Source organism: Urocitellus parryii, chromosome 3 (genome assembly GCF_045843805.1).
Source record: "Urocitellus parryii isolate mUroPar1 chromosome 3, mUroPar1.hap1, whole genome shotgun sequence".
NCBI classification, from domain to species: Eukaryota; Metazoa; Chordata; class Mammalia; order Rodentia; family Sciuridae; genus Urocitellus; species Urocitellus parryii.
Window position 1 is genome coordinate 81049052 of NC_135533.1, and position 60948 is coordinate 81109999.

The following is a 60948-nucleotide window of genomic DNA, read 5'->3' on the forward strand; positions in this document are numbered from 1 at the left end:
TTTAATTTGTTCTCAACTTTTTAAAACCAAAAATTTTAATGAATAACTGGTTTCCAACTTTTCCTAAAAAATCAGAGAATTTATTGGCTCAGTGCTCATAGTCCTGTGTGAATACAATGAACTGAAGTTCTAAGAACCAGCAGCTGTCCATTATAAACATCATGAATTGGGGCAGTTTACCACAATCTTACCCAATATGTATCCTTGGTACATTACCTGCTTGGCCCTTCTAATTTTCAATGCTTTTATGAAAGGGAGTTAAAATTAAAATTCAGTTAATCTAGAAAGCAATGCTTACATGGAGTGAGCCTAGGATACCTGGGTTTTAATGTTTTGTTGTTGTCGTCATTGTTGTCATTATTGTTGTAGTTGTTATTGTTTGCAGTATTGGGGAACAAACCAGTACTTGCATATTAGGCAAGCACTTTACCACTGAGCTACATTCTCAACTCTCTCCTCTTTTATTTAATTTTAAGACAAGGTGCTGCAAAGCTGATGAGGCTGGCCTTAAACTTATGATTCTCCTATTTCAACCTCCCAAGTAGCTGGGATTACTAGACTGCACCATTGGACCCAACTGAGATACATATTTTTCTCTTCTCATTCTCATTCATACAAATGAAGGAAAGAGAATATATTTAAGACACATTGAGAAAATTTAGTAAGGATTCCATTTTTTATAATGTAATATTTTCTTAAAGTGGCAGTGTATATACATCCCTAATTGTATTGTAGGATAACAATAAATTTAGAGAATAAAATTGACACGAGCACTTTTTATATGATCATGAATAAAATCAACTCAAATCTATTCAGCAAATGAGTTGTCAAAAAAGATTATTCATCCATCCAGAAATGAGTTGTCACAGAAAATAACTTGGAAGAAGTAATAACAAATATATATTATTTAGGTACTTAGGTATTGCTTAGGTATTTAGGATTAGAGATAATACAGCACATTGAACTGGGGATCCAAATATGGGGGGTTTTAAGTGTAAACTGCTACTTCTTAGCTATGGGAATTTTGACAGTAGAACGAGACAAATATTATCCATCTTGAGTCACACTGATAGGTACTTAATAAGTGATAAAGCTTTGTAGGCTGTAATACAATATTCAAATCGTAGATATTACATCTCTTCAGTGTTTTGTGTATTTATAGTTTCCATTGGCTCAATGCTATTCAAAGTGTGGTCTGTAAACTGATGATGGTGTATGAATTCTTTACAGGTCCACAATAAGCTAGATACCAAAGCTGATTAAGTAAACCTTTTGAAAGAGGAATTTGATATTGCATGTGACCAATGGCTCCTTTCACTGAGCCAGGTATAGAATAGGTCAGTTTCAGGAACTCATGAGTTATACATAGCACGAGCTACAGCCAGCTCATGAATAGTAGAACCATTTATTTTAAGATTAATTTTTCAATTAAAACCCAAAGTATATAAAAGCCTGAAAAATGTAACCATCATTAATAGCTTATTTTTACAAATGATTTAAATGTTAGTCAAGCCTTTTTAAAAAATCTGATAGCCAAATTAAGATTCACATTTTTGCCCCAAAAGACATTTTTTTTTAATATGGAAATGGTGGTTGACCAAATAATGATAATGGAAGTTATTTTAGAAAACAAATATTAAAAGAGTTTGTACCTGCTTTGCTTAGAATATGACTCCTTGTAGATTGGTTTGGTTAAGTTTTGTAGCTAAGTGATGGTCAAGTGCTAAATACCACATTGCGTTACTTGGAGAAACTAAGAAAGCAATAAAGCCATATGAACTCATAACTTAGGCAGTATTCGCATTAAAAAATAAATAAATTCAGCCAAGCACAGTGCTGCATGCCTGTAATCGCAGCAACTCAGGAAGCAGAGGCAGGAGGATTGCAAGTTATAAGCCAGCATCATCAAAAGAGCAAGACTCTGTCCCCAAATAAAAAATAAAAAGGGCTGAGGAATGTAGCTCAGTAGTAAAGTGCCCAGTACTAAAAGTGAATAAATAAATAGTATGTGTATACACACACACACACACACACACACACACACACACCTTTGAAAGGAAAAATAGTGAATGAAAAAGCCAGCACAAAGAAATGTTTCAAATACTTCATACACAAAGAGTGCTTTGCCAGAGTCTTACAGAATAGCATTTCAGGTTGCTGAAACTAAGAAACCATATACAACTGACATTATTCAAGGATATTAGTGAAGGATTGAATCAAAGATTGAAATTGTTTGATGAATGTGCAGCAAAAAAAAAAAAAAAAGGTAGCTCAGGCACAACTCCCCAGTGTATAACAGATTGATGTGTTCAGAAATTGGCTAATGAGATAAAAGAAAAAATTATTTATTTCAGTACTGGAAATTGAACCCAGCTGTGCTCTACCAATAAACTGCATCCCAAGCCCTCTGTATTTTATCTCATTTTATTTTGAGACAGAGTCTTGATAAGTTATCTGGTCTGACTTTGAGCTTTGGGTTTCTCCTGCCTCAGCCTCCTGAGTAGCTGGGATTATAAGCATGAGCCCCGTGCTTGACAAGCAAAAAGATTTTCATTGCAACTTGATGTAGTTAATATGTAAAGTCTTTTAATGTGTACAAATTTTGACCATGATGTGAGGGGAAAATTTTTTTTCCAGTTTCGTCATTAGCAAACAATATAAATATCTCTGAACTGAATAAAATAATGAAAGATTAAATTGTGCACAAGAGTGATTGCGAGTCTAGTTTCAGGGAGCAGAGTATTCTGATGGCATAGCTGCAATAACAAAAAGGTACTTGGGTGACACTCAGACTAAGGAGCTTGTACAGGACAATGTGCTGTTTCTCCATCAACAAATAATGTCAGCAAAACTATAAAATGTGCTTAATGAACCTGTAAAAGTTTTGAACCATATGAAGTCTAACATTAAATTTGACATTAATATATGATACTATGAAGAGCTGCTACAGGCAAATTCACTAGCAACAGCATGGAATGGCAACTAGAGAAGAAAGGGGAAAACTGCAAAAGGTAGAGAATAGCTATCTGGGGTGTCTAATGAGGAGGCAAATGGATTAGCTCTCTCAATAGGTTCTAGAAGTCATTGTACTCACATTTAAAATGCTGAGTAATCAAGAAAAACAAATTATACTGATAACATTGATGAGGAACATTATGATTTGGATCTTAATGTCCCCCAAAGTTCATGTATTAAAGGCTTGTTCCCCAGCTGATGGTGCTGCAGGGAAGTGGTGGAAATGTTAGGAGGTAGGGCCTAGTTGGAGGAACCAGGTCACTAGGGACATGCCGTCTAAGGATATGTTGGGACCTTGGCTCCTTTCTCTTTCAACCCTTCCTGGCTGCCATGAAGTAAGAAGTTTTCCTCTGCCATTCACTTAGGCAATGATGGACAACCTCATTGTAGTCCCCCAAATTATGGGACCACCAGGGGCATATCTCTTAAGCTTGGTTTTAATGAAGAAAAAGTTTTTGATACTCTGACTTTTCAAAACTATGGTTTGATAAGCCAATAATGGTAAGTGTTGGCTTATGTGAGTTTCTAAATTTAACATTAGTAACCAAAAGTGCTCAATGTTTTTACTATTTGGAGATGAATTCTTGGCACTATATCCTCCTAAACACTGTAGAACTCATATGTTGAAACAGTTGCTTTATTTCCACTAAATACTTGGACCTACCCACTGGGTCATTAGAGAAGCTCAAGCCTATAGCCACCTGAATCCCAGCTGAGAAGAGAAGGAACAGGGACAAAATTATTTCTCCTTAGCTTATAGTAAATCAAGAGAAGAATGCATTTGTGCTGGACCAAGAAAATAAAAGAAAGCAGATTTTCATGGAAAATAAGCCCAGGTGGCCACCAACTATCTTGGACTTCTCTGCATCTGATGACCATCTTCTGAGTAATCAGGATATTTAGCAATGCACATTTGAGGGGGTGTAAAGTATGGCCCTTTATCCTCAAATACCTCCTCTGTGAGATAATGTGGCACTGTTATGCACATGTATCTGCTCCCTCTATTAAGGCACTGGCCAAAAAAGCTATATTCCTTTGACAGTGGAAGAACTTTAAATTCCAAAATCCACTGCTTCTGCCCCCATCATCGAAATACATATGTGTCATCTGCCAACGCTTCACTAAACAGTTAATTCTTTAGTGATACTGGCTGAGGGTCACCTAGAGGAAGAACACTTTGGGAAGCTGGATTCAGGAAGCACCATGGAGGGGAATCTTCAAAAGAGAGAAGCAAAATACCTACACTAAGTTCTGCCAAGCCCTGGTCTCCCTGGTACCCTCCCACCCTCACCTCAGGCACCTACTGCTGCCTACTTGAGCAGCATCAGTCTGACTTCACAAGGACATGACACTTCTCCTCCTCCATTCCTCCTATCTACTTCCCTACACATTCAATACCAGGCCCAGTTCAAATCTCCAGACTTCCCAATCCCTATCTCAGGGCCCACCTCCAGCCACAGTCTGAGTTTCATACGTCGTTGCATCTTTATGCAGTTAGTCTTAGCTTTTAGTGTCATCTCTGCGGGCTAAGCCTCTCTCCCAGCTCCCAAGACATGCAATGCCAATTCCTTAGTCATCTGGCTCATCACTACCCTCCAAGACCCCCGTGACTTCACCAACCTGCCTCCTGCCTCTGCAGTGCCTCTCCTTTGTTCACCTCCACCATCTGCTATCTACCCTTTGCCTCCTGGGGACTCAGTTTTACCACATGTACCATGCCAGTTTATATTATCTTCCATTTTTAAATTTTTATTTATTTATGGCTGCCTTTGTTCCAGAAAAGACTGCAGAGTATTGATCTAATTATGTTTTCTCAGATGGGATTCTTAATCCATGAAACTTCTCTATCTGCCCAATGAAACACAATGTGATTCCAAGATGTTTCTCTGTGACTTCCATTTCCCACCCCATCTAAGACAGGGCAACAGTAGTGACAGATGCCGCTCTCTTACCAAAAGGAAAACAAAGGCAACACACAGGTCTTGAACTACAAGTCAGAGGGCAACTAACATACCAAGACAGCAAAGGTGTCAGGAGTCAGGAACTCAGACCTTCTCACCAGACACATGAAATTCTCCCACTCCCCCTACTGGACACCAAAGTCACATTCAGACTCTTGCAAAGTCCATAGGCCTCGTTGAACTGACCCCAATGTGTGCCTCAAAAGACATAGCCCATACACTGAAGAGAAGTCATACTTGCTAACCAAATTTCAGTATCTTCAATACAATAATACAGAAAGGGAGAGACCCTAGCAGAAAATTTAATGAGCCATTCATCAGAGGGGTGTCTGAGCCTCTATTCTGTCACTTTCTAGTTACTTAATATTAGGAAAGTTATTCTGAGTGTCACTGGGTGTTATGATTTGGATATTGTTTGTCCCCCAAAGGCTATGGTGTTGGGAGATTGGTCGCTGGTATGGTGATACGGGAGGTAGTGGGACCTTTAAGAGGTAGGACCTAGTGGGAGGTTCTTTATCATTGGGTGCTCTACCCTTAGAAGGGATTAAGGTATTTCTCATGGGACCCTGTTTAGTTCTTGTAAGATGGTTGTTTTTAAAGCCTGAGCCTGGCCCCACCCAGTCTCTTTGGCTTCCAGTTTTGCCACATGATCTTTCCTCACACAAGCACTCACCAAAATGTAAAGCAGCAAAGAGGACTCTCAACAGAACTGAACAGATGCCAGCAGCATGCCCTTAAACCTCCAAAACTGTGAGCTAAATAAACCTCTTTATAAAATTAGCCTGTATCAGGTATTTTGTTATAGTAATACAAAATGGAGTAACGTGCTAGATCTGTTTCCCTAACTATAAAATGCAGATGATAATCCCCACCCCATTTTTTTTTTTTATCTATTCATCCCCTGAAGGACATCTACGTTGGCTCCACAGTTTAGCTATTGTGAATTGTGCTGCTATAAACATTGATGTGGCTGTGTCCCTGTAGCATGCTGTTTTTAGGTCCTTTGGGTATAGTCCGAGAAGAGGAATAGCTGGGTCAAATGGTGGTTCCATTCCCAGCTTTATAAGGAATCTCCATACATGAAGATGTGAATTTGGTGTCAACACTACCTTGTATACAAACTGAGATATGATAAATTGTGGTATAAAGGTGTATTAAGGGGCTGGGGATGTGGCTCAAGCAGTAGCACGATTGCCTGGCATGCGTGCGGCCCAGGTTGGATCCTCAGCACCACATACAAAGATGTTGTGTCCGCCGAAAACTGAAAAATAAATATTAAAAATATTCTCTCTCTCTCTCTAAAAAAAAAAAGTTTAAAGGTGTATTAAGAATTGTAATGCAAAAAAAAAAGAGAGAGAGCTCATGTATAATGGCATAATTTGGTGTGAACATACTTTATATAGTTATGAAAAATTATGCTGTGAATGGATAATTATGATTGTAATGCATTCCACTATTGTCATGTATGTAAGAAATTTTTAAAAATTTAAAAAGATAATCCCCACCCCATATAGTTGTTGTGAAGATTGTTCAGAGTACTTGCAGTGGTTCCTGACCAGTGGCAGGAATCCAATTATTATTGTCTCTCCTGTCTCCACCAACTGGCACCTAACCTTTTGGTACTCCAGTGACTTCATCCTACTTGTGAGAATTGGCCAGGTCAAATTAGACAACCAATAAAGCACTTTGTAAGCCATAAGTGTTATGTAATTAAATTAACCAATGACAACACCACCTGCCAGGCACTAGGAGATGACACATTGGCAAATTTGATCTCTGTGGAGATTTATAGATTTGTAAATGAATATGCATGCATGAGACTGAGATATTGATACCACTGGTTACTGGTGATGAGTTCTGCTTCCTCACATGTTGAATTACAACATTAGTGAAGCACGCGAAGGCAAGCATATAAAGCAAGGTTTATTTTAAAAGGGGTAATGTAGAGTTCTCCCAGGAGGGAGAAGGGGGCCATAACTGGTATCCTAATATCCCAAGAAGTAAGCATGTTCTGCCTTTTGTATATATTCTAGGCTTCCTTTATTCTCCTGCTCTCTTCCCCTTATCTCTCTCTTTCCTGCATATGTGACTAGGCCCAGGAGATGCTCAGGTGGGATGGCCAAAAAGTGAAAAGCAGATGGGCTGAAGATGCCAAGGTGGAGTGATCTGGGCAAGAAGGGGGCATAATTAACAACTCCCTGTAGGGAGAGCCAATTTGTGGGACAGGTTACCTTAGCAACAGGCTGGAGCAGGGGCAGATTATCTTGATAAAAGTAGAGGAAGGGCTCTGGAGGAATTAACATTTCAATTCCTCCATTCTCCAGATCTGATGCTTGCCTATCTGCCTGTCTAATTCTGGCTTCAATGTTACAGAAAAAGAGCAAGGAACATAGAGAAAAGAGAAAATTGATTTGTCTGAGGCAGTCAGTTGTAAAAGAACCACAGATGGCTTCATGATCAAATCCTAGAGACAAGATTTTAGTCAGTAGAAAGAGGAAAGGGCATTCCAGACCCAGAAGATCCTCAGGGGATGATTCTGGGGAAACCAAGAACTCCCCTTTCCTGCATGAATGAGGTGCTAAAGGGGAGAATGGAGTTAGAAAGACAAGCTGGGACACTACAGTGATCTGTGAGACTGAACTTTACAGCCAGACAATGGAGAGCATTTAAGGATTGTGAGCAGCATACCAGACAAAATTTATCAGAGACAGTATGAAGAATGGCCTGAGATGGACAATTAGGGCAAATAAATACAGGAAGGAATTGTGATTGCATGAAGTGATTCAGCAGGCACAGGAAGAAAGAAAGGACTAAAAGGAAAGAATAAAGATAAACATAAGGTATTACAAACCCAAAAGACAAAGAATAATCACCTATTATCACTCAGTTCTACATGTACCAACAAAAAGCATCAGAAGAATACCATGAGCTCAAATTAATGTAGCTTATTAGTAATCCACAAAAAGACAGAAGTTTTGAGATGAAGTTATACAAAGTGCTTCTTCTGGGGACTTACAGAATTAATAGGGCACAAGTAGGAGGTGTGGTAGAATTACTTAGCATCTGAGTAGGTAAATTTCAAGGAAGAAAAAAAAAACTCTCAGCTGTTGCATTCAGCCAACATATACTTTGATATCTGCTTTTGACTAAAAGTTTAGTATCTTACAAATCATGTTATGTTAAAAACAGGTATACCTGAGAGCAGCAGCATATCAAGTTCTGCTTGTGACTCACAATCATCCTCACATCATTTGCTGGTATTTCCAGGTAGACAGGAAAATAACCAATGCAAAATAAAACTTCTCACTTTAGGTTATTGACTCCACTAACTTGAGAAAACAAAGACACATACAAAATGTGGAATGCTCAATTTATAACAAGGATGAGGCTCTTATTTCTTCACATTACTTAACAAGTTAGCAATAATTAACAGATATTAAATAAGCCATCTCATTTCCTTTCAGTTAAGTTACAGAACACGAGGATGGTCCTGGGGACCCACAAAGTACTTCCCCATCACATTTCTTTCAACACTTTAAATATTTCACTCCACTCTCTGTGTGTTTATTGAAGTCTACTGTAATTCTGATCCTTCTCTACAGTAAGGTGCTTTTGTTTCTGGTTTCTCTTTGATTTTCTACAGTTTGAATATATTATGCCTAGGTATAGTTTTTGTTTGGGTATTTATCCTATTGGAGTTCTCTGAGTTTTCTGGGTCTGGGGTTTCATGTATTATTATTTTTGAAAAAAATCTCAGCCTTTTGTAATTCAAATAATTTTATCTTTTGATACAGAGTAGTTCAGGCCCCAATGTGGAATAAAATATAAAACAGGTGTTCTTTTAGAATCACACTATTAGTATAAACTAACTGGCATGGCCAGATAGTAAGACAAGGACCATCAGTGAGAAGAGGACCTCATAGTAGTTTCAAGCCCAGGTAAAGAGTTAGGCGGAATGTAAGTTTACTGCCCTCAAAAGGAAGTGTGATGTAGAGAAAGAAATTGCCAACTCTGAATAAGGACATCTATTCCTCATTGCCATTTTGTCTAACTAGCTGTAAGGTCCTCATGAAATATTTTCCTGCTTGAGGTTGAGAGGTAATACTACAGGGCAAGTCAGAGTGGCAGGTAGGACAGGCTTGATGGACAAGCAATCAGTGCAGTCACAAAGGGCATCGAACTCAAAAAAAAACCCTAACTTTGGCCCAGCACTATCCTGTCACTATCTTGAAACTCTTTAACTTTTAAATAAAGGGCCCACATTTTTGTTTTTCAAATCCCACAAATTATACAGCCTGTTTTGATGCCAGAGCTAAATAAAGTTGGCCATGGATTCAAAGCCCTGCCACATCACTTTTTAGTTGTATGACTTGGGACATATTGTCTAACTTCTTTTAAACCTACTTCCTTCTCTATATACTTACAATTAAAAAAAATGATATGAGAATCGAAAGAACTAATATATGAAAAATAGCATTGTACTACACACAAAGTCATAAATGGTAACTATTATTTGTTCTCAACAATGATAAAATGAGGGTGTGTTAGTTATCTGATGCCACGTAACAAATTATCACAAAACTCCATGGCTTAAAACAACACTTATTTTCTCACAGTTCCTCTGGTTCAGTCTCTTGCCAGACTGCAATCAGGATATCTGCAACCAAAGCTCAAATGAGGAAGAATCTGATTTCTAGCCCCTTCAGGTGACTATTGGCAGAATTCAATTCTTAGTGGAATGTTAAACTGAGGACCTCAGTTTCATGCTGGCTGTTGGCTGAAGAGCATTCTCTTCTTGCCATGTGGGCCTCTCTCCAGAGCAAGTCACAACATTGCAGTCTGCTTGTCTCAGAATGAAAGAGAGCCAGAGAGAGGAATATTGAGCAGAGTCACAGTCTTTTGTATGCTGATACCAAAAGAAGCCTATCACAATTTTTACCATATTTGATTTATTATAAGTAATCTATTAGGTCTATCACACATTCAAGAGGGCATTACAAAAGGACATTATTATTAGGGTGACTAAATTTAGTCACCCTAAAATTCATGTTGAAGTCCTAGTCCCAAAACCTTAGAATGTAATTGTATTTGGAGATAAACTCTTTAAAGAGGTAATAAAGTTAAACAAGGTCATATGGGTAGGTCTTTCTTGAATGAGTAGTGTCCTCATAAGAAGAGAAAGAAGTACCAGGGATGCATGTGCACAGAGTAAAAATCATGTGAGGACGCAGTGAGAAGACAGTTATCTACAAGCCTAGGAGAGAAGCCTTGAGAGGAATCAAATCTGTCAGTTCTTTGATCTTGGACTTCTAGTCACCACAACTATGAGAAAATACATTGACATGGTTTAAGACAGCTGGTCTGTTACATTTTGTTATGGTGGCCCTAGCAAACTAATACAGGAACAAATGTCAGAAGACAGAGATCAATGGAAACCATCTCAGAAGCTGCCAGAGGATTGGACTAGTTTATTGTCAGGACCTACCAATAATCTCCTAAGAGGTTCTTCTGCTTTTGCAAAAAGGGACACATTTGGCACTCTCTAATATGCCATAGTAGCCTGAAGACCATTAAACTATCTTAAATGAACCTATATTGAGGAAATTGGAAGCTCTGTGATTTCACAGTCACCTACAGAGATGTCAGTTGGTGGAATAAATAAACTTAAGATTCTAACTTATATAGTCTTAGAGCAGAGCACTGAAAAGATGTTTGGATTCACCAGCATGTGTCCTACTTTTTTGTATTTCAAAACATTGTATTACTTAAGATTAGATCTATTTTATTTGCCATCATATTTAGATCTATGCATACCCTAGGCATTCTCTGATCTAATCAGACAGCGAAAGTGTAACATACTTTCTTCCCCCTAAACTTTAAAAAAGAAAACTAAAAAAGGATTGACATATGCTGAGTTTCCTACAGCTACAGCATTTCAGAGAGGAGTCCTGCTCTTTAAGAAATTAAGCTAATTGTTCTATGGAGATCTTTTCATTAAAAAATAACTTGTGGGAGTTCTCTTTGAAGCATTTGGAAATTTTAATAATCTAGCTACCCACCCATATCAACACTGTTATTAGAGACCCTTTTTACTTAAAAGGAAGTAAAACATGAAAAAAATCTAAAGAAAAATAGGATTAAGCCAAGCATATATGCCAACTCATCTCTTACTGACAACCATGTTAATTTAAAAAATGAAGTTGTCTTGGGCTGGGGATGTGGCTCAAGCGGTAGCGCGCTCGCCTGGTATGCGGGCGGCCCGGGTTTGATCCTCAGCACCACATACAAAGAAAGATGTTATGTCCACTGAAAACTAAAAAATAAATTTTAAAAATTCTCTCTCTCTCCTAACAAAAATAAAATTAAAAAAAAATGAAGTTGTCTTGAATTTCCAGTTCCAGCCATGATGACACAGTAGTGGTATTAGACAGCAATCAAAACAGTTAGGATCATTGAATGGAATACAGTGACCCACACCTGTAAGCCCAGCAACTCACGAGACTGAGACAGGAGGATTTCAAGTTCAAAGCCAGTCTAAGTAGCTTAGCAACATCCAGCCTCAAAATAAAATTTTAAAAGGACTATGGATGTAGCTCATTGGTAAAGTATCGCTAGGTTAGATTTGTGGTACCAAAAATCTAGGCTCCTTGAAAGAAAAGAAGCAAATGAAGTGACCTTCATTTTAACCCAGCTTGAGAAGTTGAATCTGAATAAAAAGTTGCATTCTCATTGGGCAGAGGCTGAAACTTGAGACTACCACCATGGCTTTGTCCCTTATGTCTACTGCTGAAAAGGAGTTAAATGCACAAAGAACTCAAGAATGAACACCTGCCATTTTACTTCTCAGGTCCTTAATATTAGGCTTTACAACACTATATAGGATGAGACACCCCACCTCCTCAAAGATCCAGCAGAGAATAGCAGCCCACAGTCTAGAGAGCTGAACAGAAATTTCAGAGACTTCACAGTTTGAGTAAAAGGCTATTACTAAACTCCCAGACTTTCAGGTAAGTTACTTACACACACGGGGAGGGGGGGGGGGGAGTATGATGCCCTAGGAATATAAATTTACTCTCTAGGAGAAAGGACTACATCCTAAAAGTAAAATCAAGACTAAAATAAATCCACCATAAAAAAGCCTAAATCCAATTTTCACCAGAATCATGGTGAGTTGCCAGTAATTTAACTGCTAGTAAATTTAACTATTTGGTGAAAGATAACATAAGCCAGAGTTTCTATAAAGTATTATCCCTAATATCTATGAAAAATGACTATGAGAGAACTTGGTTAATATGACCTATTTCCAAGTGAAAGAAGCAGATAACCCAAATGTTGAAGTGAGCAGAAGACAACAAAATAACCAGAATCAATGTTTTTTTTAAAAAAAAAGAGGTAAAAAATTTAAAAAAATAATGAGGTTGAGGAAATGAAGTAGAATAATAGACAATTAGAATCTTTCTCTCAAAGAATCAAATAAACATCCAATAATTATAAAATACATATTAGAAAGTAATAACTTATCAGATGGGCTCATAGTACAAAAGAAAACATAATTAATGGATTTGAAAACAGGTCAATGGAATATAACAAAACTGAAGCACACAGAGAAAAAAAAAGTCATCTTAAATCCATTTTTTTTAAACAATAATCTTTATTTTTTTAAAGAGAGAGAGAGAGAATTTTAATATTTATTTTTTAGTTATCGGCAGACACAACATCTTTGTTTGTATGTGGTGCTGAGGATCGAACCCGGGCCGCACACATGCCAGGTAAGCGCGCTACCGCTTGAGCCACATCCCCAGCCCTCATCTTAAATCCATTATTAGGGAGGTACTCCCTATTTATCTTTTTTCTTTCTTCCAAGCAAATTATTTTTCTAACTAGAAAAAAAAAAAAAAACAGTGTAGAAGTGGGATTTAAAACATTTACCTGAGTAAATTCTGTACAATATTTAAAGATTAACCTTGGGTACAAATATTAAACAGAAAGAATTTCTAGACAATTCTAACTCACCTTTTCCAAGCCTTCATTCTCTCCTCATTCAGTCCAGAAGTCAAACCACTGGGATTCCATCTTAGTTATCTTTGTCTAACTATAGCTTCCCATATGTACTTCTCACCTATGAGTAGTGCCTGCTTTTTGCATATAACCCTCACTTTTAAAAATGTACCAGCTGGGCATAGTGGCACACACCTGAAATCCCAGCAGCTTTGGAGATCAAGGCAGGAGGATTCCAAGTTCGAGGCCAGCCTCAGTAACTAAGTGAGACCTGCCTCAAAAAAAAAAAAAAAAAAAAAGACTGGGGATGTACTTCAGAGGTAAGGTGCTAATCACCAGTATGAAAATAAATAAATAAATAAAAATCCAATGATGAATCTTCATAAAAATTCTTCTTAAACCCTAGTTCTTAGCTATTAGAAGAGTGCAAGATTTTAGGAGGTTAAGAAAACAGTTGCTGAGAAAGTAGGGAGCAGAGTATAAATTTCACAAACCTCACAAAAATGGGGTTTTGATAGAAAACACTCTATGCCATGTCTTTTTGCCCCACCAAATACTGGCCCCAACGTGTCAAGTACTATTTTAGATGTTAGGAATATAGTAATGAACAAAGTAACTAGGTTTTGACCCCTATGGTGAGAAAGATAGGTAAATAGAAGGTTTGGGGGAGGGAATAGTTATAGTGAGGAAGAAGGAATGGGTGTCAGAATCCTATAATTCAGGGCTGGGGATGTGGCTCAAGCGGTAGCGCGCTCTCCTGGCATGCGTGTGGCCAGGGTTCGGTCCTCGGCACCACATACAAAGATGTTGTGTCCGCCGAAAACTAAAAAATAAATATTAAAAAAAATTCTCTCTCTCTTAAAAAAAAAAAAAAAGAATCCTATAATTCATTCACTCCTTTGCTTCACTTTAAAAATATAGCAGCAAACACAGTACTGAATCTAGGGAGCTCACAAACTAGAAGCACTCACACACACAATCATACAAATATATATACACAAAAATAAGTAATGGTATAAAGTTTCTTATTTCACATAAGGACCAGGGAAGTCCTAACAAAATGACATTTGTACAGATTAGAAAAAGTAAGTCAAGCATATAGGTATTCAGGGGAAAAGAATTCTAGAATAGTGCAGACTACAAGGTGAGAACACACCTGGCCACTTTATGGGACAGAAAGAGACAAAAACAGGAAGAGTTGTGGACAACAAAGGGACACAGGCATATAAGGCCTCATAACATAGGGTCACTTAGGTCATGGAAAGTGAAGTTCACATTCGATGTTATGGAGAAGCAAGAGGGTACTGCAAGTTTAGGCAGCAATTCTTAAACAAGAGTTCTATCAGAAACACCTGGATTTGGTTTAAGATATGGATTGATCATACAAAAACCTGTAGTATTTTTAAAAACTAAAAATTGGAAACCTATGCATGTCTACACCATACCCCCATTCATATCTGTACCATGAACTACTACTCAGCAAAAACAAAGGAATTGCATCAGAAACATGGACAGGGAAAGAAATCAAGGCATACCTAACTCAGATGGAACAGAATATTAGAGAAGACATGAGACAGCAAGTCCAAGCATTGAAAGTATATTTTGAAAACGAACTAAACAAACAAATTCAAACTGCAAAGAACGAGCTTTACCAGGAGGTAGAGATTTAAAAAAAAACCAAACAGTAATCCCAGAAATGCAAGAAACCATAAACCAGATTAAAACCTCTAACGAGAACATTACAAATAGACTAGATCAAGTAGAAGTCAGAACATCAGATAATGAAGACAAAGTTTATCAACTTGAAAAGAATATAGTCAACACAGAAAAGATGCTTAAATCTCACGAGCAATCTATCCAAGAGATAGGGGATCTCATAAAAAAAAAACAAATTTGAGAGTCATTGGGATAGAAGAAGGCACAGAGGTTCAAACCAAAGGAATGGACAACTTATTAAATGAAATAATACTAGAAAACTTCCCCGAGAAGAAAGATGGAATGGATTGCCAAATCCTGGAAGCCTACAGGACCCCAAACATTCAAAACCGTAATAGACCAACTCCAAGACATATAATTATAAAGATAGCTAACATACAGAACAAGGAGAGAATATTAAAAGCTACGAGAGAAAGGAAGCAGATTACATTCAGGGGTAAACCAATTAGGTTAACGACTGATTTTTCATCACAGACTTTGAAAGCGAGAAGATACTGGAACAACGTATTTCAAACGCTGAAAAATAATGGATTCCAACCAAGAATACTGTATCCAGCAAAATTAAGCTTCAGATTTGACAATGAAATTAAAATCTTTCACGATAAACAAAAGCTAAAAGAATTCGCATCCAGAAAACCAGCACTGTAAAGCATTTTGAGCAAAATACTACAAGAAGAGGAAGTGAAAAATAGTGCCCAAAACTAACAGTGGGAGGTATCTCAGTAAAGGGGGAGAAAAATAACCAAAGAGGAAAAATTAGCCAAACTAAAATAAATAAATAAATATGACTGGAAGTACAAACCAAATTTCAATTGTAACCTTAAATGTTAATGGCTTAAATTCACCAATCAAGAGACATAGGCTAGTAACCTGGATTGAAAAAATAAATCCAACAATATGCTGCCTTCAGGAGACTCATATGACAGGAAAAGACATACACAGGCTGAAGGTGAAAGGTTGGGAAAAATCATACCACTCACATGGCCCTTGGAAGCAAGCAGGAGTGGCCATACTCATATCGAATAAAATCAACTTCAAGCCTAAGATAATCAAAAGGGATAAAGAAGGACACTATATACTGTTAAAAGGAACCATCCATCATCAAGACATAACAATTATCAATTTGTATGCACCAAACAATGTTGCTGCAACGTTCATAAAACAAACTCTCCTCAAGTTCAAGAGTCAAACAGACCACAACACAATAATTATGGGGGACTTCAACACACCGCTCTCGCCATTGGACAGATCCTCTAGACAAAAGCTGAACAAAGAAACTATAAAACTCAATAACGCAATCAATAACCTACACTTAACCGACATATGTAGAATATATCAACCATCATCAAGTGGATACACGTTCTCCTCAGCAGCACATGGATCCTACTCAAAGATAGACCACATATTATGCCATAAGGCGACTCTCAGTAAATATAAAGGTGTGGAGATAATACCATGCACCATATCTGATCATAATGGAATGAAACTGAAATCAATGATAAAGGAAGGAAGGAAAAATCCTACATCACATGGAAAATGAACAATATGTTACTGAATGATCAATGGGTTACAGAAGACATAAAGGAGGAGATAAAAAAATTCTTAGAGACAAATGACAATACTGACACAACATACCGGAATCGATGGGACACAATGAAAGCAGTTTTAAAAGGGAGATTCATTTCTTGGAGTGCTTTCCTCAAAAAAAGAAAAAAATAACAAATAAATGAACTCACACTACACCTCAAAAACCTAGAAAAGTTAGAGCAAAACAACAGCAAATGTAGTAGAAGACAAGAAATAATTAAAATTAGAGCAGAAATCAACGAAATTGAAACAAAAAAAAACCATTGAAAAAATTGAAAAAACTAAAAGTTGGTTAACTTTGAAAAAATAAATAAGATCGACAGGCCCTTAGCCATGCTAACGAAGAGAAGAAGAGAGACAACTCAAATTACTAACATACGGGATGAAAAAGGCAATATCACAACAGACACTACAGAAATACAGAAGATAGGGCTGGGGATGTGGCTCAAGTGGTAGCACGCTCGCCTGGCATGCGTGCGGCCCGGGTTCGATCCTCAGCACCACATACCAACAAAGATGTTGTGTCCGCCGAGAACTAAAAAATAAATATTAAAAATTCTCTCTCTCTCTCTCTCTCTCTCTCTCTCTCTCTCTCCCCCCCCTCACTCTCTTTAAAAAAAAAAAAGAAAAACAGAAGATAATTAGAAAGTATTTTGAAACCCTATATTCCAATAAAATAGAAGATAATGAAGGTATCGATAAATTTCTTAAGTCATACGATCTGCCCAGATTGAGTCAGGAAGACACACACAATTTAAACAGACCAATAACAAAAGAAGAAATAGAAGAAGCCATCAAAAGACTACCAACCAAAAAAAGCCCTGGACTGGATGGGTATACAGCGGAGTTCTACAAAACCTTCAAAGAAGAATTAATACCAATACTTTTCAAGCTATTTCAAGAAATAGAAAAAGAAGGAGTTCTTCCAAATTCATTCTATGAGGCCAACATCACCCTGATCCCGAAACCAGACAAAGACACTTCAAAGAAAGAAAACTACAGACCAATATCTCTAATGAACTTGGATGTAAAAATTCTCAATAAAATCCTGGCGAATCGAATACAAAAGCATATCAAAAAAATTGTGCATCATGATCAAGTAGGATTCATCCCTGGGATGCAAGGCTGGTTCAATATACGGAAATCAATAAATGTAATCCACCACATCAATAGACTTAAAGACAAGAACCATATGATCATCTCGATAGATGCAGAAAAAGCATTCGACAAAGTACAGCATCCCTTTATGCTCAAAACACTAGAAAAACTAGGGATAACACGAACTTACCTCAACATGGTAAAAGCTATATATGCTAAACCTCAGGCTAGCATCATCCTAAATGGAGAAAAACTGAAGGCATTCCCTCTAAAATCTGGAACAAGACAGGGATGCCCTCTATCACCACTTCTATTCAATTTAGTTCTTGAAATACTAGCCAGAGCAATTAGACAGACAAAAGAAATTAAAGGCATAAAAATAGGAAAAGAAGAACCTAAATTATCACTATTTGCAGATGACATGATAATATATTTAACAGACCCAAAAGGGTCTACAAAGAAACCGCTAGAGTTAATAAATGAATTCAGCAAACTGGCAGGATATAAAATCAACACGCATAAATCAAAGGCATTTCTGTATATCAGCAACAAAACTTCTGAAATGGAAATGAGGAAAACCACTCCATTCACAATATCCTCAAAGAAAATAAGATACTTGGGAATCAACCTAACAAAAGAGGTGAAAGATTTATACAATGTAAACTACAGAACCCTAAAGAGAGAGATAGAAGAAGATCTTAGAAGATGGAAAAATGCACCCTGTTCATGGATAGGCAGAACTAACATCATCAAAATGGCGATATTACCCAAAGTTCTCTACAGGTTTAATGCGATGCCAATCAAAATCCCAACGGCATTTCTTGTAGAAATAGATAAAGCAATCATGAAATTTATATGGAAAAACAAAAGACCCAGAATAGCAAAAGCAATTCTAAGCAGGAAGTGTGAATCTGGAGGTATAGCGATACCAGAGTTCAAACTGTACTACAAAGCAATAGTAACAAAAACAGCGTGGTACTGGTACCAAAACAGGCAGGTGGACCAATGGTACAGAATAGAGGACACAGAAACCAATCCACAAAAGTACAACTTTCTTATATTTGATAAAGGGGCTAAAAGCATACAATGGAGGAAGGATAGCATCTTCAACAAATGGTGCTGAGAAAATTGGAAATCCATATGCAACAAAATGAAACTGAATCCCTTTCTCTCGCCATGCACAAAAGTTAACTCAAAATGGATCAAGGACCTAGATATCAAAATAGAGACACTGCGTCTGATAGAAGAAAAAGTTGGCTATGATCTACATACTGTGGGGTCGGGCTCCAAATTCCTTAATAGGACGCCCATAGCCCAAGAGTTAATAACAAGAATAAACAAATGGGACTTACTTAAACTAAAAAGTTTTTTCTCAGCAAGAGAAACAATAAGAGAGGTAAATAGAAAGCCTACATCCTGGGAACAAATTTTTACCCCTCACACTTCAGATAGAGCCCTAATATCCAGAATATACAAAGAACTCAAAAAATTAAACAATAAGATAACAAATAACCCAATCAACAAATGGGCCAAGGACCTGAACAGACACTTCACAGAGGAGGACATACAATCAATCAACAAGTACATGAAAAAATGCTCACTATCTCTAGCAGTCAGAGAAATGCAATCAAAACCACCCTAAGATACCATCTCACTCCAATAAGAGTGGCAGCCATTATGAAGTCAAACAACAATAAGTGTTGGCGAGGATGTGGGGAAAAGGGTACACTTGTACACTGCTGGTGGGACTGCAAATTGGTGAGGCCAATTTGGAAGGCAGTATGGAGATTCCTGGGAAAGCTGGGAATGGATCCATCATTTGACCCAGCTATCGCCCTTCTCGGACTATTCCCTGAGGATCTTAAAAGAGCGTACTATAGGGATACTGCCACATCAATGACCATAGCGGCACAATTCACAATAGCTAGACTGTGGAACCAACCTAGATGCCCTTCAATAGATGAATGGATAAAAAAAATGTGGCATCTATACACAATGGAGTATTACGCAACACTAAAAAATGACAAAATCATAGAATTTGCAGGGAAATGGATGGCATTAGAACAGATTATGCTAAGCAAAGCTAGCCAATCCTTAAAAAACAAATGCCAAATGTCTTCTTTGATATAAAGACAGCAACTAAGAACAGAACAGGGAGGAAGAGCATGAGGAAAAGATTAACATTAAACAGAGACGAGTGGGGGGGAGAGAAAGGGAGAGAGAAGGGAAAGCATATGGAAATGGTAGGAGACCCTCAATGTAACACAAAATTACATATAAGAGGTTGTGAGGGGAAAGGGGGGGGACAAGGGAGAGAATTGAACAACAGCAGATGAGGTAGAGAGGGAAGATGGGAGGGGAGGGGGGATAGTAGGGGATAGGAAAGGTAGCAGAATACAACAGTCACTAATATGGCATTATGTAAAAATTGTGAATGTGTAACTGATGTGATTCTGCAATTTGTATTTGGGGTAAAATGGGAGTTCATAACTCACTTGAATCAAATGTATGAAAGATGATATGTCATGAGCTTTGTAATGTTTTGAACAACCAATAAAAAAAAAGGAATTAACTTCTTGAAATTTGTTTTAATTAGTTATACCTGACAATAGAATGCATCCACTTTGATAATCGTACATAGATGCGATATAATTTCTCATTTTTCTGAGTGTACATGTTGCAGAATCATATTGATCATGTAGTCACATATATACATACAATAATGATGTCTGTTTCATTCTAGTATCCTTCCTATCTCTACATCTCCTCCCTCCCCTCCCATCATCTTGCTCTACCTAATCTAAGGTTACACTATTCTTCCCTAGTGCCCCCCGCCTCATTATGAACTAGCATCCGCATATTGGAGAAAACATTTGGCCTTTGGTTGTGTAGAACTGGCTTGATATTCTCCAACTCCAACCATCAGTGGCAAATGCCATAATTTCACTCTTATTTAAAGCTGAGTAATATTCCATTGAGTTTATATACCACATTTTCTTTATCCATTCACATATTGAGGGACACCTAGGCTGGTTCCATAGTCTAGCTAGTGTGATGAATAGGTAGACTTAATAGTCAAAATGGCCATACTACCAAAAGCATTATACAGATTTAATGCAATTCCTATTAAAATCCCAATGACACTCTTAGTAGTAATAGAAAAATCAATTATGAAATTTATTTGGAAAAATAAGAGACCCAGAATAGCTAAAGCAATTCTTTGCAAGAAAAGTGAAGCAGAAGACACCACAATACCAGACCTGAAACTATACTACAGAGCTATAGTAACAAAAATGGCATGGTACTGACACCAAAATAGACTTGTAGACCTATGATACAGAATAGAGGACACAGAGACAAACCCACATAAATACGCTTATCTCATACTAGATAAGGGTGCCAAAAACATTCACTGGAGAAAAGATAGCATATTAACAAACGGTGGTAGCAAAACTGGGAAGTCCATATGTAACAAAATGAAATCAAACCTCTATCTCTCACCTGCACAAAAATCAACTCAAAGTGGATGAAAGACTTAGGCACTAGAACAGATACCCTGCACCTAATAGAAGAAAAACTAGACCCAAATCTGCACCACATTGGCCTAGGACCTAACTTCCTTAACAAGACTCCTACTAAAGCCAAGAAGTGAAAGAAGAATCAATAAATGGGATGGATTCAAACTAAAGAGCTTCTTCTCAGCAAAGGAAACAATAACATAAGAGAGCCTACAGATTGGGAAAAATCTTTACCACATGCACCTCTAATAAAGCACTAATCTCTGGGATATATAAAGAACTCAAAAAACTTAACACCAAAACAACAAATAACCCAATCAACAAATGGGTTAAGGAACTGAACAGACACTTCACAGAAGAAATACAATTGATCAGCAAATATATAAAAAAGGTGATCAACATCTCTAGCAATTATAGAAATTCAAATTAAATCTACTCGTAAGATTTCATCTCACTCATGTCAGAATGGCAATCATCAAGAATAAAGGCAACAATAAATGTTGGCAAAAATGTGGGGAAAAAGGTACACTCATACACTGCTGGTGGGACTGCAAATTGGTGCAACCACTATGGAAAGCAATATGTAGATTCCTCAGAAAACTGGGAATGGAAGCACCATTTGACCCAGTTATCCCACTCCTTGGTTTATGCCCAAAGGACTTAAAATCAGCAGACTGTAGTGACACAGCCATATCAATGTTTATGCATTTGATGCATACAATCCAGAGGAATGTAGAGAACTAGGCTAAGTGGAAAGGGACAATGCCAAAAGGTTACTTAGCAATTCCATTGATATAACTTTTCTCGAAATGACAAAAAGGACAACAAATTACTGGTTGCCTGACTAGGGAGAGAAGTCAGGTAGACCAGTGGGCTATAAAAGGACACAAAACTCTGAGAGAACATTTTCTGGGTACAGTATTCTGTCTTGACTGTATCAGTGTCAATAACCTGGTATTGTACTATAGTTTTGCAAGACGTGACTATTGTAGCAAACTGGGTAGAGGGTACAGAGATCTTTCTGTATCATTTCTTATACTACATATAACAAACAATTTTCTCAAAGTTTAATTTAAAATAATAGCTGAAAAAGTGAAAACATGCTTCACCCAAGGCCTCACCACCTATTTCTGATTCACATCTGGGATGGGACCTGAATATATTCATTTCTTATGTATCTCTGGTTAATACTAGTTTTAGAGCTATAAAAACCACTGGTTTACATAGTAATGCTTTGGGGGCAACAATTACTACTTTTGTTTTAGTAGAAGCCTAAATATCATGTGACTTCTCCACCAAGGGTTCTATGAACTACATAGCCTTGCCAGGACTTATAATCTATAAGTCCTATCAGCTTGGTGGTTTTCCCTGAGCAAATCAAGGTTGAGAATAATCTTAAGGACTTTCTAGCTCCTAGCACAAAACACAGACCATAAACATTTGTCATTCTGGATTGCATTGCCCTAAAATCTAAAATACAATAAAATACAGGAGCTTAGCTTCAAACATTTAACACTTTGATTTATGTACACCAATTAGAGTGTGTGCTATCTCAGCTCATATCCTATGCCTTTTGAACAAGGCTTAAACTTTGTTCCTTAGCTTCCTCGCCTGGGATATTCAGAATTCCTTACTTATAAGCAAATATTCTGTAGACAGCTACAAAGTAACTTCCAAAACACTACAAAACCAGTTACATTTTATCCACATTACTGTTTTATCAAAATGGACACTCACCACAGCTTTGCTTTAATTTCTAAAAACCCTGGATAACAAAGAAAAGAAAAACAAAACACCAAAATACTAAGCAAACAAGAATTCACTTAACATGCTTAACAGAAAGGGATGGGTGTGGACACAAACTTAGGCAATTCTATGGGACTTAACAACTTGTGCTGTTTTTAGCAAAACCATACATACGTGCCTAGATTCATAGATGGTGAAGCAATTACATGAAGTGCTTACCATAAATGGTTTCCTGCAGTTCTCAAGAATTCCATTTAAAACAAAACCCCCTTATGCAATAAGCCTGCAGTCTTCTCGGTCTCCATGGCAAAGTAAGAAAACTTGAGGAAATAGGATTAAATAGCAGAGGCATTTACATTAGAATTCAGGGAAAAAATTTTTTTTGATAATGACAGATCCAGACACCTGAAAGAGATTATATTCACAAATGATCATTCTACACTTAAAACACTGGATATTTAAAACATTCCAACACTGGGCCCCTCCCAAACTGTCATATCTTGTTTCAGGTTCTACTTTTCTTAATTCATTCTCTCTCTCAAACTAAGTAAATAGCTATTTTGTTCAAACCAGCATCTAGAACTGAAAACTAGTTCCCATTAACTGCCCTTTCTTCTACCAGAAGTGTCACCATCCTGTGTAATCCCCAGGGCCACTTCACTGGATACTCTAGTTTGCTACCAACCCAGAAGAAAATCTTTGACTCACTAAATAAATAACAATTCCCCAATGCCATTCCTATCCCTAGCAACAGATGCCAAAACCCCTATTGCCTGTAGTCAGAACTTCATTTCAATGTAATGGAATAGCCCAGTTTGTCGCAAACTGAAACTTGTCTCCATTCTTCTTATCTGAGAACATCCCTGAGGGACTTAGTATTTACTGCAAAGGAAAACCAGAAACCATTTGTTAAGTGGTGGCCCAGGAATTGGGATTTTTGTTTTTTAAGGTGGCATCTCAGCAAATACAAGATTCTGTTTTGAAAAAATAACAAAAGGCTTAGTTTTTAGCTGATAGTCCTAGTGTGCTCTATTAAAAAAAGACACAATATAGAACATTGTTGAAAATATTTATTTTTATATAGTCCATCATAAATAAGTCAGGAGAGATTCCACTCTGCCACAGATGCATCTGAGAAGTAAGAACCCTGTGCCATCCAATTGGTGACTGTCTGAACGATGTCCCATTGCTTATCCCAGCCAGAGCATACACCTTCCATGTTGTTCCTGTTGGATGACTGCTTCCAAATCCAGATGACAAAACAGTTCATCCCCAAAGTAGGCTAAAATATTTGTGAAGAGGAGAAATAAATTAAATCCCTAAACAAAAACTTTCTATACACAGCTTAAGAACTAGATTTTGTAAATTTTTATGTTTGCTTGTCTATCAAATTCAGAGTTAAGACAAGAATCAACCTGGTGAAGCAAAATAATAAAAAACTAGACACACAGAACCATAAACACAATTTGTTACAGTTGAGTGTGGTTACTTATTATAAACAAAAAGGATATGTAAGTTAATATGTAAACTCAATCAAAAGATAAATGATTAATGATTTGCATTAACTAGAAAAATTAATGAACCCAAATAATAAAAGTATCATTATTAGATGCAATATCAATGATACTGAAATAACATTTTTACTGAATGCTGTCTGTAAGTCCCATTTACCATCCTTATTTTAAAGATGTGGAAACTGAGGCTTTTAGATGGTTACATATCATAAGTAGAAGAATAAGATGTGACCTAGGTGCTCTTAACCACATCCTTAAGCAATTTGCCTCCATTTCCCCTTCAACTTATTCTGACCCCAAACATTGCAGCCAGTAAGCAGCCCAAACTCCCAATTTGCTAACTTGAAGCAACAGAATCAATAAAGGAAGAAATGAAGTATTTCAAGTCTAAATCCTACAGTCCTGCTGATTGGAAGTGTGATTTCTGAGGACTACAGATATAGCTCAGTAGAAGAGTGCTTGCCAGTATAAGGGTTTGATCCTGGTATTATAAAAATAGAATGCAGTTTTTATTTTTAAAAAATTTCCCTTTGCTTAGAAAACCCCAACTTGCATCTATTTTTATTTAACCCCAAGTATTTTTGCTTACAGTTAAGACATGAAAATAAACTCTTCATCTATTTAGGTCTGTTCCTCAATGTAATAAGCACACAAAATAAAAGAGAAAATCTTCCTTGGCCTTGCACAGATAATGAAAATAATTATTCTGTTAGTCAATTTATTCACCTTAGTAATATTTTACTAAGATATTACCCCTTTATTCATTAAAATACTGCATTTTGAATAACTGTTCCTATCAAATAGCAATTGCTGACCACATACAATGTACCAATCTGGGTGAAAAAGGAGAACACTAAGATGAATGTGGTTCTAAATCTCAAAAACCCAACAACTTGGCAAAGGAAACAAATTGGTAAATCATTAATTATAATATTTACATAAACATTATACAAATAACATTAGACTTTATATTAATTTTATATTAATAAAACCAAAGCATACACAATTCTGTTCATTCAGGGTACAAAGTAGGCAACCCAGGAAGACTTCTTTAGTAGTCTCCCCAGAACAGTCAGTTCAATATATGAAATTCCATTAACTGGACATCTTTTTGCAGGTAGTCAATTTTTTCCTAAAACATAAGTACACCTGGAAAGGAAACCAGAATATATGACAGAAAAGACTGAGAAAGCACAAGAAAGGAAAGGAGCATTAAGAAAACAATAAAGTGAAAAAATGAAAAATTAGGTAGGGGTTGCTTCATCTAGTCTGCAACTTTGAAGATCAAAACTGGCTGGGATAACTGAAGCCAAAATAGTATACATTCCAGCCCCATCTCTGAATCCTATATCACCTAAGGTAGAAGTGTCATTTAATTAATTCAATACTTGTTGAGCAAAATATGTAATGAAAATAAACAACAGATAATAATAAAAGGTAGAGAATGCCATTCACTAAAGAATACTCTGGGAACACAGAAATCTGATCAATTTTAGACAGGAGGAAATTTTTGGCAGAGGCAACATTTGAGATTGGGCTGTTCTAGAAGCAGGTTTCCATCAGGTTGAAACTTAGGGGAAAAAGTATTCCAGACTGAGGGACCACAAGCAAATAGACAATGTCATGAAAATATTATTTATTTATTTATTTATAATTTATTTATTCCAAGATTAGCATGCAATATCATATGGCTAGAGCATTGTTATCATAGAAGGAGGGAAGGATAAAGAAAATATCACCAAAAAGATTAAAAAATTACTATTAATGATCACACTATTTGACAAGTATTGCTAACACAGTTAACACTTTACAGACAGTATTCTTATTCAATCCTCATGGCAACCTTGTGAAATAGGTATTACTATGCCCAACTTAGGAAAGAGGAGTTGAGAAAGGTTAGTGGCCTTGGGGAAAGGTATTTGATAATAATTTCCAGTATTTAGAAAATATTCACATAGTAATTCCATCTATGATCATGTGCCCTAAGGTAGTTTCCCTAGGAAGTAATTGGTCTACGGTCACTCAGTTAAGAGCAGATACATGATCTCAATGGCCATTTACAGAAAAGGAAATTAATAGTTCTTTGAACAAGGGCTAAGAAAAAAGGAACTTAGTGGGGCTCTGAAAGCAGTTTTAAGCAGACATGTCACAAAGGGTTAAAGGGAGAAAGGTAGGTGAAGAAAAGAGCAATGAGTAAAGACCATTTGTTGAAGAAGGTTATCAGGGAAAATAGTAACCACAAAAGTGGACAAGTTGAGGAAGACAGCATATGGTGGTACTTTTTTGAAAAGAAAAAAGTACCTCTGAGATAGCAGTAAGGCAGAGGAGGTGGACAAAATTCCTATCAGATGACTCTATGCTGAGTACCAGGTAAGACTACCTGTAGGAGTCAAAGTGTCCCAGTGAAAAGCCTTTGGAGATAGATGTTCCACCACCTACTGACTGTGTGACCTGTTCTCTAGGACTATAAATGACAACTACAGTTAATGTTTTTATAAAGCACCTAAAACAATAGCTGACACAGTGTAGGTGACCATAATTAATATTAGTATAGAATAAACATCCCTTATTCAAAAATCTGATCTCCAAAACACTTCTGTTCCCAAATATTTTTTTAAAAATACTCAATCTGTATTATTATTTTCTGTCACTCTGGAAAGTGACTTAGAGGACAATTTGGAACAATCCGAGGATCTCAAATAACCAATGAAGTGTATTTTGACAAACTACAAGAGATGTCTGTGAAACAATCTTAAACTGAAATCCCATAGCACCAGTATGCAATAGTCTGGTCATCACAGTGCCAGGAATATCAGACTTACCTGTTTGATACATGTAAAGTAGCTGCAGTTTGAATTTTGAATGCCCTCCAAAAGCCTATATATTAAAGGCTTGGATGCATATATATAATATGCATGTGTGTGAGTATTTCCTCAAGTGTTTATCAACATTAGCAAGACTGTTTCTGAGAAAGGAATACACAGTGCATTTTTAGCACCACAAATGTTCATATATTGGACTTACTGAACCCATAAGAATGCATCATAAGAAAATAAATCAAAATCTAAGTTATATGCATTAAAAAGGTTAATTATATTGTTATGTATAATACTGAAAAACCTAAGTAATCCTCAAGTGGAAAATACATTGGACATCAATTCTAATTTTAGGTGGAAAAAACCCAGAAGCCTATATACCTTTGCTAAAATGATGTAAAAAGTTGTATTCAGGTGAATACAGATAAGATGGGAATACAGAAAATTAAAAATAGTTCCACGATTTAATGTGGTAGAATAATAAATTAGTTCTTTTCCTTTAAAATGTGTTTCACTATAATTATACCAAGTATATAATTATACCAAAAAAAATTTTGGAAGGGGACAAAGCAGGGGATCAAACAGTTTACAAACTATTGCAGTTTATAATGCCTGGTGAAAGGTTCAAGTCAACACCTACCACTGTTACTCTTTTGTTTCTCAATGTTTCAATACTAACATATGAGCATTTGCCCTGTAATGTTTATTTGTAAGAACAGTACCTCAAAACTGTTGGTTCAGGCATTCCAGGATCTGCACCCCTTTTAAATCCTGAAAGGAAGAAGGAGGGTGAAGAAAAAAAAATACTAATTAATACCCCAGCAGACAAAAAAAAAATCTACCTTGAAGACTTTTTTAAAAATCTAACCTAGGACAGCTATCTAGATCTATCAACTCTATCTAGATATACTGGGGCTACAGAATAGTTTCCAATCTTCACTAGAATGTGAAATTATGTCCAGGACTAATAAGAAGGAATAACAAGCTACTTAATTCTAGCATATACACAATTAACACAGAAGCTCTTAGCATCCTCTACTTTTCATTATTGGTCATTACCCAGAAATGTTACAGCAATTCCCAAATCATACTGGATGACAGACTACAAAGAGCACAAAGACCAAAAAACCAACAACAGCTAATCTTTTTCAAAAACAAAACTGAGGATATCATATTTTATTCCAAACAAACCTCTCTTTTTATAAAGCAAAGTCTAGTGATACAAAAGAAAGGAGGCAGGGTGCAGTGGCACTCCCAATGAAGGATTGCAAATTCAAAGCCAGCCTCAGCAACTTAGCAAGGCCCTGTCTCAAAAACAAAAAAAAATTTAAAAAGGTTAAGTATTCTGGATTCAATCCCTGGTTCCCATTCCCTCACCCAAAATTTTGATTTGATGACATATGCTAATTTGCTTAAATAACTGATTAAAATCAGAATATAAAGAACTGGGAGGGGTCTGAAATTTTACCCTATTTTCAGGACAACAAACTAGCCTTCCAGTTTCACAAGAGTTTAAGACACAAGGTCCTGAGTCAGTCACAGCGATAGCTGTAGTCAGAGTTTCATCATATTATCTTCAATAACCCAAGACCTGATGCAAAGTCCCAGGAAGAAGGCCAGTTGATAACTGCACATATAGTGAAGATAAATCCTACATTTAGGGAACCATGAACTGTTGGGCTGAAAGTATGTCTCCCCTTGGCTCTGGAAGGTTGTTCTATAAACACCCCCAAAAGATAACATGGAACCAAGGGTCATCAGAGTCTCCACACACAAGATTACAGAAAGACAAGAGTCCATGTAGAACTGTCTTTCAACTGGTGGCACATTAAAACCTTTTTGTTGCTTAATGTCACTTTCTGTCACATCTTACAGCACTATATGCAATCAAGCCCTAAAATGTCTTGAATTACATAGGATTAATCTGTGGATGCAGATTTTAGTGTGAATTAAAGAACCTTGGAATTGGTTTAAACATAATGTTAAATTTTATATATAGTGTAAAAGAAACGACACTAATAAACAAGGAATAAGTTCTAGAAAGATAACTTTAACATAAATCTCAAAAAACCTGAGTTAGACGCTAGGATGAAAAAATTAACATGATGGTTGTCTTAGGAAAGGGAATCATTGTGCATAAAGGAAAATAAACTCTAGTATGCTAAAGGAAAATATTATCCATTCTTCTGATGAAAGCCACCTAGACCCACCTGGAGATGAAGAGAAACGCCCTGAATACCCACTTAGTGCCAAATAGTTATCACTTTCACAGACATCGGGTCATCATCTAACCCCCACGACAATCCTGAAAAGTAAATCTTGCCTCCGTTTTACAGAATGGGAGGAATTACGTCACTTGTTAAACACCACACAACTAGTAAAAGAGGGAATTAGGTTTAAATCGACCCCACTAGACCGGACAGCCTCAGAAGACCTGCACCGCGGGATCACGTTTCCGTCTCCCGCTCACGAAGGCCAAAGATGGAGTCGCAGACGCCATCAACTCCTTCCCTCAAGTCTCCTCCCAGGCTCTTCTCCCACTGACCCAAGTAAATCACGAGAGGAATAAAGCCCCAACGGATGGCAAACTGGCCGCCCTTGAAGAGCTGCTGCAGCCTCTGTTTAGCCTCTTTACTCAGCTTCACCATGGCGACGGCCGGGCGACGCAGTGTGGATCCCCACCGCAGTGACCGGGTCCGTAATCCGAAAGGGAGGAGAGGCGCGCATGCGCTCTACACGGGCTTTACGGCAGGAGTCGTGAGCGTGACCAGCAGAGGTCGTAATTCATTGCTCTTAACCGGCCCAGCTCCTCCGCGGCGCTGCTGGTGGAATAATCTTGCGTAGTTGGCTCCCCTTTCTGCTTGAGATCTCGGCGTTCACGTTACTTATCACAATTTAGTCATCTTCTGGGGTTGCGGTCCGCGATGGGATACTGGGAGGCACAGTTCTCCAAGTTCCCTGAACCTGAAACGACCTGTCTTCCCACAGTCTTAACTATTTTTAAAGCGCATCTCCAAAGTGGTCCTTTCTTCACATAAAAGCCATATAAAATCTGAAAGAACTGGGCTTTAGTCCCGACTCTGTGTGATTTGTTGTATAATCTTGAATAAGTTATCTAACTACTCAGAACACGTTTCTTGAAAGCTGGGAGTTGAACTGGAAGGAAGGGTACTAACTGAGGGACAATACATGCTTGCTTTACCCACGGACCCCACTCCGTCCCCAACCTTGGTGTTCTTTGGACGTGTGTGTGTGTGTGTGTGTGTGTGTGTGTGTGTGTGTGTGTGTATGTCTGCAGAGGGACTGAAACCAGGGGCACTCTACCACTGAGCTACATCCCCGGTCTTTTTTTATTTTTTGAAACAGGATCTTGCTGCATTGCTGAGGCTGGGCTCGAACTAGCAATCCTTCAACCTTAGCTTCCCAAATCGCGCCACCATCCTGACTTAAACGTTTTAAAATGCTTGCCAACGTTTTGAAATTTGGGAAATTTCACCTGAAATTTTGGACCTTTTCAAAAAAGCTGTCAATAAACATTGAAACAATCGAAGACAGTTAATAAGAAATTACACTCCTGGGGCTGAGGTTGTGGCTCAGCGGTAGAGCGCTCGCCTATCATGTGCGAGGCACTGGGTTCCATCCTCAGCACCACATAAAAATACAAACAAATAAAAATAAAGGTATTGTGTCCAACTACAACTAAAAAAATATTTTAAAAGAAGAAGAAAGAAAGAAATTACACTCCTGTTCGCCCTCCTGTTCGCCCATCTTGCCCTCAATGATTTAGAATTGCAGTGGTTCTGGACTCTAGCTGCACATTAGAATTACTCAAAGAGATTTAAAGTCATACTCATGTTGCCAGGGATGCAAGCTATTCCTAGAAATTCTGATTCCTTTTTGGTCGAGCTTGGCCATTGATTTGCCTTTGCAGTTCCCAGGCTGATTCTAAGGTGTAGCCAATCTGATCACTGTCATATTTGAGCTTTTGACTCCAGATCTAGGATTTCCTGATTTCTAAGGCTCTAAGAGACAGATATCTAAGGTTTGACCTTGAATATTTTCATGAGTCATTCCCAAGCTATATAGTCACATTTTCTGTGAAACTCTTAAATGCCCAATAGCACCTAAAAATTTACCCTTGCATTATAGTTTTTTCTGTGCTTGGCTAATCTTCATAATAACAACCACCCGTGTCTAGTACAACTGTCACTACCTTAAGTGCTTTAAATACAATCGTTCATTTTAGTGTGTGGAAGAATTTGCAAATTGCATTGTTTTTATTAAGCTATATATGTTATAGATCTCCTTTTACAAATAAGGAAAGTGAGATTCTGATATTAAATAATTGATTCAAGATGATATAGTTGGTTGTGCTCTTAATCATATCACCTCCATGCTGTCATCTGATTTCTTCCACAAGAAACTGTTTCTTTCTAATCTTTTCATGAACTGCCTAATACATAGTAAGAATGCAGTGAATGTGCTATTCTATCAGTTAGGCTAAACAATATTGAGATCATTTGCCTTCCTGTATGCTAGGCACTACAGATGTATAATTTTTTTTAAATGCATGTCTGTATGTGCTGGGAATTGAAAACTGGGGCTTTGCACTAGCTAAGCTTACAACTTTACCACTGAGCTATAAACACAGTCCAATATTTTCTTTTTTCTTTTATTTTTCAGAGACATAGAGATTTATTTGGGAAAATAGAGGCACATTCAAAGGAGAATGTGGACTATCTCAAGAATGAAAAACTTTGAAGATAAATCGAGGGATATAAATGTAACCGAGAATGTGGGCATTGCCTGAGGGAGAAACAACAAGCCCATGATGTGTGGTATTAATATTTATAGAGGGACAGTTGCTAGGAGCTGGACTAGAGGTGAAGCCAGGGCAGAGTTACACAATTTCACATATTTTCCTGTGCTCTAGCATTGCCCTCATTGCTTTTTCAGGCAAGAGCATGGATCAAGAGCATGGGCCAACGGCTCAAGCCCAAAATTTTCTAAGGAAGCATTACTCTTAAGAATTTCATTGTTGGGCTGGGGTTGTGGCTTAGTGGTAGAGCACTCATCTCACATGAGTGAGGCACTGGGTTCAATCCTTAGCACTACATAAAGATAAATAAAATAAAGGTATTGTATCCATCTACAACTTAATTTTTTAAATTTCATTGTTAAGTGAAAAAGAAATTAACTGAATCCAATGCAATGTGAATATATTCTTGGTCCTACAATAAAATTATTTATCAAATAAATATGATCAGCAAATAAATGTAAGACACCTAACATTGTCTAGGGAAGTCAAGGAACTTTTGAAGAAGGCAAATGATAAATTGGAGAGAAGGAATAAGTTTGAGCATCATTAAGAAGGTAAAATCATCTGGGCACAGTGGTGCACCCCTATACTCCCAGTGGCTTTGGAGGATGGTGAGTTTTCAAACCCAGCATCAGCAAAAGCAAGGAACAAAGCAACTTAGTGAGACCCTGTCTCTCAATAAAATACAAAATTGGGCTGGGGATGTGGCTCAGTGGTCAAGTGACCCTGAGTTCAATCCCTGGTTCAAAAAAAGGAGTAAGGAAGAGGAGGAGGAGGAGGAGGAGGAGGAGGAAGAGAAATCAGCAGGATTTGTGGGTCAAATGAATGTGGAGAGCAAAGCTGAAAGAGATAGTCAAGGATGACTACCTAGTTTTGAGTATGCGCAACTTAACTGATCTAATAGTCGCACTCCTTCATTTCCAAAGTCTAAATTATGTAGCTTCACCTGTACAATGACTCCTACACATAGGTTCTAAGTGGGAGCAACATTATTTTGGCTGGAGGATATTATGCTCCTTGAAAACATTTCTTGTTAAAGGAAAAAAGTTTTCACTCTTGATATGCCCTCCTGGTTCAGGTTTACATTGCCTAGTCAAAGCAATGAAAAAATAAATGGTCTGCCTACATGTGGTCTCCACCCCGACTGTCTAACCGACACACTGTGGTCCACACTAATCTCTATCACAATTCTGCTCATGTCACTCCCCTTTCCAAAAACCTCCAATGAGTTGCCAAGCGCTACCACCCTAAATCTCACTTTTCTCTTCTGAAAATAAGTGTAATACCCAAGACATCATTGTAAGAAATAAAAGCAGTTCATATTTATGAAGAGTAATTGCAAACCATAGAGTGTTAAACAAGTTGTAATATCACAGTCGATGATAAAGGTAGTACTCAGAAAATGCTAAATTACTAGAAACAACAAAGAAAATAGACCAAGTCAGGAAAAGAGAGCTAGGCTTGTGAGCTGATGAATCAGAAAAAGTATCTATGCATTTGTAACCAAGTTTTTATATATTTATTCATTCTGGAAGATTGAGTACTGAGTATGTCATATTTATGTAATAATCATTTTGGGGCATGATCCCCTCTTAAAGATTTTCCCATCTATTTGGAAACAAAGACAAGTATTATTAACAAGTTATTTGTCCATGTGACTAAACTTTGGGAAAACAATAACATAAACATAAGATTAAGCACAGAGACCCAGTAGGGGACAAAAGGTTTTCATTTGAATCCTGGTTCTCTCATTTAGCTGTCAAGTTATTTTACCTCTGAGTCTCATCTGCAAAGGAGGATAACAACAGTGCCACTTCCTTCACTTAATGTAAATACAAAATTAATCTACCTCAAATTCAGTGCCTATCTAAGTGAAGATTTAATCATATATAAGCTGTTAGTATTATTGTTTGTTTGCATAGTTTCAGTTTCAAAGATCAAGATTTTTTTTCAGAAGGTTTTTTTCTTTAATTCAAAAACTGTCTGTCAATTGTCTGCACCTAATAGATACACAGCCCTGAAGTAGGTACAGAAAGGAATATGCAATAGAGGAACAGTTGAATATAGTCCTCAAGGACTTAGAAAACATGTGGATCTAAGATCAGATTTGCCAAAATTTAAATCCAATGTTGCCATTCACTCAAAATGAGAACCTTGAGGACTAGTTGATAACACATCAGAAGGGCTAATTAACTCACCATGGTTACCAGGAAAATAGGGACTAGTTTCTAAAAGGGTGCCAACTAAATGAGCCAAATGAAAAAAAAGAAATTTTTATTATGTATCTTGTTTCTCACAAATGTTATATTTAAAAACTACATTAGTTTTCAAACACTAGGTTTTATTTCTTGGGTTTTATCTCTTACTTTGTCCTCTTTTTTTCCTGCTAGGGTATTTTTGAGCTGCTGAATAATTCCTTATTCCCATGATACAGCTTGGAAGTATTTCTTTTTTTTAGTTCTAGATGGACCCAATACTTTTATTTATTTTCATGTGGTGCTGAGGATCGAACCCAGTACCTCACACGTGCTAGGCAAGTGCTCTACCACTGAGCTGCAACTTCAGCTCCAGAATTCTTAAGCACATCAAGCAAACATACACATGAAATAAAATTTTCACAAAGAAGAGATTAGTTAAAAAAAAAATCACAGGAACATCAACCAAGTGTAAGGTTTGGCGGGGAAAAGGGAGTTTCAGGAAATAGTCATGCTCAGACACCACAAGGATCTAGGTCATCTTATTTGGAGATAGAGTACATAGAACACTGGAGAACCTAGGCTAAGAACCTCAAAATGTAGGGCAGACTCTACATTGTTATAGGAGTTGAAAGAAATCACAGACGGCTGGGGAGTGCAGGGGAAACTTCACAAAAGTAAGCCCAAGTTGACTGTTTGTTTTTGTTTTTCCTTCAGAACTGGGGATCAAGGCCAGAGCCTCACCCAGCCTAGGTCAACATTCTACTGCATCCCCTGAGCTGAAGCTTAATGGTTGGGGAGCAGAAGAGAAGAAAAAAATGCCAGATGTGTACCGTTATAAGGAAAGAGAATAAAACACTTTAGGGTAGAACAGAACGCTCCAGGCAGGAAATAATGAGACCCTGTTACAAAAACCTGAATGTCAAGGAATTTGGGTTTCAGCCAGTGAATAGCTGCAAAGCTGCTGAATATTTTAGAGGGAAAACATATTACAAAGTAAAATATTTTTTAGGATTTAACTTTTTTCAATTTTTTTATTTTGTTGAAATTAAAATCATATAGTCTAAATTGAAAAGGATTTATAGTAGAAGTTCTTCCTCCCACTTGTGTCCCCTGCTGCCTAGTTTTCTCCTGAGAGGCAAACCAATGTCACCAGTTTCTTATTAGATGCATATGGAAGCAAAGACACATATAAATTCCACTCCCTTCCCCCTGTTTTGTAAATGGTGTACATGCACACTTATTTATCTTGCATTTGTCACTCAAAAATATAATTTAGAAATTCTTTGTCTGAATACATATGAAGAGCCCTATTTACTTTTAAAAATAGATTGGAATAAAAAAATACCTAGTTTAAATTCTCTCTGCCTCTTCTGTATCTTGCTGCCCAGTATTCTCTAGAGGCTACCCAACGTGTCTAGTTTCTTATATATACTTCCAAAGATATGCTAGGCATATGGAAATAAATAAACCCACAGTCCTTCACTTTGAAATAAAATATGGTGCATAGCATACACTCTCTCACCTTTCTTTTTACTTAAAAATATTTTTAGAAATTCATGCAAAGTCAACTTCTGTTTGCATTAATAATATTGCACAATTAATTGTCCATTAATTGATTTAACAATGTATTATGGTTACATATAATATTGTAACTAAAGAAAACTGAATGAAAAACACACAGAAACTCTACTATTTTGGAATTTCTTATCAGTCTCAAAGTACATGAAAAATAAAAAGTACTATAAATATTTCTTAGTGATTATTCCATATCAGTATACAGTTTTATTTTTTTATAGATGCAGCAATACATCTGATAATTAATTTAACCCATCCTCTATGAAAGCAAGCTATTTCAGATTTTCTTAGCACTGAAAACTGGAAACAGTGTTCATCAGTATATGTCTAATCTTGACTCCATGGTTGAGAGTTAAGAATGGACCCAATTACATAACCACAATAAAGATTCCAAGCCAGGCATGGAGGTACATGCCTGTAATCCCAGTAGCTCAGGAGGCTGAGGCAGGAGGATAACAGGTTCCCATTCTCTGCAATTTAGCAATGCTGTAAACAAATTAGTGAGACCCTGTCTCAAATTTTTTTTAATCAAGTAAAAAGACTGGGGATGTGGTTCAATCCCTGGTACAAAAAAAAAAAAAAAAATCCAACAAGAAAGCAGGGGCCAGAGAATCAGGAGCTCCCAGTTCTCATTCTGGTCCGGCTGCTCACTAGCTGCTCCACATTGGACACATCACAGCCCTTTAGTCTTGGTTTCCTCTTCTACAACACTGGACCATCTGCTGTGGTTACTACCCAATTATTTTGAGAGTTCAATAAGATGATAATTCTACAAGTTTTATTCAAGTGGCATCCACTGGGCAAATAAAGAGCTTGGCAGGTATGAGTCTCACGTACAGCCTGTCTCATAGCCCTCTGTCTAATCAGAAGCAGTAGAATTTATCTTGTGGCAGTTTCAGTCTCAGGTTTGGGAGTGTCAAGGGGGGCTGCTCCCTGTTTCATATTGTTTTTCATTTCAAATAAATGAAATTTATTTGGGCCCTTCTGCTTTTCTTAGAAGGGCCCAAATAATTGTCAGTTACTGCCAGAAGGTGTGTCACATAGTAATAAAGCTAAATAAATATTTGCATTTGATAACCATTCTGCACCACTAAACTGGACAGTTTAATAACCCCATCCAACAAAGTGACTCCCTTGTACTATTACAAAGGCAAATCATCCTATTGGACATATTAAAAAGCAATATTAATTAAAAACCAAACATTCCAAAAGGGCCTTACTCAAACCAATAAAAATATTGGTTTCCCCTAGTCCGAATGGCCCCACTGCTTAACAAATGGCAAACCCACACTGGTTCATGTAGACTGTAAAGTGGAAGGCAGGTTTTATTTACTTTTTTCCCCCAAAGAAAATTTCATATTGACCTTCTCTAAGAGCAAGATAACTATGTTACCAACAATTCTCTTTTTTTTTTCAAGCTAAACACTTTCTCTTTAATATTCTATGGCACAGAACTTGGAAAGACCCAAAGACTTTTTTCTAAAGAACGATGGAGCATTTCTGTAGAGTTATTTGCTATAAGTAGCTTGGCCAGATTTGACACCCACTCTCCCAGTGATTACACCAACTTGTTATTTCAAATCCTTGTGGTGTGCCACTCCCCGGGGCCACCATTGTTGACATAGATAGGGTTCTCACAATTTACCTTAAGGAAAATACAGATATCTTGAGCAGGATGTCAGCTCACCATGATCATCTTCACTGACCTCCTCACTCATAGAGTTGAGCCCCAGGACCTTTGTCCAGTGTGACCCAAGTTGATTGACAAAACGTAGATTGCCAGTTCAAACAAAGCCAACCTGAGCTTTTCTCCCAGAATGTGGAATTGGGACAAAGAGACTATATTGTCAAAAATGAAAGAAAGAGATATAATGTATAGAAATGAAAGGGAAGGAGCCATCCATCTTCTTCCACCAGGGGGCCCAAGCAACAGAAAGCAAATTGGCTGAAAAATGAAGCATACCCCCACCCTCTGCCCAGAAGCACCCAGAAGAAGCCCATCTGTAATGAGGTTACCAAGGTCCAGACCTTACCAAGGTCCATTGCCTCCCCTCCTTTTCTGTAATACCCCATCATCACTGAAAATTCGTCAGTTGGCTGAAGGTAATTTGAGTTGACTTCTTATATCTAGATTATAGCTAGAGAACAGCCTAACAAGATACTCATTTGCTTCGAAGCAATGTTAATGTTCCACAATGGAATCATTATCAGTGCTGGCGCACACTCTTAAAACACGCATGCCACAGGCCATGTTAATACAGAGTTAAAGGCTTGTTAACTGATAACAAGGCACAATACTAAATTTCATGAGCACCAGGATTATGACTTTTATAAAAATATGTTAAAGGCTTGAAGAGAAAGCACAGGAAGAGATGGAAGTGGAAACGTGAGGTGGTAAATACCTGAACTTGACTGTGGCAATGGGAGTGGAAGTAAAAGTGAGGATATGGGTAATGAATTGAACAGAGCATTGATAGAAAAACAGAGAGTCAAATATGACTGAGATTTTATGTTTGGGTGATTGTGTTTTAATGCTGTTAACACAGAAAAGGAAGGGAAGGAAGGGGAAAAATGAGAAAGCAAAAGGATAAAAATGGAAAGTACTATTCTTGGAGCAAGTGTTCTGCTATTATGGGAGAATTAACACTGTTTTGTTAGACACGGAGTCACCTCCGAAAACAAACCTAGAGATCTTCTGGTTTTCACTCTACAAATGGGAAACATGGAGTTCCCAGAACTGAAATGGGCCCCCACCAAGTCACATAGCTAAGACCTGGCAGATCCAGAACCTTAAAATCAAGTTCAGAGTACTTTATATACATTATATTGGTGTGGAATACAGCACAACTATTCATTTTTCCATAAAAAGAAAACAAAAAATATTAAGGTGAAGATATGATTTGAAAAACTTTTCCTATTGACATATTGACAAATTGAGCTCTCATTTCATGGCCAAATTCTTCCCTGAAAACCATTATTATTAACTGATATTCAGAATGATTGTTAATATTATACTACTAATAATAATTAAAAGAATTTGATTAGGGAGGTTTATAAGTTGTTCAGATCAGTGACCAAATAGCATTTTGACATGGTTTCCTTTCTAAGAAAGACAGATCAGGAGCTGGAAATGAGGGCAAGACATACACATGAAAGTTCCTTTCAGCAAGAGACATCAGAGGGTCTTGGAGACAGACAGAGCAAACTTTGCCTTTACAGCTCACCAACTGTGTAGTCTTGGATGGCATATAGTAGGTGATGGATAAATGTAAGCCTTTATTATTGGCCAACCAAAGTGCGAGACTGCTGGTTTCAGGACAAGGCTTTAGGGGTGGCTTAGGAACATTTGGGACAAGCATAAAGGAGTCTACTTGGATACACTAAACTGTAACAGACCCTAGAGTGTTGGGTAAGTGAGTAGGCAGATCAGCTGAAATCTGAGCAACAGCTCACACTGGTTTCCAATAGAGTTTCAGGTTTCCATTTAGGGAGCAGGACTCTAGCCCAGGAAGTAATTGGAAAATACTCAGCTTGAACCTAGAGAAGGACTGACACAGGCCAAAGGTGGTGATCAGTGGGGAGAGAAAGAAAAGGGGTTGCCATGGGAAAAGTAATGCTCAGATGCCACTTAGGACAAAAAGAGCAACCTGGTTGCCTAGCAATAATAAATAGGCTATTTAACTTAGCACCTTAGAGGTGACACTTGTTAAGAATGATGCAAGGTCTCAAATTTTACACGTCTTATAAGTTTACAACTGTTAAAGTAAACTAAAATGGAAATTGACCTGAAGAATCCCTAAGCGGGGGAAAAAACAAAACAAAACAAAACAGGCCTCATAAATAACTTAACTTTGTGTGATTTGCAAATGTAAGTTAAACTTAATTTGAGCTTATTTCTTATAAATACCAATATTAAAGAAAAACAGAATTTAAATTCAATTATTCAGAAGCGGCCATCAACTTATAATCCTGTAACTAGACACTTTGCCGTGGGATAGACCAAATAAGGCAACTGTATGACTTCAACCCGGCAAGGGTTTTCCTTGGCTTTTCTTCTCTGTTCCTCCTATAAAAGTTTCCCCCTTGTAGTCCCCTGGTGGAGATTCCAAACCACTTCCGGTTGGGGTGCTACTCAATACATGAATTCCTGTTTGTTCAACCAACTCTTTAAATTTTTTAAAATGGTGAAACATTTGCTCCAAGAATATACTTTCCATTTTTATCCTTTTGCTTTCTCATCTTTCCCCTCCTTCCTTCCTTGCCCAGGGCCTTGCACATGTTAGGCAAGCTACATCTCCAGTCATTTTAGTTCACCTTTTTTAAAAACACAAGTTATTCTTTCAAAAGATAAGAGACTCATGGGCCAGAGGCCAAGAGCTTTATTATATCTGGTGAAATACCCAGAACTTTGTGTCGATTTGCCTTGGCTCACCATGCTCACCCAATTCCATGATGGTGAAACAAGGATGACGACACACAAAGGGCACGGTGCTAAGAGAGAGGAACCCTGGGTGCTAAGAGAGAGGAACCTTGAGATAGGGAAGCCACGGCGATTACAGTGAGCAGAAGCAAACCTGCTCTTTGGCTCGGAGGAGACATCACCTCCCCTTGTTGTTAGCTATAAACATAATCCCAAATAATGATCTGGCAAAGAACAATCGGGGACTCCCATTCCTGGAATGCTTGGGAAGAACATGTGGGGATGCTCAGTGCCCAGGGCAAATTGTTTCTCTTAAATCATGGCAGAAAATTTAATCAGAGTTGATTTTTTAAAAGGCTGGAAAGGAAGGAGACTCCAGAAGCCCAACCATGAGGAGCTGAAAGGGCAAGTAAGTTAGAGTCTGACTCCGGAGGCAAAAACAGACTGAAGACAAGGATGGAGGGCATGTGCAAGGCAGCAGCCATAAGAAAGGTGGGGATGGATCTCATGAAAATTAAAGGGAGATCAGTAGAGGAAAGGACACCAAGAGATGGGAGGCGGGGAGGGAGATTCGAGGAAGTGATTTATATATGGGACTGCATTTTATTGCTATATTGTGTGAAGGTACAAATATGTAACAACAAATCCCATTGTCATGTACAACTCCAAGGCCCACCAATAAAAAAGTGGGAGAAAAGAAAAGGACAAGACCTTCAAGGGAGAAAATGCAGAAGAGAAACATGCCAGAGGAAACATATGAAATGTCCAGTCAAGAGGCAGGACAAGAAGACTGAGCCATCAAGGCGAACAGAAAGCACAAGAAGGGAAGAACCAGGCTAAGCAAAATTAGTCACAGCATGCTAAAGCCTCCCTGACCCATCACCAGCCAGGTTAGGTGCCCTCCTCAGCACCCCTGCCTGCTCAGCTCCTATTGGAATATGGTTCCCTCCAGAAAAAAAGTGTGTGTGGTGTGTGTGTGTATGTGTGTGTGTGTGTGTGTGTGTGTGTGTGTTTAATCTCAACACCCAGAATTTGCATCAGTGACTCATAGTGGGCCATCATTATATGCACATTGAGTTAGCAAGTAGTTAGTGGAGTAAGGTAGGTAGTTTCTGGAAGCATTATGTGGTCCATGGTACCTGATTCTGCAGGTAAGTCCTTTAAGATGAGGACTTGGAAACAGTCATTGCTTTTGGAAATTGAAAAGTCACAGGTCATAATTCCAGAAGACAATTTTGTGGAACTGGAAGTATACAAACCAGAGCTCCAGGGACTGGGGAAGGAGTGGTGGCAAATAGCCAAAGTAGTAAGCTATGTTTCTTTCTGTCCCCACCTTGCCTTGTATGGGACTACAGCAAGGCATCTGCTTTGCCTCAAAGAAAAGCAGAATTGCTATGACTAAAATGGAAAAAGTCAATTTCAGCTATAAAAAAATAAATTACAGGTGGTTTTGTGAATTAAAATATCAGGCCTGGGAAGGAGGAGGAGAACAGGGTCCTGAGCTAACACCAAAGCAGTTGAGTCTTGGAGAGAAAAGCAGAGGAACAGGTTTGCTAGGCCCCTGACCCCAGGATCATTGCCATTGGGGAGGGTTAGGGGTGGGGGAAAGGTCAGAGATGGAGGCCAGGAACCCTGATCTGGACATAACAGGGCCTGTTCAGGGGCATTCAACCTAGGGGGGATCGTATCAAGAGATCACCACATTGGTACCTCCCTGGTGACCCCCCAATGTGACACATTCCTCCTCAGAGTTTGCATTTATGTTCCCTCTGCCTGGAATGTTCTTCCCATGGCTCATTCCCTCATTTCCTTCAGGTCTCTTCATAAATATCAGAGAAGCATCCCCTGACCATCCTGTCTAAACTAAGAGCTCCTTCCCCCATCACTACCGCATTTCCCTGATTCTACTCACCTTCCTACACATACAACAAGGGTCAAGGGACACACTGCCACCAGAGTTCCTGTCTGATTTCCTCTCTCTAACAAAAAAATCAAAAGAGTAAAGAACAAACATACCACGGTCTGCAATACTACTTATGCATCGCTCTCTATTCTAAAAAGTGCCACATACGCACTACAGGGAAACATTTCTATGGAAAGTAGAAATTCCCTTTTCAGGATCTCTAAAGGATGAAAGAAAACTTGAACTTGGAGATATTATTGCAGATGGTAGTTTTGTTTTTAAAAGAGCAGGTTGGGTCCTTTCATCCCTTGGGAAGCAATGGCCAGGTTTCACTCTGAGGGGTGCTCGGTCCACCCCCACTGAGACTGGGGCAGATTGACAGCAGAGGTTCCCCCATTCAGATTTCGGAAACAAAAATCACCTCTCTAGCAGAGGACTAAGAAGCCATGGTAGTCAATGTTTTATTAAGTAGTCAACACTCTGTCTTCTTCTAACAGGAATATTATGTCGTAGTAAGCATGCATTCTTCCTCAGAAGAGAAAAATGTTTTTCAAATTAGAGACATTTTTATATACCTTTCTCCTAGAGAGAATCCCTCTCTTACTGTCTTATAAAAAAACAAATTAATTAATAATGTAAAGGTCCATCAGGGGAAGAGGGACTCTCCCCATCTCTGGCCAAAGCCAGCATCGGCAGGGCAGCCTGACTATTGGGAACATGCAGGTGAAAGAGATGCTTTAGTTGCTCCTTTGCTGGGGTGGTGGTGGTGGTGGGGGGACTTGCATGATGCTTCTGCCTTTTCTAGCAGAAGGAAACTCACCTGTGCTCCAAGACTTTGAGTCCTTCTAAACTGTTATTGTGAACCCATCTTAGGTTACCTGGCCACTCACTGACCAGACTCAGGACCTTAACACCCCAAGGGATGGAGCCCTAATTCCTTACTTGAGTGAGACCAGACAGTACTCATATGCTCTGCTGCTACCTATGGAGCTCACCTCTTTGTCCCGGGGGCTTATTACAACCCTCTAGATTAAAATTAAACAACACAAACAAGCCATCTGGAGTCCAACCCTGTGTTGAGGCAGAGAGAGAAAAGTCAGGAGGAGAAAGACTGAAAGGTGCCGGGGTGACCTTGCATGCCTGTTATCCCAGCCACTCACCACGCTGAGGCAGGAGAAGAGCAAATTCAAGGTCAGTCTCAGCAACTTGATGAGACTCTCATTTCAAAATTGAATAAATGAAAACAAAGTAAATAAAATGGGGCTGGGGACATAGTTCAGTAGTAGAGGGCTCCTGGGTTCAATCCCCAGTACTGAAAAACAAAAACCAAAAAGTCAGACTGAAAGGTGAGGGGGAAAAAAATGAATCAAAGCTTCTTATCAAAGAGGGAGGCTCATTTCCATGAGCACTGTCTATAGGGTCGCCCAGGATGTGTTGGGGGAAATGATTTAGAATGAAAGCCTCCAGGTAGAAGGACAGCAGCTAGGGTGGCAGGGGAGGAGAGCAGTGAGTGCCACAATAGTAGGGAGAGAGGGGAGAGCTAGTTCCATCAGGACAGGTCACCCTTGACTGCAGAGGTAAGGCCAGCAACTGGAAGAAGACCACGGCAGTAAGCAGGAGGAAGTCAGGTGGGAAAAATGGCTGCCTCCGGGCAGGGAGAGCCACTCAGAGTCACACACCCACACGAGCTGAACTTGACTGCTCCCTCCCTCCCCACTGGAGATGTCCCCACTGTTTTAGTCAGCTTTTCACTGCTGTGACTAAAAGGACCCAACCAGAACAACTGTAGGGGAGGAAAAGTTTATTTGAGGGCTCACAGTTTCAGAGGTCTTAGTCCATAGAAGGCTGGCTCCATTCCTCCGGGCTGGAGGTGAAGCTGAACATCATGGCAGAATAGAATGGTGGAGGGAAGCAGCTCACATCAAGGGGATCAGAAAGCAGAGAGAGTCTCCACACTCCAGTTACAGATATATACCCCAAAGCCACGCCCCAATTCCCACCTCCGTCGGCCACACCCCCACCACTTCAGTTACCACTCATTTGATCCCTATCAGGGGATTAAATCACTGATTGTATTAAGACTCTCACAACCCAATCATTTCTCCTCGGAACCTTCTTGTGTTGTCTCACACGTGAGCTTTTGGGGGACACCTTACAACCAAACAATAACACTCATCCACTGCCCACATGCTAGGTTCTCAGAGCTGGGAACTTTAGGGTTCTCCTCAATGTTGGGAAGTATCCAAGATTCTGTGAGGAAAGAGCAGGAACCCCTTAGAGGTGAAAGCTGAGACTTTCCCAGAACCAGGTCACCCAACAGGCTTGGGGACCCAGAGGTAGGGTAAATTGGGTTAGAAAAAACCCCTGAAGTAAGACCTGGTTCTCACCTCCCTAGATAATAGGAAAGCCCCAAACAGGTGTAAGTTACCCTGAGAAGGACCTAGACCTTTACCAGAGGCAGTGTGAAAGGTGAGAATCTTTTTTAAAATAGATCAGATTCTTCCCTCTTATTTTTCCCTCAATACATTCATTTATTCATTCATACAACAGCCATTTAAGGCCAGCTATGTGTCAGGCATTGTTTAAGCACCAGGAGATGCAGCATAATGTGGATTTTATTTTCCAGTAGGGAAAACAGCCAATAATAATAATAACAGCAAATATTTACATGGTGTTTTCCATGTGCCAGTTCCTCTTCTCAATGCTTTCTCTGTATGACTTCACTTTATCCTAATTTATCCAGTAGGTACTATTATTATCCCAATTTTACAAACAAGGAAACAGAGGCACAGGCAGGCTAATTAACTTGCTCAAGTTTGCACAGCTAATAGAGAAGAGCAGAGATTTGAAGGAAGGAAATTGAATTTGGGAATCTGAGCATTTAATTGATGTAGGTAAGTGTAGGTGCAGGTATGGTCATGGTTATGAGGATGGGTGTGGGTGCTGAGATGAAGATGGAAATTAGAAAGAGGGAGACAAGAGACACCTAAGGATACAACTACGTACCTCCCTAGAGGATAGAGACTGAAGTGAATTATGGCACAATGGACTTGAACTTCTTTTTTTATTTGTTCTAATTAGTTATACATGACAATAGAATGCATTTTGACACATTGTACTCATACGGAGCATAACTTCTCATTCCTCTAGTTGTACATGATGCTGAGTCACACGAATAGTTTAATCATGAGTGTACATAGGGTAATAATGTCTGTCTCATCCCTCATTCTTCCCATCCCCATCCCCATCACCCCACCCCTCTCCTCACTTCCCTCTGCACAATCCAAAGTTCCTTTATCCTTCCCCCCAAACTATGGATCAGCATCCACTTATAAGAGAAAACATTTGGGGGGATTGGCATATTTCGATTTGTGTGATATTTTCTAGTTCCATCCATTTACCTACAAATGCTATAATTTCATTCTTCTTCAGGCTGAGTAATATTCCATTGTGTATATGTACCACATTCTCTTTATCCGTTCATCTGTTTAGGTTTTTTGGAGGAAGCCATCTGAGGGGGGAGATGGATAGATAGTTGTGCAATAAAGAAGTGGGGTAATAAATAGAAAGCAGTGGAGGAAAGGAGATTTTAAGATAGAGTGGCCACTGTAGGTCACCCTGGAGTCATCCAGGGTAGATATGCAAAATCTGCTCAAACCAAGAGCATGTGTGTGACCATGTGTGAGCAGGCCCCAGGACTCATCAGCCAACTCCAGAAAAGACCTAGGGCTGGGAACAGTGGCTTCTCAGCAGTCCTTGTCCTAAGGGCAGCTCGTACCACAGCAGAGGCCACTGTGCAGGCAGAGAATGTATCGACCACTGCCCCTCCCCAGCTGTGGGTCCCTTCCTCCCACACACACAGCCGATGCCTCTGGAGAGGACAAGAGGAGGACAAGCAGAAACCCAAAGGACTGAGCCTTTGACAAAAATAGACTCCACATTTACCTCAAAATCCTGTTTAAAACATTGACTCTGAAGAAATTTACTCAACTGGACTAAAATACAAGGCCTCCCAGGCATCCAGTGACCTTCTCTGACAGCATGCTGCCCTGTAAAGGGGGACAAGTAGACAACAGGAAAATGCAGAGTGACTGTGTTCTCCACACCTACGTTCATGATCTGCTGCCCTAACTTTCAAACTCCATGTGGCCAGGAAAGGACACAGCATGTAGCAAACGGGAGCCAGGTAGGCCTTGTGCCTTTCTCTAAGACAGAGAGTCACGCTGGCCTGGGGGCTTAAGCACGGCAGGGGTAGAAACTAAATATACTTTATGTGCTTCTCAGGGAGGAACAAAATCATTATTCATTTTTTTCATTATAATTTTTTTAAAGCTAAAAGCATGATTTAGGAGAAGCCATTTGTGACATTGCTGCATTCAATTACCCAGCACAAATTTGGATAGGCCTGGCAGCTATTTCCAGGCTTCCAAATGTGGGTCATAAATATGCATTAATCAGAAAGGACAATGCAATCAAGTGGTTTCACATCATCTGTCATTTCTGTGAAGGGCACTTATTAGCAACTGCCTGTTCTGGCAGATTGGGTTTTTATATACGGAAATTAAGCAGCCACAATCCCTACCCTCTTGAAATGTAAACCTGACAATGTTGAGTTGAACAATCACACACTGATATGACAATTAGTCTCCATCCACCCCCCCACTCCCCCGGGATCCAGCCCTAGGAAGCTCTTTCTCACGGGCACTGAACATGGAATTCTGTACGTGCTATGCTCCCTACCTGGACCTTTTTCTAGATTAAAGTACAAACATGGAACATGGTGTTGGGTTACCTTCTTTCAGGAACTGAGAAGTGGGAAGTTGCTTTTCTTGTACACAGGGAGGGGGCCACATGGTTGGACACTTGGCCAATTCTCATTATTCCATCACTTCTTTTCTACCAAACACCTCTGTATTCATCAGGGGCTTTCACTGCTGTGACCCAAATACTTGACACAAACAATTTGGAAGAGCCAGGTGCAGTGGTGCACACCTATAATCCCAGTGGGCTGAAGCAGGAGGATCCGCAAGCTCAAAGCCAGCCTCAGCAACTTAGCTAGACCCTGTCTCTAAAATATAAAAAGGGCTGGGGATGTGGCTCAGTTGTTAAGCACCCCTGGATTCAATTCCTGAAAGAAGAAATGTTTATTTTGGTTTTAGAGGTTTCAGTCCATGGTCAGCTGGCTTAGTTGCTTTGGGTCTGAGGTGAGGCAGAAAATCACAGAAGGACATAATGCAGGGAGCTGCTCAGTTCACAGCAATCAGAAAGCAGAGGGAGACAGACAGCAAGGAAGGAGCCAGGGACAAGATATAGCCCCCTGGGGCACACCCCCAGTAACCTACTTCCTGCAATCATGTCCCACTACCTATCATTTCTACCTCCTCCCAGTAGTCCATTGAGATCATTAATACATTAAATGGATTAATCCACTGGTGAAGTTAGTCCTTGTAATTCAATTGTTACCTAAAAGCCTCACTTTTGAACATTGCTGTGCTGAGGACCAAGCCTTCAATGCACGAGACTTTGGAGGACTTTCCAGATTCAAAACATAAATAAAAATCCCCATTTTAATTCAGCATAGTAGTGTACCCAGCATTTTTTTATTTACATAATACAGTGGAATGCATTACAATTCTTACTACACATATAGAGCACAATTGTCCATATCTCTGGTTGCATACAGAGTACATTCACACCAATTCGTATCTTCATACATGTACTTTGGATAATGATGTCCATCTCATTCCACCATCATTTCTAACTCCCTGCACCCTCCCCTCCCTGCCCACCCCTCTGCCCTATCTAGAGTTCATCTATTCCTCCAGTGCTTCCCCTCCCTACCCCATAGGAATTAGCCTCCTTATATCAGAGAGAACATTCAGCATTTGTTTTGGGGGGATTGGCTAACTTCACTTATCATTATCTTCTCCATCTCCATCCATTTACTTGCAAATGCCATGATTTTATTCTCTCTCTCTCTTTTTTTTTTGCTGAGTAATATTCCATTGTGTCTACATGCACATTTTTTAAATCCATTCATCTACTGAAGAGCATCTAGGTTGGTTCCACAGTTTAGCTATTGTGAATTGTGCTGCTATAAACATTGATGTGGCTGGGTCTCTGTAGTATGCTGGTTTTAAGTCCTTTGGGTATAGCCTCAGGAGAGGGATAGTTGTGTACCTAGCATTTATAAAAAGGCATTTCTCGGAATTACCTGCAAGTAGAGGTGGAATGTGACATAGTTCTGACCAATGAGATGTAAGTAAAATCACCAGACAAGGCTTCTGAGAAAGCAATTTTTAAAAGGGCTAACTCGGTTGTCATTTAATTTTGCCATTTCAACCTATTGGCTTGGAATGCAGATGAGATGCTGGATGTGCAGCAGCCATCTTGTGACTATGAGGAGTCAATTAGAAAAAAACAGAAGCTATATTTTAGGGATGGCTGATCAGAACGAGAGAAAGACACTAGGTTCCTTTGAAATATTAAGAGAGGAAAATAAAATTGCTATTTGGTTAAGCCCCTGTCATCAGATTTCTATTACCTAATTCTATTTCAAATGAAATCCCTAATTGATTCTAAGAATAATATAGATGAGACTACATAAATTAGGGAACCACTGTGATTACAGCTCAGTTTTTGACAGTGTTTTCTTCTTTTTGAGCACCAGTAGTTTGCAGAGTTTGAAGCAATGTTAGCACAGTGGAGTTTTTGCCCCAATTCAATCATAAGCACTTAACAATCATGAAGTGAGGGCCTAAGCCACGTCAAATACAGTCTGGTTGCTGTGGGTTCAAGTTTCTGCCTCGTGGTGCTGATGTTCTTCAGGTTAGAGGAAGAAAAGATGGTTAAAGTGATGATTCAAAGCAAGAAACAGATTAAGGGGGCTAAGCATGCAGGAGAGATGAGAGGCGCTGGCAGATGACACTAAACCTTCACATAAGACCTCCCTTCTGCTGTGCATCAGTCTGCTTGTGCTACTACAATACAATGCCACAGATTAGGTGTCTTAAAAAATAGAAATTTATTTTCCATGGTTCTGGAGGCTCAAAGACCAAGAAGATCAAGGCACCAGTTAGTTTCTGGTGAGGCCTGTTTTCCTAACTTGTAGCTGCCTCCTCCTTCCTGGGCCTCACCTGAACTTCCCTCTGCACAATGTATGGGGAGAGAGAAAGGTCTTTGGAGTCTCTCATTATTATAAAGACATTGGTGCTAAGGGCCCCATTATCATAGCCTTAACCCACCTCCTAAAGGGCCTATCTCCAAATATCATTACACTGAGGGTTAGGACTTCAACATATGAATTTGAGCAAACACAATTCAGCCATAATAGGTGACTTATGAATGGAGATCTGAAGGAAGAGGCAGTGTGAGTCAAAATGAAGCTTGAGGGAAGAGCATTGAAGGCACAGGAACAGCAAGTGTTAAGGCCCAATGTTTGCGGGATAGAAAAGAGGCCAGTGTAGCAGAAATAAATGAGCAAGGAAGAGAATGTCAGTAGGCAGGACAGAGAGGAAAAGAAGGACAAACCACATATAGCCATATAAACCACAGAAAGGACTGTGGTTTTTTTGTTTGTTTTTCAATGCTGGACTTGAACCCAAGACCTAGGCAGATGCTTCACCACTGAGCTATATCCCCTCCCAGGGCTTTAGCTTTACATTGAAAAAAAAAAAATGAGAGGTTACTCAAGAACTGAGCAGAGAAGATGATCTTATTCACGTTCTGAATAGCTTACTCTGGCACTGGGGGTATAGCTCAGCTCATGCATGAGGCACTTTTTTAGCATGCCCAAGGTCCTGGGTTTGATTCCTGACATCGAAAGAATAGATGATAGATGAAAGAAAGAAAGAAAGAAAGAAAGAAAGAAAGAAAGAAAGAAAGAAAGAAAGAAAGAAGAAATAAAGCAAGCAAGCAAGCTGTAGTTTAGGTGCAAATAAGGAAGCAAAGTTAAAATTGTCAGGACAGAGACTAGAGCCTTGCCAAAGTTAGGAAGTGGTCAGATGTGGAATTTAGAGGCAGAACTGATAGGATCTGCTGTTGATGCAAGAGAAGGAGGAGAGTCTGGGATGCCTTCTAGGTCCTGCCGTGAGATGACAGAAGAATGAAACTGCATTGGTGGAAAGATCAATTTTTAAGTGGGGGAGGAATCAAGAGTTTCCTTTTACCTAAGCTAAATATGAGATGCCTCTCAGAAACAAATCTAAGTGCAAAAGCTGAGTGAACTGTTGGGTATATGAGTCTGCAAGTCACGTAACAGTCATGTAACAGTCTAGACTTAGAAAAACATGTAAAAGTCATCAGGTCAAAATGGCATTTGAAATTGGATGACTGGGTGCAGTCATTACCTAGATAAGAGTCGCTCAAGAAGACTTGAGATGCGAGGGCTGAGCCCTGGAGAACACAACTTGGTAAAGTTAGGCTCTAGATACAAGGAGTACGAATTCAAGCAGACAAGATTGGAGAAAAACCGAGAAAGTGGGAATGAAGCAAGAGCCCTCAAAGAGAAGTATTTCAAGGAGAAGGTGATCAAAGGGCTGAGAGGGCCAACAAAGGCAAAGACTGGAATCCCTGCTGACCTTGAACTCTCTCCAGGAGGACAACCGGGTGCACTGTTATCTATTGCTGCATGACAACTTACCCCATATTTAGCAGCATAAAGCAATGAACACTTATTACCTCACAGCTCTTGTGGGCCTGGAATCTGGCTGCAGCTCAGCTCAGTGTCACTGGCTCTGGGTGTCACTGGTAGACCCAGTCAAGGTGCCCTCGAGGACTGGAGTCACCTCAGGGCTTGATGGAGGAGGATCCCCTTCCAAGTCGCTCACATGGCTCCCGGTGGGGGCTCAGATGGCTGTTGGCCCTTGGCCTGAGACTTCTATTTCTTACCAAGTGGGCCTGTCCCAGGGCAGCTCATAGCACAGCCGCTTGCTTCCTACAGAACATGGAACGGGACACAATGCGCACAGGATGGAAGGTGGCTGAAATGGAAGCTGCGTTCTTTAACCTATTCCAGGGAGTGACATCACATCACTCTTTCTTAAGACTTTTTTTTTTTTTAGAGCTTTTTTAGATTCACAGCAAAATTGAGCAGAAAATAGGGGAGTTCTCACCACCCCCTCTCCCTCCACACACCAGCAGCAATATCCCGCACTAGAGCGGTGCATTCGTTATAGTTGGTGAGAAACAGAAACTCCAGTGGTCCATTTTCAGAATATAGTCTTTAGCCTTAAATGTGAAATTGGGATGTAAAATACAATTGTAGCCATTTTAACTATAGCTCTTTCTTTTGTCTGCCTCAGTTTTTTGTTTGTTTGTTTGTTTTTGGTACCGAGAATTGAACCCAGAGACACTTAACAGTTGAGTCACACCTCCAGCCCTGTATTTTATTTAGAGACAGGGTCTTGCTGAGTTGCTTAGGGCCTTAATAAGTTGCTGAGGCTGGTTTTGAACACGTGATCCTCCTGCCTCAGCCTCCTGAGCCACTAGGATTACAGGCCTGAGCCACCATGCCCAGCTGCCTGCCCTAATTTTAAAATTAGCCCATCATGTAAATTGTAATCCCAAACTACTCCTATCAGAGCAAGGAGCAGCACTGCATTAGGGGTAAGAACAGGCATACTGCTCGCCCAAGCGTGCTTGCTTGCAGACTTTGTTCAGTAGCATTCGCTACTGCAGAAGTACAGTTTGCCTTAAGGAGTAACTTTAGATCACGTGCCTGATTTCTTGTGGTACCTCAATATTTCTAACAGAACACTGACACATCATTACAAACCAGAGCCACAGCTTATATTAGGGTTCACTCTGTGTTCTATGTTCTATGGGTTTTGACATGTATAATGATATGTATCCACACTTACAATGCAAAATTTGTTTTTGTTTTTGGGAGAAAATCACTTTATTCTAATTAACTCAAAAGAATAACATCAAAACAGATGGTTTAAGGAGACTGCACAAACATTGATCCAGCCCCAGATCCTGCATCAACTTGGTGAACTTCAATACAGTTAGAGAACTCTTGCATTGCCATTCAGAAACAATGAAGCTATTAAGAGAAGTCTAACTTTTTTTTTTTTTTTTGAGAGAGAGAGAGAGAGAGATTTTTTAATATTTATTTTTTAGTTATCGGCGGACACAACATCTTTGTTGGTATGTGGTGCTGAGGATCGAACCCGGGCCGCAGACATGCCAGACGACCACTCTACCACTTGAGCCACATCCCCAGCCCCAAGAGAGGTCTAACTAATGGTTTTACATTTCCTACTTTCACTATCAATTACATTTTTATGCTGATGGAACTTGGTCATCAGAGCTGATTTTCTACTTCTTCAATTGAACTTCTAGATTAGACTAATCCATTTGCATTTCTGCACTGTGCCGACTCCTCATTGAAACCCTCACAGAGCTTAACCTCACCCGGTTCTGGGTACACTCCAAAAATTGTTTTCTCTCCTAAAAGCGAGGCCCACCAGGTTTCTGCTGCTGTTCTGGCTGGGTTCCCTGAGGCTCCCAGTAAGTGATGTCAGCATTATTTCCTCCACTGAAGCCCCAGTGATGTCATGGCCCAGTGTGTGCCACACCACAGAGCCCACAGCCACACCAGCTGCAGGGGTTGCCATCTGAACCATCAGACCCAGCTGCCAGGGTGCAGCAGCAGATGAACCAACTGCAGGTGGTGGGGATGAGCCACTGGTGCTGGCTTGGGTACAGCTGTCATCTGAGGGACCTGCTAGCCAGGGGACCATGTGGGAAATGTGGCTCTGGCTTCCATATGGCATTCTAAGTATGTGGTGGCTCAGCGTCTAGAAATGCCTATCATGCATTATTTCTAGTCTCACTATTCTAAAAAGTTCCCTGTCCCATCTATTCATTCCTCTCCCCCATCCCCAACCCCTGGCAACCACCGATCTTCTTACTGTCTCCAGTGTTACCTTTTCTAAATGTCATATAGTTGGAATCATACAGTATATAACCTATAACCTTTTTATATTGAGTTCTTCCACTTAGTAATATGCCTTTAAGGTTCCTGCATGTCCTTGTGTGACCTGATGGCTCATTTCTATTTGGTTCTGAATAACATTCTATGGTCTAAATGTGCCATAGTTTATCCATTTACCTACTAAAGAAAAACTTGATTGTTCCTCAGTTTGGCAATTATGGATTAAGGTTTTCATGTGAATATAAGTTTTCAACTCCCTTGGGTAAATACCAAGGAGCATTACTGCTAGATTTTATGGTAAAATAAATTAGTTTTGTAAAAAAACTACCAAACTGTCTTCCAAATATTCCAAATTGGGGCTGGGGATGTGGCTCAAGCGATAGCGTGCCCCTCTGGCATGCGTGCGGCCTGGGTTCCATCCTCAGCACCACATACAAACAAAGATGTTGTGTCTGCCGAAAACTAAGAAATAAAATATTAAAATTCTTTCTCTCTCTCTCTCTCTCTCTCTCTCTCTCTCTCTCTCTCTTATTTTTTAAAAAAAAAAAAAAACAAATATTCCAAATTGCTTTCCCACCAGCCATGAACAAGAGTCCCATGTTACTCCATTCCCTCACCAACATTTGGAGTTGTCAGTGGTTGGTAGTTGAACTATTCCAATCAGTGCATGGTGGTATGTTATTTTAATTTTCATTTCTCTAATGATATATGATACTTAGCTTCTTTTCATATGTCATCTCAACCCTTCTGCTGTCCAGCCCACATTTTCAAGGGTTATAGTTTGGATATAAGGTGTTCACCAAAAACCTCATGTTAAATAATGCAAGGTTTGGAGAAGAAATTATTGGGTTATAGCCTTAACCTAATTAGCGAATTAATCCCTGATGGGAACAACTGAGTAGTAACTGGAGGCAGAGGAGGTATGTGGTTGGAGGAAGTGGTTTACGGAGGTGAAATGATCATGAGAACTATGACTTCAGTAGTGGAGTGACCCATCTGATGGATTGATAATCCGATGGATTATTTCCTCCAGGTGGAGCATGGCTGGAGGAAGCAGTCACAGGGGGTGTGCCCTTGGGGAATATATATCTTGCCCCTGGCTGCTCATGCTCCCTCTATTTCCTGGTAACATGAGCTAATTGCTTTCCTCCCCATGTCCTTCCACCTTATCTCAGGCCCAGAGCTATGGAGTCAGCTGACCAGGGACTAAACCTCTGGAACCAGGAGTCACAACAAACTTTTCCTTCTCTAAGGCTCTCATCGGTTATTTTGGTCACAGAGACAAAAAGTTGACTAACACTCCAGGGGAGGAAATTATATGAGAACATAAATAGCAGGATGTGGGGACTGTTGTCAGCCATCAGAGGCTGTCCACCATTGTCGGGTTCAGAAGAGAATGGAGGAGAGGAAATGAAAACAAATACAGACAAATCTTTTGAGCAGTTTTGCTATAAAGACAAAGAAAGAAAAGAGGGATTAGTTGCTGAAGGATATAGAGTTAAATTTCTTTAAAATTTGTTTTACAAAAATGTTATGGTTTAGATGTGGTATCCCCCAAAAGCTCATCTGTGAGACAATGCAAGGTTTGGAGAAGAAATTATTAGGTTATAGCCTTAACCTAATTAGCAAATTAATCCCATCAGGGATTAACTGAGTAGTAACTGGAGGCAGAAGAGGTATGTGGTTGGACGAAGTGGTTTACGGGGGGCACAGCTTGGGTTATATATTTGTATCTGGCAAGTGGAATCTCTCTCTGATCACCTTGTGAGCTGCTTCCTTCCCTCTGCCACGCTCTTTCACCAAAATGTTCAGCTGCACCTTGAGCCCCAAAGAATCAAGTCTGCTGTCTATGATTGAGACCTCCGAAACTATGTGCCCTCAAATAACTTTTCTCTTTTACAATTGTTCTGGTTGGATCTTTTAGTCACAGCAGTGAAAAAAACTGACTAAAACAACAAACCAGATCATCTTCATCAATAAAGGTCATATATTTGATATATTAAATACATAACTTCGTTCTTTTTTATACTTTATTTATGCATTTCCTAGAAGTATTGCGAAAATAAATTTGTAAATAATAAACTTGAGGGGATTTAAAAAACAAAACACTATTTGGTACCCATGTGGGGATCAGATACAAGAGTATTCATCTTCCAGGGCTTACAGGGTGCTCACCTGTACATCCTCTAACTGCTGAGATGAGCCACACGGGCTTACTTAGGCAGATGAAGCAATATGCTTCAGTGAGGGCAGACATTCTTTCTTGTCTTGAAAACAAGCCTACAGCTGCTTGGAACATGCAAACTGCTGGGCAGAGAGACCTGCACATGGCAACTAGCCCAGTGATTCCAATTAAAATGCTAACCTCCAACTGGAGGGACCCCTTACACCATAAATAATGTCTCCAGTTGCTTTATATTCTGACCCTACACTGCAACAACATACTAAAATATGCACTAAACATAGACACAAGAGTAGATGGCTGAGCTCACTAATTCATGAAAGCAAATTCCCTAATCTATGTTAGTCCATTGAGAATATGTAAGCCTCAGATCCTCATGGAGATAAGGGTCAAGTGACTGTAGGATTTGAGGAGAATGAAGAATAATGTTTTCATCTCCTCCCACATTCAGTACCAACTCAGACATAAAACAGAATGGAAACTGAAGTGTCAGTTTTATTACTGTTCAGATTGTGTCTTCAGAGCTGATCTGGTCCCATCCCAGTGTGGACCCTGGATATCCCCTGCCTCACACTGGCCCTGAGAAGTGAGGGAAAAGTGGGGGGATCCTCACAGCTTACAGCTTTTGGATAGATTTGCTCTTCTTTGAGAAAGATGAGGCAGTAGAGGTCACCTGCCATAAGATGAGCAAGGGCCAAAATTTTAAATCAACTAAAAATGCAAGATTATGTTATTGCAAAGTTAACAAGAAAACTAATTTTCATTCAGTTTGGACTATCTAAAAAGCACAACAGTTTAAGGTGGTGACATTTGTTAATGTGCCCAGTTGGCTGCACACTTTAGAGTTCAAAAGTCCCATTTTGAACTCTAAAGAATCTTAGGTATAAATATTTAACTAATTTGGGGTTAAATTCAGTTTTTCCCCTGGAGTTATCTCCTTTATTCAAATATATTTTGGGCACTATTCTATCTTCTTGGGATTCAGTATAGAAGGAAATAGAGTTCTCATGGAGCTCACTTTATACATACACTCATGATAACTCTGCTTTTGGAGAACACCCTAAGGTTAAGTCTACTTCATCAGAGAAAATCCTGGATAATTAAAGTCCTTTCTATTCTACTATTCTAAATTTTTCTTTAACTTTTGGCTGCTTTGATTCTTTGTTCTCCTAAGTGTGATATACTCCTAGCTTTCTGCATGAAATGCTAGACTCAGCTTAGGAACCCTCTCTTTCAGGAATCCTCCCCCCATCCTTTGCAGGCTGGGCTCAGTGGCTGATCCTGTTCCCTTGGCACGGTGCTCAAGCTTTTACTAACATGTAAATCCTCACTTCAGGGCAGGGGAAATTTCTCACCAAACTTTACAGTACCAACACCAACCACAGTACCTGGCACATAAAAGGCATTCAAATATTCATTGCCCTGGGCAATCCTTCTGCCCAAAATGATCTTAAGTTCTGCAGTCCTTAGAAAACCTCAAATCTCAAAATTCCAGGGACAGAGTAAGGGTAAAAGAACATGTAAGAGTAGTTGGTGTTAGGAATGCTGTCCAGTGGTGCCTTGGTGGCTTGCAGACCACTCTGAAGAAGGAGATGGACACTTGGTTTCTAGGACTGCTATCATTGACCTCCTGCCTCCCACTCCTAACCTCTCCACTTGGCTTTCCTTCCAGTGAATTTCTGCTTTGGCATAAAAGGTAAGCCTTTTGGGTGACGTGGGCATGAAGCTTTGATTGTGCAGATTCATCCCTCTCAGGTTTACAAATGTCCAGAGAAAGAGTCCCTACATACAGGGGAAAGCATGACTATATGTGTTCACCTTTATATTCCCACTGCCTGCTGCATTGCAAGGCATGAAGACAATCACTAATTTAGCAGTTATCTATGGAGAGCTTATTAAGTGCCAGCAAGTGTCTTCCATGGTAAACATGGGAAACAAGTTCCCCTGAACAGGGCTTATAGGAGATGTCAATCTTAACTCCTGGAAGACACAGCTGGCTCCTTTCTTATACCCCATACCTCCCACTCCCAGTCATTGTGTTGTTTTCCTAGGCTGTCTTAAAAAAGTACCTGGTGACTTGAAAGCACAGAAATATGTTACCTTCATTTGTGTGGCTCTAAGTCCAAAAGCAAGGTGTCAGCCCAGACCAGGCTCCCTCTGAAATCTGTTGGGGAGAATCCTTCCTTGTCTCTTCCCAGTTTCCAGTGGTGGCTGACAATACTGAGGCATTCCTTGGTCTGCTGCAGCATCACTCAGATCTTTGCCTCTGTCCTCACATATTCCCCTGTATGTTTGTCTTCACGTGCATTTTTCTCTTTTTATAAGGACCCAGCCCTGTTGCATTAGAAGAGTCCACCCCAATGACCTCATCTTGACTTGATTGCATCTGCAAAGACATTTCCAAATAAGATCACACTCACATTTCCAAACTCACGGGTGCTGGAGGTTAGGACTCCAACATATTTTTTGGAGAGGAGGCACAAAATTCAGTCCACGACGCTCATATTCTGTTACCTAGGCAGCCAGACAATGGAACTGTTTAATTTTCTGCATTCAAAACACACACGGCTGCTCCTCCAATCCGGACAGACAGAGGTGCTGTGGGGGCAAGATAGTTAGACCTTGGTCATCATTATAAGCCGTTTGTGAGTTTTCTAGGCACTTGGAGTCTTCACTTGCCCCACTCCTCGCCTAGAGAGACCCTGCCCCCACCTGATTTCATAGTTCCTCTAACGGAAGCCAAACTTCTGTTACAGGATTAGGCAAGAGTCTTAAGCCCAAATGGGGTGTGGCTGAAGACTTTAAGAAGAACGAGGGGAGGAGTAGGCAGAGATACCAACATTGAGTGCCAGAGCTTCCTCTAACTTTCAACGAGGTAAGGGGACGTCCCAGCCAGTGAAGTGTCGGGGGCAAATGTCCCCGAACTCGCAGACTCTGCAGACTCAGGGGTCCTGGGCGGAGAGACCTGGAGATGGGACCCAGGAGACCTGGACGAGGCCGAGCCGCTTCCCGGCCACTTGGGTTTCCACTCCCGGTGGCCGGCAGGGGGCGCACGAGGGCCTCGGGCCCCGCTGGCCAGGCGGGTCCCAGGGCGGGAGGGGCGCTTTGGCAACTTTTTGGTTGGCTGCTGCGCGGATGCGAACGGCCCAGGGCCCTTTTAAAGTTGATCTCCCAGGCGTCCTCTCTTTTCGGTCGCAGCACGTTGCTCGGTAAGTGTGTACCGACCCGCCAAGCGTGGGAGCCCGCCACGTGGCTGAGGGTCTCGCCGGCGGGTGGCCCTTTCCTGAGCCCAGGACAGGGGTTCGGCCTCAGCTCGGCGCCAAGGGCGGGGCCCCTGTAGGTGCAGAAGTCCAAAAATTGGACTTAATCCAGACCGAGGAGCAGATCCAGGGACCCCCTCCGGGTTCTTAAGCGCCCCTGGGGCTCCCGCCTGCCTGGTAGTTGGGGACCGCGACATAGCCTACTTAGAAAATCAGTGAGATCTGAGGTCTGAAGCGCTTTAAGTTTCCGAGCAGAACAGTATAATTCCAGTGCTAGCAACAAGCAGAGGTAATTTCGCCCACATTGCCACTTTCCCGCCACAAATGCTTTCCAGTTGCCACTTTGCGGAGTTGTTTGTATTTTTAAAAAGGTTTGAGTGAATCTTCCGGTAGCCGATGACTGCAGTGAGTCAAGTAGAGAGCTGGGAGGTTTCCTGAGGGATCCCATAATTTTCTTCCCTAGATCCACCTGGAGAGGCTGGTGCGCTGCACAGGGTCCCTTGCAAAATGTGCTGGGGGCCAGGCCTGTCTTGCTTGGTCTTACGGAGGGTGGAGAGGGAATGTGCTTGGACAAGGGGTTAGACATCTAACTTCTGTCCCCAAGATGTAAGAAGCATGCAAAGCTGCCCTTGAGAAAGTTTGTCTGAAGGAAGAATTTCCAAGCCTTGGGGCTTGTGTGTGTTTTTTTAAAGCATCCCGACAATTCTAAATGTAATGCACTCTAGGGCGCTAAACTGCTGTACAAAAGGATATTTTCTGAATTTGTCAAAAACTATAAAGATCTAAATTTAGACAAGTGAATGAAAGACTCATTGTGTCTGTCATAGGAACCACTTAGTAGTCTTTTGTTTGTTTTTGTTTTTCAATGCATGACATCTTTATTGAGGTATTAATATTCAATTAATTGTGTTTATTTAATGAGTGCAATTCAAGGAATATCAACAGCATTTTGTAAACTTTTCCAGAGAATATTTTAAATAATGAGAAACTACTTGTGTGTACTGCTAAAAATAATCTACTGACAACACTAAGTAATGAAAAAAATATATATAGAGTAACTGACACTCTCATGTATGCCTGGTGCAAAATTAGAATAATCGCTTTGCATTTTAGTCAGCTTTTCATTAGTATTACACACACACCAACTAATTTATAAAGAGAGTGGAATTATTTTGGCTCAGTTATGGAGGTTCTAGTTCATGATAGACTGGCTCTGTTGTTTGGGGTATGTGGCAAGATAGCACATTATGGCATTATAATAAGTCTTATAAGATAAGTCTTGTGTTTGACATGTGTTCCTCAGCTCTGAGAGACTCTTACTACCCTTTCAGTACGAGGAAGCTGAATGGGACATCAATTTTACTGGTTTGAAAGAGGAAAGAAGGGCAGTGATGTAACCTGTGTTCTAGGCACCTTTTGTTCAGCCACAAATCTAGACCCAAGCAACGAATAGATTGAATCCTCTGTCAAATAGCCCAGTGACACAGGAACCTCCAATGGGTATTCTTTGTTTTACCATAGATTTAGGTGTTGAGGATTCCTGTTGAACCAAACTAGGTTAAACATCAGTTTGATGCAGGCTGAGAGCCTGGCATGTCAAGGAAGCAGCCCTGAGCCAGTGTCTATTTAAGGATTTTAGAAATTGAGCAAGTGCCCAGGACTAGAAACTTCTCAACCCTGGGTTCTCAGCCTCACGGTAAACAAGTTTCATGCTTCTTTTTATTTTAAATCTGTTGTGAAAAGTTTGTTTCAGTTTTTTAGGAGAATACTGTATCCAAGTAGTGTTTGTTTTCTTAACTGATACTATTGTGTGCTAATGTAACAAAGAGATAAAGTTGAAAAGAAGGCAACTGCTAAAGTGAAATTGATTCCCAGAGTATAAGGAACTTAAAGTCTTTGGAATTGTCAGGAATTTGGAGACCATAGCTTTGTATTTTATCTAGTCATAAAAGACAGCTAGTAGATAGCCACAATATAGGCCACTCTTTAAACAACAAAGCTGGATTATTATTATTATTATAATTGCACCTGGGATTGAACTCAGTAGCACTTGACCACTGAGCCACATCCCCAGCCCTATTTTGTATTTTATTTAGAGACAGAATCTCACTGACTTGTTTAGTGTTTTTCACTTTTGCTGAGGCTGGCTTTGAACTCTCATCCTCCTGCCTCAGCCTCCCAAACCACTGGGATTACAGGTATGCGCCATCATACTCAGTCAGATATTCTTAATATTAACCTTGTTGTTACTTTTTTGCCAGGCTCAGTGGTGCTCAAGATCCTGAAGAACTTAAGGTATGGACCAAATGGAAACAATTTGGCTTGAGTTCATAGTGGAATAGAATTCTTGGCCAAGGATGAGAACTCTAACCTGATTGGATATGCTTCTGCTCTGATGGGTTAAAGGATTTACCTGAGGCCAATTTGGTATGCAGGAATTTAGTAAATGCAGTCACACCATTCCTTTTAAAATTCTGCTTTACACAGAGAGGACAAAAGCCTTTAGTAAATGGATTAATGCTTCATCAAGCCAAGAGAGTTACAATTTTTTGAGTCAAAAATTCTGTGGTTTTTTTTTTGTTTGTTTGTTTTTTTTTTTTTTTTTTTGTGTGTGTGTGTGTGTGTACACTAAAATGTTTGTGTCAACAATGGGTACATTGGGGATTCTGTTTCTTATTTCTGC

At 39.5% G+C, this 60948-nt stretch overlaps 1 protein-coding gene, 1 non-coding gene and 1 pseudogene across 2 annotated transcripts; 1 reads left to right on the forward strand and 2 right to left on the reverse strand.

Moving 5' to 3' along the window:
• Nucleotides 1-23691: 23691 nt before the first annotated feature.
• Tomm7 (translocase of outer mitochondrial membrane 7) lies at nt 23692-29688 on the reverse strand. Its single transcript, XM_077796733.1, has 3 exons — nt 29515-29688; nt 27692-27740; nt 23692-23921 (listed from the first exon to the last, which is right to left on the reverse strand). Exons 1-3 carry the CDS (start codon nt 29615-29617, stop codon nt 23906-23908), a joined length of 168 nt encoding a protein of 55 aa, XP_077652859.1. The 5' UTR covers nt 29618-29688; the 3' UTR covers nt 23692-23905.
• A 22541-nt stretch (nt 29689-52229) lies between these two features.
• LOC113201200 (coiled-coil-helix-coiled-coil-helix domain-containing protein 2 pseudogene) lies at nt 52230-52662 on the reverse strand (annotated as a pseudogene).
• A 7951-nt stretch (nt 52663-60613) lies between these two features.
• On the forward strand, nt 60614-60687 carry LOC113201214 (small nucleolar RNA SNORD93). Its single transcript, XR_003303128.1, has one exon. It is a non-coding gene; the product is annotated as a small nucleolar RNA SNORD93 (small nucleolar RNA).
• Nucleotides 60688-60948: the final 261 nt, after the last annotated feature.

Excerpts from the sequence above, each read along its gene's own strand:
- Tomm7 (XM_077796733.1), bottom strand. The coding sequence starts at position 29,617 with ATGGTGAAGCTGAGTAAAGAGGCTAAACAGAGGCTGCAGCAGCTCTTC. Across the intron at positions 27,741-29,514 it reads TCCTCTCGTGATTTACTTGG|GATTTAAAAGGGGTGCAGAT; the intron begins GTCAGTGGGAGA and ends TCTTCCTTTCAG.